The following is a 72,089-nucleotide window of genomic DNA, read 5'->3' on the forward strand; positions in this document are numbered from 1 at the left end:
TGATCATGACTCAAAATATACACTGAAGTGTGTGGTGTGTGTGTGCATGTGTGTGTGTGTGTTGAGAAAGATAGAGAATGAGATATTTTGAGGATAGATAGAAATTAGAACACTGACTGAATATAAGTCCCCTACATATATATGTGTTAGTATGCTGTAATGTTCTTTATCTTTCTGTCTTACTTCACTCTGTATAATGGGCTCCAGTTTCATCCATCTCATTAGAACTGATTCAAATGAATTATTTTTAATGGCTGAGTAATATTCCATGGTGTATATGTTTATTATCTATAGTGAAACAGATCACCAGCCCAAGTTGGAGGTATGAGACAAGTGCTCCGGCCTGGTGCACTGGGAAGACCCAGAGGGATTGGGTAGAGAGGGAGGTGGGAGGGGGGATCGGGATGGGGAATACATGTAAATCCATGGCTGATTCATGTCAGTGTATGACAAGACCCACTGCGGTATTGTAAAGTGATTAGCCTCCAACTAATAAAAATAAATGAAAAAAAAAAATATGTCCCCTATATACAAACCTTCAAATTGTGAACTTTCAAAGATACAAACATGCATTTGCAGGTTCAATCATGTAACTTAGTTCTTGATTCTCATGTACACTGTCACATTGGTATATCCTCTACAAGTTGTTGTGCTTTTCTGAACTTTAATGTGCAATACTGTATATAGTTCAGAAGTACAGTACCTTTATTTCAAGCCCAGAATGTCTGGAAGCAAGGGTAAAATCAGTGGTGTTGTAGCTGGTACTGTTAAGAAGCACCAACTGATAACAATGAAAACAAAAGTGAAAACAATTGAGAGAGTGTACAAAGTAAAAAGATGAAATTGGAGGCCCAGAGAAAGGATAAAGAGAGACAAGAGGAAGAAGTAACTGAAGAAATTCATAATGCAGGAAACTGCAAGGAGATTTTCTGTATTTGAGGAGGCACTGTTAGTTTTGAGGCACAGGACCTGAATGTAGAATGGTACATGAAGTTTGCAGCAGCCATTCAGAATACAACCTAGTGCTACTATGGCATCTATAATGAGATAAAAAGAAGAGCTACTACTCAGATACCACTGATCATTTTTTTCCATTTATTTTTATTAGTTGCAGTCTAATTACTTTACAATATTGTAGTGGGTTTTGTCATACATTGACATGAATCAGCCATGGAGTTACATGTATTCCCCATCCCGATCCCCCCCTCCCACCTCCCTCTCTACAAATGAATCCAACGAGGAACCAGAACTTGTGCCATCAACATTAGGCCTGAGAGAAATTGCATCTTGCCCTGTGTCTCTTATGCTTGCGATCCTTCAGCTCTACCATCTCCCACTTCCTCTCCTTTCTCCAGTGAGTAACTCTTCTTGCCTGTTCACTCAATGCCAGCCTTTGTATGCCAGCTGTTGTACTATATTACTCTGTACTTTTCAAGGTACTAACTTTAAGATTAAAATTGTTTTATTTAATTTTTGTGTTTGTTTTTATGTATTATTTGTGTGGAAACTATTATTAATATAAACCTATTAGAGTACAGTAGTATATAACCCATTGTGTTAGTTGGACACCTAGGCTAACTTTGTTGGATTTATGAACAAATTGGATTTACAAACATACTCTCTGAATGGAACTCATTCATATGTAGGGGACTTACTGTATTTGATGATAGTAAGGGATTATTGTTAGTTTTTAGATATGACAATGGTATCGTTGCTATGATTTTATAAGTCCTATATTACTTAACTATTTGTTTCAAAATAATTATAAATTCACAGGAAGATGCATGTATAGTACAGAATTTCTATGTAGCCATCATTTTCACTCAATGGTAACATGTTGAGTAAATCATCAAAATCAGGAAATTGATATTAGTAAAATGCACCAAACATTCAGATGTCACTAATTTTACATTCACTCATTTGTATGTGTGTATGTGTACTTCTATGTAGTTTCATCAAATGTGTAGATTTGTGTAACCACAACCAGTAAAGATACAGGAAAACTCCAATAGCTCAAGAATCTCATTTTTTTTTTCTCTTTTATAACCACAGCCACCTCCTTTCTTTTCCTCTTTCCAATGTTTGGCGATGAAAAATCTGTCCTCTATCTATCACTAGATTTTTGTTCATTTCAAGAATGTTATATTAATGGAATCGTGCAGTATACAAACTGTTGGGATTGACTTTTTAACCCATCATACTTCCCTTGAGATTCATTCAACTTGTGTGTATCAACAGCTCACTCCTTTTCATTGCTAAGTAGCAGTCCATGCTACATATTTACCACAATTTGTCTAAACATCCACCATTTAAAGGACGCATAGAATGCTTTCAATTTGGGCTGTTATGAATGAAGCAGATATAAACATTCATGCACAGATTTTCTGTAAATGGAAGTTTTCATTTATCTGTGTTAAATGCCCAAGAATATGATGTCTAGGTCATATGTTTCATGTTTAATTTTAAATGTAACTATCAAATGAATTTCAAAAACACTGTTCACAAGATTATGCATTCCTACTAGCAATGTATAAATTATTCTGTTTCTCTGCACTCTCATATGCTTTGGGTGCTGTTTCTGATCTTTAATTTTAGGTATTCAGATAGGTGTACCTTAATATCTTATGGTGATTTTAATTTGCATTAGTCTGATGGCTAATGATATTCAGTATCTTTTCATGTACTTAGTTTGCCATCTGTTAAATCTTCTTGGTTAGAACATTTGTTCCTGTATTTTACAAACTTTTGAGTTGGATATTTTAAAATTAATTAATTTATTTTAATTGGAGGCTAATTACACTATTGTGGTGGTTTTTGCCATACATCAACATGAATCAGCCACAACTGTACAAGTATTTCCCCCATCCTGAACTCCCCTCCTACCTCCCTCCCCACCTATCCCTCTGAGTTGTCTCGGAGCACTGGCTTTTAGTGCCCTGTTTCATGCATTGAACTTTCACTAGTCATCTATTTTACATATGGTAATATACATGTTTCAATGCTATTCTCTCAAACCATCCCACATTCACCTTCTCCCACATAGTACAAAAGTCTGTTCTTTATATCTGTGTCTCTTTTTCTGTTGTCATTACCATTTTTCTAAATTTCACATATGTGCATTAATATACTGTATTGGTGTTTCTGTTTCTGACTCACTTCACTCTGTATAATAAGCTCCAGTTTCATCCACCTCATTAGAACTAATTCAAATGTGTTATTTTCTGTGGCTGAGTAATATTCCATTGTGTATATGTACCATGATTTCCTTATCCATTTGTCTGCCAGTGGACATCTAGGTTGTTTCCATGTCCTAGCTATTGTAAACAGTGCTGCAGTGAACATTGGGGTACATGTATCTCTTTCAATTCTGGTTTCCTTGGTGCGTATACCCAGCAGTGGAATTGCTGGGTCATATGGCAGTTCTATTTCCCATTTTTTAAGGAATCTCTATGCTGTTCTCCATAGTGGCTGTACTAGTTTGCATTCCCACCAACAGTGTAAGAGGGTTCTCCTTTCTCCACATCTTCTCCAGCATTTATTTTTTGTAGACATTTTGATAGCAACCATTCTGAGCAGCATGAGATGGCACCTCATTGTGATTTTGATTTCCAGGTCTCTGATAATTAGTGATGTTAAGCATCTTTTCATATATTTGTTAGCCATCTGTATTTCTTCTTTGGAAAAATGTCTGTTTAGTTTTTTGGCCCACTTTTTGATTAGGTCATTTGTTTTTCTGGCATTGAACTGCATGAGCTGCTTGCATATTTTGGAGATTCTTTGTCAGTTGTTTCATTTGCTCTTATATTCTCCCATTCTAAAGGCTGGCTTTTCACATTGCTTATAGTTTCTTTTGTTGTGCAAAAGCTTTTAAGTTTATTTAGGTCCCATTTGTTTATTTTTGCTTTAATTTCCATTACTCTGTTGTTTTGTTTTAAACTATTAAGTTTTGAGAGTTCTCCATATATTCTAGATATAAGTCCTTTATCAGATATGTACTGTGCTACTAATTTCTCCCCGTCTGTAAATTTGATTTTTCATTCTATTGTCAGGATATTTCTTAGAGTAAAATTTAAAGAATTTTGTTATGTGAAATCAATCATATTTATTTTCTATGGTTCATGACTTTGGTGTCATGTCTAAAAAAATTTTTGCCTAATCGTGGGTCTTGGAGCTTTTCACTTATCTCTTCTAAAATAATTAAGCTCTACATTTCATATTTAGATTTATGACCAATTTTGAATTAATCTTTGTATAGTATCTGAGGTGCAAGTCAGTATTCATTATTTTGCATATCAAAGTTCAATTTTTTCAACACCATTAAATTTTTTTCAACACTTTATTAAAAAACTATCCTGTTCTCTTGAAACATCCCACCCTCGCCTTCTCCCACAGAGTCCAAAAGTCTGTTCTGTACATCTGTGTCTCTTTTTCTGTTTTGCATATAGGGTTATCATTACCATCTTTCTAAATTCCATATATATGTGTTAGTATACTGTAATCGTCTTTATTTTTCTGGCTTACTTCACTCTGTATAATGGGCTCCAGTTTCATCCATCTCATTAGAACTGATCAAATGAATTCTTTTTAATGACTGAGTAAGATTCCATGGTGTATATGTACCACAGCTTCCTTATCCATTCATCTGCTGATGGGCATCAAGGTTGCTTCCATGTCCTGGCTATTATAAAAAGTGCTGTGATGAATATTGGGGTGCACATGTCTATGGTGAAACAGATCACCAGCTCAGGTTGGATGCATGAGACAAATGCTCAGGCCTGGTGCACTGGGAAGACCAAGAAGGATCGGGTAGAGAGGGAGGTGGGAGGGGGGATCGGGATGGGGATGACATGTAAATCCATGGCTGATTCATGTCAATGTATGACAAAAACCACTACAATATTGTAAAGTAATTAGGGTCCAACTAATAAAAATAAAAGAAAAAAAAAAAAAGACTATCCTTCCTCCACTGAATAGCCTTTGTGTCTTTTCTGTATACATCGGCTTGTGAGCCTATGAATAGGCACATTGTTCTATTCCATCAATGTAAGGGCCTTTTTGTCAACACTCTGTATTAAGGTCATCTTAATAACAGGTACTGTAGTTGCTCAAAATTTCTTCCACATTAAAAAAGAAAAAAATCTGTTCTGTTTCTTTGCTTTTTATACAGACATTTTAAAATCAACTTGTCTATATTTGTGTATATATAAAAGTTTTGCTGAGATTGTTAGAAATTATATTAAACCTATAGGTCTATTTGTGGAAAACTGATACCTTCACTAGGGCTTCTCAGGTAATGCTAGCAGTTAAAAAAAGAAGAAAAAAAAATAAAAACTTGCCAATGCAGGAGGTTTAAGAGTCGCGGGTTCAATTCCTGGGTTATCCCCCAGAGGAAGGCATGGCAACCCACTCCGATATTCTTTCCTGGAGAATCCAATAAAAAGAGGAGTCTGGTGGGCTATGATCCATAGGGTCTTAAAGAATTGGATAAGACTGAAGTGTCTTACCATGCACACATGCACAATATCTTCACTATGCAATCATTGGATCTATGGAATTAGTTATCTCTCAGTTTATTCAGCTTTTCTATTTTTTCTTTTATTAATATTTTGTACTGTTTATCATGCAGAAACTGTTCATTTTTACCAGATTTATGCTTAAGCATTTAATTTCTGAGGAGCAATTTTATTTGGTGCTTTCTTGTTTTGTTTCTGTCCATTTATTTAGAAAAAAATTATGGGCAAATGAGACACCTCAGTGTTATGACAGAGTAAATAAATGTCTATCAATAGTCAAAAATTTTAATCTTTAAATATGAAATAGCCATATGAACATCTAATATACTGGTTTAAGTTGAATACATATTTATTAGATAACCATTACAGGTTGTCACATCTAACTACATACAGCTTTATAACACTAGAAATCACAGTTAGTTTTCTGACCACTTTAAAGTATGAAATGATCGCTTTGTACAGACGTGTACAAAGCCAATAACAGTCACTGTGGGGTTCACTTTAGGCTTCACAGTGGGTGTGTTCATGTGTGTACTTGTGAATCACCTGCAATCATGATATCAAAAATTATACAAAGTATGAATTTGGTTACAAGTTTCTTCTTAATTCCTGTTTCTTTTCATTCCTTTCATAGCACCATAAAAATACAACAGTGGCAAGACTAGTACACAGGGGGCAGAAGTAGTACACTGAAGCTAAACTGTGCATGTAGGTAAAATAAAAACAAAAGCAGAACAAAAATGTCCTTTCCACACAGAGTCAAGGATATATTACATGATGAGCCAGATGTGGATACTTAACAGACGCTAAGACAAGATCTAGTTTTCCCACATTAAGATGGCATTCCAAGCCACTTTTTGTTTGTTTTGTTATGCAAAGTAAAAACAATATACAGCCCCCTCCCTCTGAATAGAGGGAAATGAATATATGTGTTAACATGTCTCTATTTCTTATTTACATATATACATGTCCCTTGAGTGGCTACTGCCCATGTCACCCTGTCTGGATTGGTTAGGCCTAGAGAGCAGAGGTGGCGCGCTCTTCCCTTAGGGAGAAAGTATTAGTTATTTCAAAAATGGCTACAGGAACATGATACATGGATAAAGCTTCAAACCAGGAAGATGAGGTGATTGCTTGTGCTGAGGCCTTCCAGCCTGCCCCCTTGTGCCATGTCCATCCCATGGAGTGGAAGCAGAAACGTGCCTGTGGGCTGGGTGGATGCTTGTCATGGAGAAGTGGCTTGCTGAGGCATCATTTTTGCTGAGGTTACTTATAGCTCCAAGTAGTCATCTGAAAGGGTCAGGGAAGCATCTCCCCAGAGTTCAAAATCGCCCCTACTTGGGGAAGCCATTGTCACCTAAGTGTGTCACCAACCGGGGCTGGTTCCAAGCCCAGATGCCTTGACGCCCCGCCCCCTCTCCCCAATCTCTGCTCCAAAATCACTCTGGATGAGTATGTGCCCAGAGCATGGGCTGCAGGCAACACAGGTCTGGAAAGCTCTTTGCTGAACTTGCTGGTGGAGGTTTGCTTGGGAGGGGACCCAGGAATCCACCTCAGGTGCCGAGCCCATGGCTTCCTCAGAGATGGTTGAGGAAAGCCTGGGTTGTGGGGACCAGATGGACCCTCTGTGCTAGAAAGCTATGGGTAGGTTGATGAACAGAGTGGGGACACCCTGATAACAACCAGAACACACCCAGAGCTTTCTGAGACAGCTTTGCCTGGCAGGAAGCAGGAACTTATAAGGAAGGCACCTGTAGGTGGAGCATCCCAATAGCCTGACACAGCTTGGGCTACGACTCACTGGTCAAAGATGGCCACGTGTTACCTGGCAGTGTGTGTCCCTAGCAGCCAACTGGTGTTGGTTCCCAACAGTGAGTGGCATGGTCTTGGTCTAACTCACCTCACTTACAGCCACCCATGCTCATAGTCTCTTCATCTGCACTAATGGCCCTCCTTGCTTGTTTGTTTTTAAAGGGACTCGATCTTTGTTGTTGAGTCGAGGTGTTTTAAAAACACCAGGAAAGGCTATAACCAGGTAATAAAAATGTTGATTTTATCAAAGACAATACTAAAATATTCACAAAGATATTTACAAAAGCAATTCTTGAAATAATTGGTTTGCATATGGAACACCTAGCTGTTTGAAAAATACCTTGACAACAGGAAAAAGGAAAAGGGGTGGGGAAGGCATGATGGCAACTTTTTCACAGAAAACTGTATGCTGGGTCATCTGGTACATGGCCAGAAGTCAACAGCTTGGGCCAATATTCCAGTCAAATCCAGAGGAGTGCTGAGGTCCCTACCTGCAACAGAGAGGGAGACCAAAAACAGACAGTACATGGGGGAGCAGGAGAGAGCCCCAGGCAGCAGCAGTAGAGGAGCACAACGAATTTACAGACGAGACTCTGGTGACCCGATGGCTCAGCATCACAGGCCACGTGGATTTGACAGCATAGGAAGTCTGGAGCAAAACAGACCCACAAAAAGTTACCCTGAAGAGTCCAAGAGCAAGCAGTTGGCTGGATGGAAAAGTCCAAATGGTATACTTCTTCCCCTCGGTTCTTGTCTCATGAGAACGACAGGCTACTTCTACCTCAAACAGGCAAGATTGTATTGAGCAGGCAGCATTCCTAATGTCAAAATAATAACACCACAGGAATAAAGCATGCAGCAAGTGAACATCCAACAGACAGTTGCAGGTAGACCGTCAAAGACACTCTCGGCTTCCCTTTATATACTTTTTGTCTCCTCCCCCCCCCCCCCCCCCCCCGCCCCCCGACCCCGGTCTCCCCTCCAGGGGACCTGATTGGTTATGCTCTATGCAAAATAGGTAATGGTAAAAGCGTCTGCCTGATTGGTTACATCCAGGACCAACCAGGGATTAGGGTGTGTTTTCTCGGGTTCAGTTCAGTTCATATCAGTCGCTCAGTCGTGTCCGACTCTTTGCAACCCCATGAGTCGCAGCACACCAGGCCTCCCAGTCCATCACAAACTCCCGAAGTTTACTCAAACTCATGCCCATTGAGTCTGTGATGCCATGCAGCCATCTCATCCTCTCTCATCCCCTTCTCCTCCTGCCCCCAATCATTCCCAGCATCAGGGTCTTTTCCAATGAGTCAACTCTTCGCATCAGGTGGCCAAAGTATTGGAGTTTCAGCTTCAGCATCAGTCCTTCCAATGAACACCCAGGACTTATGTCCTTCAGGATGGACTGGTTGGATCTCTGTGCAGTCCAAGGGACTCTCAAGAGTCTTCTCCAACACCACAATTCAAAAACATCAATTTTTTGATGCTCAGCTTTCTTCACAGTCCAACTCTCACATCCATACATGACCACTGGAAAAACCATAGCCTTGACCAGATGGACCTTTGTTGGCACAGGACTGTCTCTGCCTTTTAATATGCTACCTAGTTTGGTCATAACTTTCCTTCCAAGGAGTAAGCATCTTTTAATTTCCTGGCTGCAGTCACCATCTGCAGTGATTCTGGAGCTCCCCAAAACAAAGTCTGACACTGTTTCCACTGTTTCCCCATCTATTTCTCATGAGGTAATGGGACCAGATGCCATGATCTTAGTTTTCTGAATGTTGAGCTTTAAGCCAAATTTTTCACTCTCCTCTTTCAGTTTCATCAAGAGGCTCTTTAGTTCCTCTTCACTTTCTGCCATAAGGGTGGTGTCATCTGCATATCTGAGGTTATTGATATTTCTCCCAGCAATCTTGATTCCAGCTTGTGCTTCTTCCAGCCCAGCATTTCTCATGATGTACTCTGTATATAAGTTAAATAAACAGGGTGACAATATCCAGCCTTGAGGTACTCCTTTTCCTATTTGGAACCAGTCTGTTGTTCCATGTCCAGTTCTAACTATTGATTCCTGACCTGCATACAGGTTTCTCAAGAGGCAGGTCAGGTGGTTTGGTATTCCCATCTCCTTCAGAATTTTCCACAGTTTACTGTGATCCACACAGTCGAAGGTTTTGGCGTAGTCAATAAAGCAGAAATAGATGTTTTTCTAGAACTCTCTTGCTTTTTCAATGATCCAGCGGATAATGCCAATTTGATCTCTGGTTACTCTACCTTTTCTAAAACCAGCTTGAACATCTAGAAATTCTCGGTTCACGTATTACTGAAGCCTGGCTTGGAGAATATTGAGCATTACTTTACTAGCGTGAGAGATGAGTGCAATTGCGCGGTAGTTTGAGCATTCTTTGGGATTGCCTTTCTTTGGGATTGGAATGAAAACTGACCTTTTCCAGTCCTGTGGCTACTGCTGAGTTTTCCAAGTTTGCTGGCATATTGAGTGCAGCACTTTCACAGCATCATCTTTCAGGATTTGAAATAGCTCAACTGGGATTCCATCACATCCACTAGCTTTGTTCCTGGTAATGCTTTCTAAGGCCCACTTGACTTCACATTCCAGGATGTCTGGCTCTAGGTAAGTGATTACACCATTGTGATTTTCTGGGTCATTAAGATCTTTTTTTGTACAGTTCTTTTGTGTGTATGCTTGCCACCTCTTCTTAATATCTTATGCTTCTGTTAGGCCCATACCATTTCTGTCCTTTATTGAGCCCATCTTTGCATGAAATTTTCCCTTGATATCTCTAATTTTCTTGAAGAGATCTCTAGTCTTTCCCATTCTGTTGTTTTCCTCTATGTCTTTGCATTTATTGCTGAGGAAGTCTTTCTTGTCTCTCCTGGCTATTCTTTGCAACTCTGAATTCAAATGGGAATATCTTTCCTTTTCTCCTTTGCTTTTTGTTTCTCTTCTTTTCACAGCTATTTGTAAGGCCTCCTCAGACAACCATTTATCCTTTTTGCATTTATTTTCCATGGGGGTGGTCTTGATCTCTGTCTCCTGTACAATGTCATGAACCTCTGTCCATAGTTCACCAGGCTGTCTGTCTATCAGATCTAGTCCCTTAAATCTATTTCTCACTTCCACTGTATAGTCATAAGGGATTTGATTTAGGTCATACCTGAATGGTCTTGTGGTTATTCCTACTCTCTTCAGTTTCAGTCTGAATTTGGCAATAAGGAGTTCGTGATCTGAGCCACAGTCAGCTCCAGGTCTTGTTTTTGCTGACTTTATAGAGCTTCTCCATTTTTGGCTGCAAAGAATATAATCAATCTGATTTCGGTTTTGGCCATTTGGTGATGTCCATGTGTAGAGTCTTCTCTTGTGTTGTTGGAAGAGGGTGTTTGCTATGACCAGTGCATTCTCTTGGCAAAACTCTGTTAGCCTTTGCCCTGCTTCATTCCATACTCCAAGGCCAAATTTGCTTGTTACTCCAGGTGTTTCTTGACTTCCAACTTTTGAAATCCAGTTCCCTATAATGAAAAGGACATCTTTTTTTGGGTGTTAGTTCTAAAAGGTCTTGTAGGTCTTCATAGAACCATTCAACCTCAGCTTCTTCAGTGTTACTGGTTGGGGCATAGGCTTGGATTATCGTGATATTGAATGGTTTGCCTTGGAAATGAACAGAGATCATTCTGTCGTTTTTGAGATTGCATCCAATTCCTGCATTTCAGACTCTTTTGTTGACTATGATGGCTACTCCATTTCTTCTAAGGGATTCCAGCCCACAGTAGTAGATATAATGGTCATCTGAGTTAAATTCACCCATTCCTGTCCATTTTAGTTCACTGATTCCTAGAATGTCGACATTCACTCTTGCCATCTCCTGTTTGACCACTTCCAATTTGCCTTGATTCATCGACCTAACAGTCCAGGTTCCTATGCAATATTGCTCTTTACAGCATCGGACCTTGCTTCTATCACCAGTCCCATCCACAACTGGCCATTGATTTTGCTTTGGCTCCATCCCTTCATTATTTCTGGAGTTATTTCTCCACTTATCTCCAGTAGCATATTGGGCTCCTACCGACCTGGGGAGTTTCTCTTTCAGTGTCCTATCATTTTTCCTTCTCATAGGGAGTGGTAGCAGCATTCACCTGATTGATTACACCCAGGACCAGAGCTTCTCATGCATGTTCTCAAATTCCCCTTTTATGTGTCATTTTTCCCTCTCTCTGTGTGGTTTCTCACACCCATGTAAGGTCATAATAGTGTCAGCTAGGGTCTTTCTCTTCCCCCTCATCCCACCCACTACCCAGGCTGGGCCTTGGCCTGAGTCAGTGGTTCTTGAGTCATCCTGGCTTGGAGGAGGCCCTGACTCTCATTTCCACCAGTCCCTAAGGAAGAGGGTGAATGGCTCACCCACTCCCAAACACAGAATCTTGTCTTTTTCCTCCACTTTCTGAGAGTGTCTACAGGCTATCTTGGCTTAGCAGTCTGGGGCCAAAGGGATAACCTTGGCCCCTGAAGAGTTCTCTTGCCCAGTGGTTTGTGCTTTTCTGTGGTGGGGGTTGCTGAGGGGAAGGGGATGAGGCTGGGCAGGCCATTCTCATTATCACCAACCACGACTTCTCTTCCAAAGGTCAGGGCTGCCAAGGTCTGGGACACCCTCTCTCAGGTTCAGAGTCACTTGGAGAAGGTTCTGTGCCAGGAAGCAGAGAGGCTGGGTTACAGTTTAGAAGCTGGAAGAATCTGGGAGGCACTGGAGGGTCATCTGGAAACCACCATCTGCGTGTGCCCCCTCCCTGGGTTGGTGCCACATCTCGAGGGTCATCTGCAGGCCTGCTCTGGGCGTGGGGTCCAGACCAGCACTGCCTTCACAGTGCACCCTCCTGCCCCTCAGCTCTGAAAGCTGTGGCAGGAGCAGTCCAAGGGCATAGGTTCCCAGTGGGGAAGTGTGGGGGGCAGATGGGGAAGGAGGCCAAGTGGGGAGGGGTGGCTCCAATGTAGGGGTGGGCTTCAGTTGTTCTCAAAGAGGTTCAGGAGATCATCGTTATTTTTGATAGGCAGGTCGGATGGGGATCCAGATATGAGAGGTGCTTATCAGGGTTTATGAGTTCTGGAAGGAGATTCGGCAAAGGCTCTAGGACGTTGGAAGCTCCCTGCTCTCTGACCTGACCCTCTAAGGCTAGGGAGGGGTTGAAGGTCAAGTTGCTGTATGGATGGTTGCTGGGAGCAGCTTGTGGCAGTTGCCGGGAAAGGTTCACAGGCGGAACCCCACTGTGATGTAGTAAAGGCCCTGAGTGACTTTTGGGGTATTGGAGGTGCAAACCATTTTATGGAGGGATGAGGCTGGTCAGAACTGCCAGTGTGTGGCATAGTCTCCTGCGTGGGGTGGTGACTGAGGGGCTTCTCTGTGGTGGCCATATTGTTGGGCATGTCCGAGGGTTGGGAGAGCTGGGGAGCTATGCATGAAGTTGTTCATGGGCTTCCTGCTGGGGTTGTGAGGAGGAAGTCAAAATTGCCATGGCCTCATAGTTTTTGCCTTGGCTGCTGTATTCACTGGAGGTGGTGTTCCTGGGCAGAGATGGGAGTGGATAGGGGGATGGGCTGGGGCCTAGGGCTGCAATTGTTGAGGGTGGGGGACCCCTTCCAGAGCCGAAAGCTGGGCTCTTGTATAACACACTTGGAAATGAATTGTCTGAGGAGACATATGTGCTGGCAGAGCAAGAGATTTTATTGGGAAAGGGCACCTAGATGTAGAGCAGTAGTAGGGTAAGGGAATACAGAAGAACAGCTCTGCCTTGTGGCTCGCAGTCTTGGGTTTTCTGGTGATGGGATTAGTTTCCAAGTTGTCTTTAGCCAGTCATTCTGACTCAGAGTCCTTCCTGGCCGGCCAGTTGATGTTCATCTGCCAGTCATCAAGGTGGTAGCACTGGACTGGCAGCTCCAGGTCAGATCTCCACACCAGCATCAGGTTGTGGACCATCGGCTGCAGGTGAAACATGTGGTTGCTGATGGCCAGGTTGTGTTTCAGGTGGAAGGGCACAGCATCACGCTGTCCTGCACGGGGAACATGAGCCAAAGCTCATCATTGTGGTTGGCTGGGGGCAGCATCAGAGTATTCATATTTAGCTTGATTTGGCCTGATGGCAGGTGGGAAGGGTGGTTTAAAGTCTTGAATGAGGGACAGATATGGGAGGATGCTGCTTCCATAGGTCGTGGGGAGCATGGGATTTCCTAGAACAGGTGAGAGGCCTGGGAGGCCTATTGACGTTTCCTTGTCTGTAGTTGCTGTAGCTGCTTCCAGAGAAGGTATTATTTTGTCCAGTAAACTGTTCTGGATTGTAACACTGACCCATGTTGACCGGGGTGGGGGTGGGTGGGGGTGGGGGGCAGGTACTGCTCCGTGCTCAGCTGGCTGGGCATTGGCTGCTCCCTGGGGTAGTTGGAAGAGATGAATGGCCTCAGGGGGTTGGGGTGGGGAACTGGCTATTTGGTCCATACTGCTGGTTTCCATAGTTGGGCTCTCCAGGGTATGGCCTTTTTATACTCTGAATGGGAAGGGACTGGAGCCGGGGCCCTGGTAGATTTGCTGGGGCATCCACTACCCATGTGTGCCAAAGGGGCTGATACTGGACAGTGGGGTTGGTTCATGCCCATGGGAGGGCCACTCATCCCCGAGGGTGTCAAGCCAGCCGGCATGCCTGTGGGGTTCATGTTGCCACCCCCCGCCCCATGGAGGCAGATCCCCCAGCCCCGGGCTGGTTCATGAATTGGCTGTTAAACACTTGGGTGGGACCCATCAGTCCATACTGGTTTTTACCCTTTTTCTGTGTTTCTTGCGAGGTTGTCACAGTGGCATTTTAACTGTGGCTGCTTCCATGGCTGCTACTGCCACCACTGCAGCAGTTGCCAGCCGAGGAAATGGCCCCAAAGCCCCCACTGCCGGGGTAGTAGGACCGAGTGTATGTTCTCTGTGGGATGTAGGGCTGAGTGGGGCCGACCTTGGCCAAGAACTGCGGCTGCTGCCCTGCAAACTGTGGGGAATTGAGCCCAGGGTTGCTGGTGCCCGTGCCCAATGCCATGGAGTTGCAGCCTGGATTCATGGGGTTGTTGGCATTGGCCATAGGGTTCCTGAGGACCTGACTCTGGGATATGTTGGTCACTTCCCAAACCATGGTGACCACGGAGAGGGAGCCAGGAGGTTGGTTGGTGTTCTGCTGCCATGGGACAGAGTCACAGGGGAACTACTCATCATTGTGCGCCAGAGTGGGTTTCATGGCTCTCATGGAATTGAGGGGGTTGCTGCATGGGGAGTTTGCCTGGAGGGGATCGCTCTGGCGACTCTTCTGATGTCAGAGCAGCAACAGGCGGCCAAGCTCCTCTCAGCAGGAGGACAGCAGGGCTGGAAGTTGCACTGGTGGCGATCCTGCCCTGGTACCCGCAGTGGGCTGGGGCCAGACCCAGGTCGGCCGAGCCGGCAAGGAACAAAGGCTGCGCACAGGCAGCAGGCGCCGCCGCCAGGGTGATGGCGGCAGAGCGGGGACCCTGGTGGCTCTGACAGCTAGTTCTGCGCTGCCAGCTCTGAGGGCGCTTTTGGCTACTGCGCTCCGGCGCTCACACTCCCTGCTGCCAGTCACTGCAGCCGCCTTCCAGCTTCCCTACCTCACACATCAGTTATTCATCGTCGGTCTCCAGCTTCCTGGGCGAGGCCAATCACAGGCAGAGGCTCTGTTGATGGGACCGCCACTGCTGCCTAGGAGGCAGCCAGCCAGCCATGCGTACGGGCAAAGCTACATCTGTTGGGGACGGGGATGGGGCGGGGGTGCGCGGGGAGCGGGGACACACGGGGCACACCAGGGAAATTTCCTAGAGCCCGCGACCCGGAAGGCGCTCCAGCAACCCGCCAGCTTGACCACCCACCTTTCCTGTGCCTGCTTGGGGCTGAGGGCTCCCAGTGCTGTGTTTTTGTTTCCATGTGTTCGTTGCTAGTATTTAAATACGTGATTGCTCTGCAGTTTGTAGGTCCTCTGTTACACAGCTCTATGGTGGGGTTAACGGCGATCTCCTCCAACTGAAAAGGTCAGTTTTCATTCCAATCCCAAAGAGGGACAATGCCAAAGAATATTCAAACTACTACACAATTGCACTCATTTCACATGCTAGCAAAGTATGCTCAAAATTCTCCAAGCCAGGCTTCAACAGTAAGTGAACTTTGAACTTCTAGATGTTCAAGCTAGATTTAGAAAAGGCAGAGGAACCAGAAATCAAATTGTCAACATCTGTTGGATCATAGAAAAAGCAAAAAATTCCAGAAAAAAAAAAAACATCTATTTCTGCTTTATCAATTACACCAAAGCCTTTGACTGTGTAGATCACAACAAACTGTGTAAAATTCCTCAAGAAATGGGAATAACGGGAGACCTTACCTGCCTCCTGAGAAATCTGTATGCAGGTCAAGAAGGAACCATTAGAACTGGACATGGAACAATGGACTGGCTCAGAATTGGGAAAGGAGTACATCAAGGCTATATATTGTCACCCTGCACATTTAACTTATATGCAGAGTACTTCATGAGAAATGTCAGGCTGGATGAAGCACAAGCTGGAATCAATATTGCCAGGATACATATCAATAACCTCAGATATGCAGATGACACCACCCTTTTGGCAGAAAGTGAAGAGGAACTAAAAAGCCTCTTGATGAAAGTGAAACAGGAGAGTGAAAAAGCTGGCTTAATACTCAACATTCAAAAAACGAAGATCATGGCATCTGGTCCCATCCCTTCATGACAAATAGATGGGGAAACAATGGAAACAGTGACATAGTTTATTTTTTGGGACTCCAAAATCACTGCAGATGGTGACTGAAATGATGAAATTAAAAGACACTTGCTCCTTGGAAGAAAAGCTCTGACAAATCTAGACATATATTAAAAGGTAGTGACATTACTTTGCTGATAAAGGTCTGTGTAGTCAAAGCTTTGGTTTCTCTAGTAGTCATGTATGGATGTGAGAGTTGGACCATAAAGAAAGCTGCGTGCTGAAGAACTGATGTTTTTGAACCGTGATGTTGGATAAGACTCTTGAGAGTCCTTTGGACTGCAAGGAGATTAAACCAGTTAATCCTAAAGGAAATCAGTCTTGGATATTCATTGGAAGGACTGATGCTGAAGCTGAAGCTCCAATATTTTAGCCACCTGATGCAAATAACTGACTCATTGGAAAAGACCCTGATGCTGGGAAAGATTGAAGGCAGGAGGAAAAGGGGACGACAGAGGATGAGGTGGTTGGATGGCATCACTGGCACAATGGACATGAGTTTGAGCAAGCTCCGGGAGTTGGTGATGGACAGGGAAGCCTGGCATGCTGCAGTCCATGGGATTGCAAAGAGTCAGACATGACTGAGAGACTGAACTCATACTGAAATATATGATTGATTCTGGAATTTTACTCCTGTCCCACAGTATCTTTGAACTCACTTATTAAAGCTAGGAGGATATTTTTAAGAATCACTAGTACATTCTGTGTAAATGGTAGTGCAATTTTTAAAGATGGAGACTTTAATTATATTTCTTCCTTTCCAAACTGCATGCTTTTTCTTTTCTTTCCTTATTGCACAGACTAAACTTCCATTACTATGTTTAACATGAATGGTGATAGCAGATATCCTTGCCTTGTTCTCAGTCTTAGAATAAGAGCATGAAGATTTTTACCACTAACATGATAATAGTTTTAGCTTTTTTAGCCTGGTGATATGGTGGATTATGCTGATTTATTAATGAATATTGATTGTCTTGCCTCCTTTAAATAAACCCCACTTGATTGATTGTAGTATATAATTACTTTTTATATTGCTGTTTTATTTGGTGATATTTTCTTGAGGATTTTAGGGTCAAGTTTAAGAGATATATTGGTCTGCAGACTATATATATAGAGTCTGATTTTGGCATCAGGGTATACTGGCTGCATAAAATTAGCCAGTTTTTTTTTTTTTTTTTTTTTTTTTTTTTAGTGTAAAGGAACTAAATGTTGATTAATAATTGACCAATGAACCAAAGGAAAGAAAATATGAAGATGCAAAGGGAAAATATATAAAAATAAGGAAGAGATTAAATGGATATATCTCTTTGAATTTTCAAACAGTCTGTGAAAATAGCAGAGTTGTGATAGCCCAGGACTGGAGAATCCTAAATAGATAAATGAATCCCCTTAAGAGCACTAATTCTGTAAGAATAATTTCTTTAGTAACAGTGATCCCTAGTTTCTTATTGTAAATTTTTCTTCTTTTACTGTTTTTTTTTTTATTTCCTTCAATGAATACCTTTCATTTTGTAAAGAGATGTTTTTCCTCAACAAGAAAGGAAGCAAAATGCAAATTCCTCTACTCTGTCAACAAATTTTGTAATGTTGTATTGACACTTCCCCCTTTAAAACATCAATTCTTAATATATAAGCATACAGTATTTCAGTTCAGTTCAGTTCAGTCAGTCAGTCGTGTCTGACTCTTTGTGACCCTATGAATTGCAGCACGCCAGGCCTCCCTGTCCATGACCAACTCCCGGAGTTTACTCAAACTTATGCCCATCGAGTTGGTGATGCCATCCAGCCATCTCATCCTCTCTCATCCCCTTCTCTTCCTGTCCCCAATCCCTCCCAGCATCAGGGTCTTTTCCAATGCGTCAACTCTTCGCATGAGGTGGCCAAAGTATTGGAGTTTCAGCTTCAGCATCAGTCCTTCCAATGAACACCCAGGACTGATCTCCTTTAGGATTGACTGGTTGGATGTCCTTGCAGTCCAAGGGACACTCAAGAGTCTTCTCCAACACCACAGTTCAAAAGCATCAATTTTTCGGCGCTCAGCTTTCTTCATAGTCCAACTTTCACATACATACATGACCACTGGAAAAAAACAAAGCCTTGACCAGATGGACATTTGTTGGCAAAGTAATGTCTCTGCTTTTTAATATGCTATCTAGGTTTGTCATAACTTCCCTTCCAAGGAGTAAGCATCTTTTAATTTCTTGGCTGCAGTCACCATCTGCAGTGATTTTGGAGCCCCCCAAAATAAAGTTTGACACTGTTTCCACTGTCTCCCCATCTATTTGCCATGAGGTGATGGGACCAGATGCCATGATCTTAGTTTTCTGAATGTTGAGCTTTCAGCCAACTTTTTCACTCTCCTCTTTCACTTTCATCAAGAGGCTCTTTAGTTCATCTTCACTTTCTGCCATAAGGATGGTGTCATCTGCATATCTGAGGTTATTGATATTTCTCCCAGCAATCTTGATTCCAGCTTGTGCTTCTTCCAGCCTAGCGTTTCTCATGATATACTCTGCATATAAGTTAAATAAGCAGGGTGACAATATCCAGCCTTGAGGTACTCCTTTTCCTATTTGGAACCAGTCTGTTGTTCCATGTCCAGTTCTAACTCTTGCTTCCTGACCTGCATAAAGGTTTCTCAAAAGGCAGTTATTTCAAAATAATTAGAAGTATGTTACATTTTCCTATGACTGATTTTGGTGGAATATCAGCAACACTGAAGGAGAATACTTTTAAGAAGTAATTTTGGTTTAGAAGTAGAGTAGAAACTGATGAATTGATCCAACGAGTTTAAGCAGCAAAGACAAATCTCATGGTACAAATATTAGCTGAAGTGATGACACACAAATTCTTTATGCAATTACTGACATCCTTGCAACTGTCTGACCTACATACTATAGTTTTTACATACCATTTAGAAAAATGCATTTGAAACTGAATATTTTTAAGAAAAATACAAATAAATATTATGTAATAAATGGTAAACAATTATAACTTGGTAGCCATTTTACCAGTTATACTTTTCAATCATATATCCTTTTATAGTCTATGTAAAAATTGTTACATCTGTCACATGCACACACTTGTTTCAACACTAAAACTTTCTTATCCAGCTGGAGTTGATGTCTGACTTACCTATACTTTAGTTAAGCTAAGTAAACATCTCACACTGGAAAAAAAATGTTTGGGCTTGGATTGTGATCATTTTTAACTTAAACATAATTTTATTTAATTTCTTTTTTTGTGGATATTTGCCAACTTATGGACTTGTGAGCAAAGACAATTTTTTTTTTTTTTTGTATCCTGTTGGGGTGTTAATGCAGCAGTATTGTGGTAAAATATAGCAAATAATTCTAACAATTAACAGGATTATTTTGTAAACACAAGAAATAATATAAAAAGCTCTCATTTGTTTAATTAGTGGCATTTCCTTCTGAAAATATAGCTTATCTGTAATCATTATCATAATTTATAGTAGATTAATATTATTATCTATTCTAAAGGATTTTTCAAATTTGGTCTTATTTTTTAAAATTGACTTACATTTCTTAGAGTGACAGAATGACAAAAAAAATTTTCAAGCACACACATGTATAGCATTATAATAAAATTTTGTAGAAAGTAAGACATGTGAACTATTTGTTTTAATTAAAATGAAACACAAAATTTCTCTTTGCTAAGATGTGAACAATACTATAGATCAGTTGTAACTCACCGACATGTACAGAATATTCCACCAAACAACAGCAGGATGCACTTTTTTCTCAATTGCATATAGAGCATTGTCTAGAATTAGTCAAAAGACAGGCAACAAAACAAATAAGTTTTAAAACATTAAAATCCCTACCAAATTATAAATAGTATATTTTTGTAGATCTATAACTGAAAAAAAAAAATTATATCTATGTTTGAGATGCAAAAGACTCTGAATAGCCAAAGCAACTTTGAGAAAGAAAATCAGAGCTGGAATAATCAGGTTACCTGACTTCAGAGTATACTATAAAGCTATGGTAATCAAAACAGTATGGTATTGACACAAAGACAGACTAATAGAACAAAGGAACAGGATAGAAAGCCCAGAAATAAACCCAAACACCTATGGTCATATAATTTATTACAAAGGAGGCAAGAATATAGAATGAAGAAAAGGCAGTCTCTTCAATAAATGGTGCTGGATACACTGGACAAATACATGGAAACAAATTAAGTTACAGCTTTCTCTAATACCGTACACTTATATAAACTCAAGCTGGATTAAGACCTAAATATAGGGCCAGATACTATGATACTATTAGAGGAAAACTCAGAACACTCTCTGACATAAATTGTAGCAATAACTTTCTGGATTCACTTGCTAGAGTAATGAAAATAAAGGGATCTAATTAAACTTTTAAACTTTTGCACCAGCAAAGGAAATCATAAACAGATTGAATAGACAGCCTGCAGAATGAGAGAAATCATTTGGAAATGATGCAAGCATCAAGATATTAATCTTTAAAATATACAAACAGCCCAAACAGGTCAATATAAAAAAAGCAAACTCCCCAATCAGAAAATGGGTAGAAGATCTATATCACCATTTCTCCAAAGAAGTCATATTAAAGTCAAAAGGTACATTTAAAGATTTTAAGCAGCACTGATTAGAGAAATACAAATGGGAAACTGCAATGAGGTATCACATCACTCATTCAGAATGTTCGTCATCAAAAAGTTAATAAACAATAAATGCTGGAGAGGGTGTGGAGAAAAGGAAACTCCTACACTATTGGTAAGAATGTATATTGATACAACCACTATAGAGAACAGTATGGAGGTTCCTTTAAAAATTAAAAATAGAGCTTCCATATGATCCAGCAATCTCAATCCTGGGTATATATCTGGAGAAAATCATGGTGCAAAAGATACCTGTACCTCAATGTCCATTGCAGCAAGATTTACAAAAGCAAGGACATGAAAGGAACTTAAGTGTTCATCGACAGATGAATGAATAAAGAAGATGTGGTACACATATACAATGTACTCAAGCATAAAATGAATGAAATAATATCGTTTGCAGCAACAAGGATGGATAAAATAAGTAAGACAGAGAAAGACAAATATCATGTGGTAATACTTATATGAGGAATCTAAAAAAGAGGATACTAGTGAATTTATTTACAAAACTGAAACAAATTCACAAACTTAAAAACTTTTGGTTACCAAAGGGAAAAAAAAACAAAAAAACTTTTGGTTACCAAAGGGTAAAGGGGGGGTACATCTTTAATAACTTTCATGGGAAAATAATCTGAATAAAAATAGATATATTTATATGAATAACTCAGTCATTTAGCTCTACACCTGAAACTAACACTGGATTGTAAATCAACTATAATCAAACCAAAAAATAAAAAATAAATAAAAAATAAAAAAATAAATGACACATTAATAACAAGAAAATTAAAAAAGTAAAAATCTCACTGGAAAAGTTTGTTTATAGCAAAAATAGCAAATCAATCATTTGATATGCAAGTATGAAGGATAAAAGGCAAGTGTAGTAAAATTAAGATTACAATAGTTTAAGTTAAGAAATGCAGGAAATAGAAAGATACAAAATGTGACATCAAAAACAAATTGAAGAATGAATAGAAAAATATAAAGTTTTGAAATGTGTTTTAATGTAAATTGCTATCAACTTAAAACAGATATAGCGTGTTTATAAATTCATATGGTGTTATATATGAACCTCACAGAAAGTAAAAGCTTACAGTCAATACACAAAATAAAATGAGAAAATATTTACACATAATACTAAAGAAAATAATCAAATCGTATGGGAAGAAGAAGAACAAAGAAACAGAAAGGAGCTACAAAAACAGCCAGAAAACAATGAATAATGTGGTGATAAGTACATTTGACAATGATGTGAAGTTGCTCAGTCATGTCCAACTCTTTGCAACCCCATGTACTGTAGCCTATCAGACTCCTCCATCAGTGAAATTTTCCAGTCAAGCGTACTGGAGCGGGCTGCCATTTCCATATCCAAGGGGATCTTCCCCACCCAGGGACGTCTGCTGGGTGCAATGTGGGCCTCCCACATTGCAGGCAGACAGTATACCATCTGAGCCAACTATCAATAATTATATTGCAATGTAAATAGATTACATTCTCCAATCAAAAGACATAGAGTCGCTGACTGGATAATAAAACAAAGACCCATCTATGTGTGGCTTATGAGAAACCCATTTTAGATATAAAAACGGAGAGATTGAAAGTGAAGGGATGTAGATAGATGTTTTCTGCAAATGGAAATGAAAAGAAACATGGTGTAGCTATACTAACATCAGACATAACAGTCCTTAAAACAAAGACTACATTAAAATGCAAAGAAAAGCATAACATAATAATAAAGAGGTCAATCTAGCAAGAAAATATAGCATTTATAAATGTATATATGCATCTAACATAGGAACACCACAATACATCAAGCAAATATTAACATATTTAAAGTAAAAAAAAAAATAAAAACTAATGCAATAATAATAATAATACTTTAACATTCCACTTCCATCAATGGATAGGTCACTAGGACAGAAAATTGTTAGAGAAATTTTGGCCTTAAACACCACAGCAGACCTAATGAACTTAATAAATATATATGAAAAATGTTCCATTCAAAAGCCACAGAATATATATTCTTCTGAAATACACATGAAACATTTTTAAAAACAAATCAAATTTCAGGCCACAATACAATTCTACATAAATTTGAGAAGATTGAAATCATAGCAAGCATCATTTCTGACCACAATGCTATGAAACCTGAAATAAAATACAAAAAATTTAAAGACAACAAATATATGGAGGTTAAACAACATGCTACTAAATGATCTATGGGTCACCAAAAATATCAAAAAAATAAGTTTAAAAAATGCCTAGAAGCAAATGATAATGGAACTACAATCTGCCAAAAGCATCTAAGAGGGGACTTCTTAGCAATAGAGGTCTACCTCAAGAAGCAAGAAAAATTTCAATAAACAATGAAATTTTACACATAAATGAACTAGAAAAATTAGATAAAAGAAAACCTATGATAGTAGGAGGAAGAAAATGATACAAATCATAAAAACTAAAAGCATAATAGAAACGTAAATGAATGTAAGTTGGTTCTTTGAAAAAGTAAACAAAATTAGCAAAACTTTAGCTAGACTAACCAAGAAAAAACTAGAGGACTCAAATAAAATTTAGGGCCTTGTTTGGTCTTCCCGGGTGGCTCAGATGGTAAAGAGTCTGCCTGCAATGTTTAAGTCCCGGGTTTGATCCCTGGGTTGGAAAGATCCCCTGGAGAAAGAAATGGCAACCAACTCCAGTATTCTTTTCTGGAAAGTCCCATGGATGAAGGAGCCTGGCAGGCTACATATAGTCCATTAGCTGACCAAGAGTCTGACATGACTGAACAACTAACACTATAAACTATCAAATAAAAGCAGAAAGGAAAGATTAGTTACACTGATACCAAAGAAATACAAAGGATCATGAGGCAACAGTTATAGGCCAACAAGTTTAACGATCTATAAAAAATGGACAAATTCCTAGCAAATATAATCTTTCAGGACTGAATTATGAAGAAATATAAAATCTTATCTGAAAAGCGCAGTTACTAGTTAAGAGACTGCATCAATAATCAAAAATCTCCCAACAAATAAACATTCAAGGCTGGACAAGCTAATTTTACCAAACATTCAAAAAAAAAAAAATCAAAAACAAAAAAAAACTATACTTCTCAAGCTCTTCCAAAATCCTGAAGAGTAAGGAATGCATCCAAACTCATTTATGAGACCAGAATTACTCTGATAATAAAACCAAACAAGGACCCCACACACAAGAGAAAATTACAGGCCAGTGTCTTTGATGGACATAGATAAAAAGTCTTCAATAAAATACTATCAAACCAATTTAGCAATATATTAAATGAATCATTGATCACTATAGTTGATCATTACAGTCAAGCAGGATTAATTCCAGGGATGCAAGAATGGTTCAACACCTACAAATCAATCGATAGGATACACCAAATTAAAGGATAAAAAACCTATGATCATCTCAATAGATGGAGAAAAAACATTTGGCAAATTTCAACATACGCTTACACTAAAAACTGCCAACAAAGGGGTATAGAGGCAGTGTACCTCCAACATAATAAATACCTTGCATTACAACCTTACAGCAAACATCACACTCAATGGTGATAGTTGAAAGCATTCCTTCTAAGATTAAGAACAAAACACGAATGCCCACTGTTGCCATATATATTCAATATAAATAGTTTTAACTAGAGAAATTAAGCAAGAAAAATAAATAAATGTAATTAAAATTGAAAAGGAATAAGTAAATTAGCCACTACTTCAGATGACATTATAGTATATATAGAAAGTCCTAAAAATTACACACACACACATACACACACACACACACAAACTATTAGAACTGATAGGTGAACCCAGTAAAGTCATAGGTTACAAAATCAATATACAGAAATATGATGCATTTTACAAACTAATAATATGTGATCCAAAAGAGAAAATTAAAAAAAAAAAACACTTACAATTGCATCAAAAAGAATAAAATACCTATCAGTTCAGTTCAGTCACTCAGTTCAGTTCAGTCACTCAGGCATGTCTGACTCTTTGAGACCCTGTGGACTACAGCACGCCAGGCTTCCCTGTTCATCACTGACTCCCAGCAGTTGCTCAAACTCATGTCCATTGAATCGATGATGCCATCCAACCATCTCATTTTCTGGCATCCACGTCTCCTGCCTTCAATCTTCCCCAGCATTAGGGTCTTTTCCAATGAGTCAGTTCTTCACATCAGGTGTTCAAAGTATTGGAGTTTCCACTTTGGCATCAGGTCTTCCAGTGAATATTCAGGACTGATTTCCTTTAGGATTGACTGGTTTGGTCTCCTTGCAGTCCAAGGGACTCTCAAGAGTCTTCTCCAACACCACAGTTCAAAAGCATCAATTCTTTGGCATTCAACATTCTTTATAGTCCAACTGTCACATCCATACATGACTACTGGAAAAACCATAGTTTGACTAGATGGACCTTGTTGGTAAAAGTAATGTCTCTGTTTTTTAATGTGTTGTCTAGGTTGGTCATAGCTCTTCTTCCAAGGAGCAAGCATCTTTTAATTTCATGGCTGCAGTCACCATCTGCAATGATTTTGGAGCCCCCCAAAATAAAGTCTGTCACTGTTACCACTGTTTCTCATCTATTTGCCATGAAATGATGGACCAGATGCCATGATCTTAGTTTTCTGAATGTTGAGTTTAGTCAAACTATAAGATCTTATTGAAAGAAATTGAATAAGACACAAAGAAATGGAAAAAAAACCATCTGGATTGGAAGAATTAATGTTGTTAAAATGTCCATACTACTCAAAGCAATCAACACATTAAAAACAATTCCTGTCAATGGAGCAGACAGGAGAGCTCAGAAATATACCCATATACATATGGTCAATTAATCTACAATAAAGGAGGAAATAATATAAATAGAGAAAAGACAGCCTTTTCAACAAATGGAGGTAAGAGACTTCAAAAAGGTAAAATTAAACTACTGTCTTACACCATACACACAAATCAATTAAAAATAAACTCCTTAAGTATAAGACCTGAAACCATAAAACTCATAGAAGAAAATATAGCCAGTAATTTATTTGACATCAATTGTAGCAATATTTTTAAATCTATCTCCACAGAGAAAAGAAACAAAAAAGAAAATCAGCTTACTAACAAAAATTTATCTGAAATGCCAAAATCAATACAAACAACACTTTCAAGGTCATTCACAGACTTGTGCAGAACAGCAAAACATTTGAGGTGCATGAAGCACATGTTCATAGTTCAAGTCAGATAAGGCATGCTTTGCTTCTTGTTTCAGCACTCATACTGTAAACATGTACTTTTTGTCATATATTTAGTGCCACTTTTTTTTCAAAATGCTGTGCTTTTTTGTTGGTTATTTCAATATTTAAAATGACCCCTAAGCATAGTGCTGAAGTCCAGTCCATTGCTCCTAAGATTACAGATGTGGAAATATACCTAACCCAGAAAACATGTGTGCTGGATAAGGTTCATTTAGACATGATTTATAGTGCTGTTGGTCATGGTTTCAATGTCAATGAACAAATAATATACATTAAATATGATGTCTTTAGGGCTTCCCAGATGGTGCTAGTGGTAAAGAACCTGCCAATGCAGAAGACATAAGAGACACGGTTTCATTCCTTCAGTCCAGAAAATCCCCTGGAGAAGGGCATGGCAACCCACTCCAGTATACTTGCCTGGACAATCACATGGATATAACTGAGCAACTATCACTCATTCACTCAATGTCTAAGAATAGATTACATATCATATGATAGTTGCATGTTTAGTTTTAAAATAAACTGGCAATCTCTTTTGCAAGAGTAATTTTTGCATTTTACATTCTCCCAGAAACATACTAGATGTCAACCCTTTCACATCTTTACAAGAATTTGGTGTTATAACAATTTTTATTTTTAGCTATATTGACAACTGTGGGAAAATATCTGATTGTCATTTTAATTTGCATTTTCCTGATGCAAAGTGGGCATAGAGCGAACCTACTTCAACATAAAAAAGGCCATATATAACAAACCCACAGAAAATATCATTCTTAAAGGAGTATGAATCTTAAAGTCATAAGATATCTCAAAAGTAATAAGATGATAGACTTATAAAAGGTAACAATAGAAACTTGAGAATGGAGCAATGACTTTAAAACAATAAAGTAAAATTTTCGTTCAATATATATAGAGTGTATATTTCATTCGACATATAGAGAGTAAATTTTTCATTCAATCTAAAATTTTATGTCAATTCAAATTATCATTCAATTTTGATAGTACAATAAAATCATTTTCAGAGGAAAAAAGACATATATCCAGAATATATAAATAATACTTTAAAAAGTCAACATTAAAAAACAAATAACTAAAAATGTATAGAAAATCTGAATAGATATTTTCCCAAAAAATATATACAAAAGCCAATAAATGAAGGGAAAATGATCAACATCATTGATCATTTAATAAATGCAAATTTAAACCACTAAAATGGCTATAATCAAAGAGAAAATAGCAAGTGTTAGTAAAGCTGTGGACAATTCAGATAATGTAACTATTTTGGAAAAAGTTTGGTAGATTTAAAAAAATTTCACTTGGACCTACTAAATGTTCCAGCCATTCCACTCCTTTGTACATACCCAAGAGAAATAAAAATATATTTCCAGGGGAACGGTCCCAAGATGGCAAATGAACAGGATGGGGAGACTGCTTTCTCCCTTACAAATTCATCAAAAGATCATCTGAATGCTGAGCAACTTCCACAAAACAACTTCTGAACGTTGGCAGAGGACACCAGGCACCCAGAAAGGCAGCTCATTATCTTAGAAAGGAGGTAGGACAAAATATAAAAGACAAAAAGAGAGACAAAAGGGTTAGGGATGGTGACCCATCCTGGAGAGGGAGTCGTGAAGGAGGAGAAATTTCCAAACAGCAGGAAACCCTTTCACCAGCAGGTCATTTAGGAGTTTTGGAACCTCAGAGGGTAACATAACTAGGAGGATTAAAAAAAGAAAAGAAAACCCACAGAGTACTCACCTAACTGCAACACCCAACAGAGAAGGAGCCCAGATGCTTGAGTCTGCCACCAGTGAGTGGGGGCTGGACAGGGAGGCGAGGGTTGCATGCTTAGGTTAAGGGCCAGGCCTGAATGCCCTGAGGAGAATCTGAGGGAGCTAACTTGAGACAGCAACCCAAACTGTAGTGTAGCCAGAGAGCGAGAGGAAAAAAAAAAAAAAAAAGAGAGAGAGAGAGAGAGAAGTTTCCCACAAAAAGCTCTAACCTAAGATGCACCCTGGCCAGCTCACAGAACAAAGGATTGAGTGAATACCAAAGGCTGCGGACTGGCCCCTCCCCCTGCTCGAGGCACAGAAGTAGAGGCAATGGGATCATACTTATCAATAATTACCTTAAATGTAAATGGGCTGAATGCCCGAACCAAAAGACAAAGATTGTCTGAATGGATACAAAAACAAGACCCCTATACATGCTGTCTACAAGAGACTCACCACAAAACAAGGGACACATATAGACTGAAAGTGAAGGGCAATAAAATATATATTTTATGCAAATAGAGACCAAATGAAAGCAGGAGTAGCAATACTCATATAAGATAAAATAGATTTAGAAATAAAGGCCATGAAAAAAGACAAAGAAGAACACTACATAATGATCAAAGGATCAATCCAAGAAGAAGTTATAACAATTATAAATATATATGCACTCAACACAGGAGTACCACAATATATAAGGCAAACGCTAACAAGTATGAAAGGGGAAATTAGCAGTAACACAATAATAGTGGGAGACTTTAGTACCCTACTCACATCTACGGATAAATCAACCAAACAGAAAATTTACAAAGAACCACAAGCTTTAAATGATATGGTGGACCAGTTAGACCTACTTGATATCTATAGGACATTTCACCCCAAAACAATGAATTTCACCTTTATCTCAAGTGCACACGGAGCATTCTCCAGGATAGATGACATCCTGGGCCATAAACCTAGCCTTGGTAAATTAAAAAAAAAAAAAAATGAAATCATTTCATGCATGTTTTTTGATCATGATGTGGTAAGATTAGATGTCAACTTCAGGAAAAAAATAGATTAAAAAAGCAAACATATGGAGGGTAAGCAGCACACCACTGAATAACCAACAAATCACAGAAGAAATAAAAAAATAAATCAAAATATGCATAAAAACAAATGAAAATGAAAACAGAATAACCCAAAACTTATGGGATACAGTAAAAGCAGTGCTAAGGGGAAGGCTCATAGGAATACAAGCTTAATTCAAGAAACAAAATAAAAATCAAATAAGTAACCTAACTTTACACCTAAAGCAACTAGAAAAAGAAAAAAAAATGAAGAACCCCAGGGTTAGTAGAAGGAAAATAAATCATAAAAATTGGGGCAGAAATAAATGAAAAAGAAACAAAGGAGACCATAGCAAAAATTGACAAAACTAAAAGCTGGTTTTTGAGAAGATAAATAAAATAGACAAAGCATTAGCCAGACTCATCAAGAAAAAAACAAAAAAAAAAAGGAGAAGAATTGAATCAACAAAGTTAGAAATGAAAATGGAGAAATCACAACAGATAACACAGAAATACAAAGGTTCATAAGAGATAACTATCAACAACTATATGCCAATAAAATGGACAACTTGGAAGAAATGGAGAAATTCTTAGTAAAGTAATAACCTTCCAAAGCTGTACCAGGAAGAAAAAGAAAATTTTAAGAGACACATCACCAGCAAGGAAATTGAACCTTTAATCAAAAATCTTCCAACAAACAAAAGACCAAGACCAGATGCCTTCACATTTGAATTCTACCAAAATTTAGAGAAGAGCTAACACCTATCCTACTCAAACTCTTCCAGAAAATTGCAGAGGAAGGTAAACTCCTAAAGTCATTATACGAAGCCATCATCACCCTGATACCAAAACCACATGATGATGACACAAAAAAAGAAAACTACAGACCAATATCACTGATGAACACAGATGCAAAAATCTTCACCAAAATTCTAGCAAACAAAATCCAACAGCATATTAAAAAGATCATACATCATGATCAAGTGGACTTTATCTCAGGGATGCAAGCATTTTTCAATATTTGCAAATCAGTCAATGTGATACACCACATTAACAAATTGAAAAATTAAAAATGATATGATTATCTCAGTAGATGCAGAGAAAGACTTTGACAAAAGTACACTCCAGAAAGAAGGCATAGAAGGAAATATACCTCAACATAATAAAAGCCATATATGATAAACCCACAGCAAACATTATCCTCAATGGTGAAAAATTGAAAGCATGTCCCCTAAAGTCAGGAATAAGACAAGGCTGCCCACTCACTGTTACTATGCAACATAGTTTTGGAAGTTTTAGCTACAGCAATCACAGAAGAAAAAGAGATAAAAGGAATCCAGATTGGAAAAGAAGTAAACCTCTCACTGTTTGCAGATGACATGATCCTCTGCATAGAAAACTCTAAAGACACCACCAGAAAAGCACTAGAGCTAATCAATGAATGCAGGTCAGGAAGCAACAGTTAGAACTGGACATGGACCAACAGACTGGTTCCAAATAGGTAAAGGAGTACATCAAGGCTGTATATTGTCACCCTGCGTATTTAACTTATATGCAGAGTGCATCATGAGAAACACTGGGCTGGAGGAAGCAGAAGCTGGAATCAAGATTGCCAGGAGAACTATCGGTAACCTCAGATATGCAGATGACACCACCCTTATGGCAGAAAGTGAAGAAGAACTAAAGAACTTCTTGGTGAAAATGAAAGAGGAGAGTGCAAAAGTTGGCTTAAAGCTCAACATTTAGAAAACTACGATCATGGCATCTGCTTCCATTACTTAATGGAAAATAGATGGAGAAACAGTAGGAACAAAGGCTGACTTTTTTATTTTTTATTTTTTTCTGTGCTCCAAAATCAGTGCAGATGGCGATTGTAGCCATGAAATTAAAAGACGCTACTCTGAGAGGGAACTAAGATGGCAGAGGAATAGGACGGGAAGACCACTTTCTCCCCTACAAATTCATCGAAAGAACATTTGAATGCTGAGCAAACTCCACAAAACAACTTCTGATCGCTAGCAAAGGACATCAGACACCCAGAAAAGCAGCCCATTGTCTTCGAAAGGAGGTAGGACAAAATATAAAAGATAAAAAGAGAGACAATATAGTTAAGGATGGAGATCCATCCCAGGAAGGGAGTCTTAATAGAGGAAGTTTCCAAACACCAGGAAACCCTCTCACTGGCGGGTCTGGGGGAAGTTTTTGAATCTCGGAGGGCAACCTAACTGGGAGGAAAAATAAATAAAACCCACAGATTATATGCCTAAAAGCAACTCCCAGCAGAAAAGCACCCCAGACACACATCCGCCACCAGCAGGTGAGGGTGGAACGGAGAGGAGTGGGCAGCAGTGCTTAGGGTAAGGACCAGGCCTGAATGCCCTGAGGGCAATCAGAGGGAGCTAACGTGAGGTAGCAACTTAAACTGTGGGATAGCAAGAGAGAGAGAATTAAGTAGGGAAAAGCCCTAAACTTAGGCACTACCCGCCGGTTCCCAGAATGAAGGACTGAGCAAATACCAGAGAAGAGCTACCCAGCAGCGGACCGGCCCATCCCCCACTGGAGGCAGGGGGGAGGGGAAAGGGGCAAACTCAGCCCCAGAGACGGCATCCCCTACCAAACTGCAAACAGGTTTCCAGCTTCGAACCAAAGACTTCCTTGAGATTCTGGATGATCGACATCCACAGAGAGGGTCACAGCTAGAGTCAAGCTGCCCAGAACTGACACAAGATGCAACCGACCGGTGGGCACAGAAACTGAGGCTGGGACTGCGGAGGGAATAAGGCGCACAGCACTGGTGAGAGTGCGCTCATCAAGCTCCTGGCTGCCTGAGCTGCTCCGACCGGGGAAGGCACAAAACGCAGGGCCAACCGAGTCTGTGCTTTTGTGGAATACCCGAAAACCTGAATCTGAGGGGATTAGGCCTGGGAAGTCCACGCAATGCAAGGCCCGCTCCCTGGAGAGCAGCCTGGAGCCTGAGCAGTGTAGACGGGGAAAGCGCACACACCCGCCCCGAGCGGAGGCAAACCCAATGTGGCCGGAAAACCACAAGTGCTCCCCACACATGCCAGTGACATTTGTCTGCAGCGTCCCTCCCACCCCATAGCACGACTGAACAAGCAGACCTAAACAAGAGACCACCTCTGCCCGAGTGTGTCAGGGTGGAAATCAGACACTGAAGAGACCTGCAAACAGAAGCCAAAGAAACAAAGGGAACCACTTCAGAAGTGACCGGTGCAACATATTAAAATCCTTGTAGTTAACACCGACTACACTGGAAGGGGCCTATAGATAGCGAGAAGTGTAAGCTCGAATAAGGAGCTATCTGAATCTGAACCGAACCCACACTGCCCACAACAGCTCTGGAGAAATCCCTAGATATATTTTTACTACTATTTTTTTTTAATTAAAATTTTTTCTTTCTTTTTTAACTTTTTCTTTTTTTTTAAAGTCCTCTATTACTCCTCTATTACTCATTAATTTTCATTTTTTATAACCCACTATAACTGGGCCAAAGAAAAAAAGACCCTATTTTTAAAGCGAACTCCATATATATTTCTTAATTTTTTTTGTGTGTTTTTGTGGTTTTTTACTATTGTATTTTTAAGAGTCTAACTTCTATTCTAGATTTTTAATCGTTGTTTTTCAGTATTTTATATCAATTTTGGACATTTAAGAATCCAACCTTCAGTACCCATTTTTACTCAGGAGTGTGATGATTACTCTTTCCCTCTTTTGACTTGCCTTTTTCTCCCCCAGATCACCTCTATTTCCTCCCTCCCCCTTCTCTTCTCAATCCAATGCTGTGAATCTCTGTGGGTATTCTGGGCTGCAGAGAACACTTAGGGAACAGAGTACAACCTAGATCTGTCTCTCCTCTCTTGAATCTCCCTTTTTCTCCTCCTGCTCACCTCTATCTCCTTCCTCCATCTCCTATTCTTCATGTAACTCTGTGAAACTCTCTGGGTGTCCCTCACTGTAGAGAATCCTTTCACCATTAACCTATAAGTTTTATTATCAGTGCTGTATGGAGGGAGAAGTCTTGAGGCTACTGAAAGAATAAGACTGAAACCCAGAGGCAAGAGGCTTAAGCCCAAAACCTGAGAACACCAGAGAACTCCTGACTACAGGGAACATTAATTAATAAGAGATCAGCCAAAAGCCTCCATACCTACACTAAAACCAACCACCACCCAAGAGCCAATAAATTCCAGAACAAGACATACGATGCAAATTCTCCAGCAACTCAGGAATATAGCCCTGAGCGTCAATATACAGGCTGCCCAAAGTCACACCCAACCCGCAGACCCATCTCAAAACTCACTACTGGTCACTCCAGTGAACTCCAGAGAGAAGAAATCCAGAGAGAAGAAATCCAGCTCCACCCATCAGAACACCGACACAAACTTCTCTAACCAGCAAACCTCGACAAGCCAAACATCTAGTCCCACCCACTGGGAGAAACCTCCACAATAAAAAGGAACCACAGACTACCAGAATACAAAAAGGCCACCCCAAACCCAGCAATCTAAATAAGATGAAAAGGCAGAGAAATACCCAGCAGGTAAAGGAACATGAAAAATACCCACCAAGCCAAACAAAAGAGGAGGAGATAGGGAATCTACCTGAAAAAGAATTTAGAATAATGATAATAAAAATGATCCAAAATCTTGGAAACAAAAAGGAGTTATAGATAAATAACCTGGAGGCAAGGATTGAGAAGATGCAAGAAATGTTTAACAAGGACCTAGAAGAAATAAAAAAGAGTCAATCAATAATAAATAATGCAATAACTGAGATCAAAAACACTCTGGAGGGAACCAACAGTAGAATAACAGAGGCAGAAGATAGGATAAGTGAGGTAGAAAATAAAATGGTGGAAATAAATGAAGCAGAGAGGAAAAAAAAAAAACAATTAAAAGAAATGAGGACAACCTCAGGGACCTCTGGGACAATGTGAAATGCCCCAACATTCGAATCATAAGAGTCTCAGAAGAAGAAGACAAAAAGAAAGGCCGTGAGAAGATACTCGAGGAGATAATAGCTGAAAACTTCCCTAAAATGGGGAAGGAAATAGCCACCCAAGTCCAAGAAACCCAGAGAGTCCCAAACAGGATAAACCCAAGATGAAACACCCCAAGACACATATTAGTCAAATTAACAAATATCAAACAGAAAGAGCAAATATTCAAAGCACCAAGGGAGAAACAACAAATAACACACAAGGTGATTCCCATAAGGATAACAGCTGATCTTTCAATAGAAACTCTTCAGGCCAGAAGGGAATGGCAGGACACACTTAAAGTTATGGAAGAGAATAACCTACAACCTAGACTACCGTACCCAGCAAGGATCTCATTCAGATATGAAGGAGAATTCAAAAGCTTTACAGACAAGCAAAAGCTGAGAGAATTCAGCACCACCAAACCAGCTCTTCAACAAATGCTAAAGGATCTTCTCTAGACAGGAAACACAGAAAGGTTGTATGATTTTGAACCAAAAACAACAAAGTAAATGGCAACGGGACCATTCTTATCAATAATTACTTTAAATGTAAATGGGTTGAATGCCCCAACCAAAAGACAAAGATTGGCTGAACGGACACAAAAGCAAGTCCCCTATATACGCTCTCTACAAGAGACCCACCTCAAAGAAAGGGACACATATAGACTGAAAGTGAAGGGCTTGAAAAAAAATATTTCACACAAATGGAGACCAAAAGAAAGCAGGAGTTACAGTACTCATATCAGATAACATAGACTTCAAAATAAAGGCTGTGAAAAGAGACAAAGAAGGACACTACATAATGATCAAAGGATCAATACAAGAAGAAGATATAACAATTATAAATATATATGCACCCAACATAGGAGCACCGCAATATGTAAGGCAAATGCTAATGAGTATGAAGGGGGAAATTAACAAAAACACAATAATAGTGGGAGACTTTAATACCCCACTCACACCTATGGACAGATCAACTAAACATAAAATTAACATGGAAACACAAACTTTAAATGACACAATGGTCCAGCTAGACCTAATTGATATCTATAGGACATTTCACCCCAAAACAATCAAATTCACCTTTTTCTCAAGTGCACATGGAACCTCCTCCAGAATAGATCACATCCTGGACCATAAATCTAGACTTGGTAAATTCAAAAAAATTGAAATCATTCCAGTCATCTTTTCTGACCACAATGCAGTAAGATTAGATCTCAAATACAGGAAAAAAAAAAAAAACTATTAAAAATTCCAACAGATGGAGGCTAAATAGCACACTTCTGAATAACAAACAAATCACAGAAAAATAAAAAAAAGAAATCAAAATATGCATAGAAACGAATGAAAATGAAAACACAACAGCCCAAAACCTATGGGACACTGTAAAAGCAGTGCTAAGGGGAAGGTTCATAGCATTACAGGCTTACCTCAAGAAACAAGAAAAAAGTCAAATAAATAATCTAACTCTACACTTAAATCAACTAGAGAAGGAAGAAATGAAGAACCCCAGGGTTAGTAGAGGGAAAGAAATCTTAAAAATTAGGGCAGAAATAAATGCAAAAGAAACAAAAGAGACCATAGCAAAAATCAACAAAGCTAAAAGCTGTTTTTTTTGGAAAAAAAAAAAAATAAACAAAATTGACAAACCATTAGCAAGACTCATTAAGAAAGAAAGGGAGAAGAATCAAATTAACAAAATTAGACATGAAAATGGAGAGATCACAACAGACAACACTGAAATACAAAGGATCATAAGAGACTACTACCAGCAGCTCTATGCCAATAAAATGGACAACTTGGAAGAAATGGACAAATTCTTAGAAAAGTATAACTTTCCAAACCTGAATCAGGAAGAAATAGAAGATCTTAACAGACCCATCACAAGCAAGGAAATCGATGGCTTCACAGCTGAATTCCACCAAAACTTTAGAGAAGAGCTAACACCTATCTTACTCAAACTCTTCCAGAAAATTGCAGAAGAAGGCAAACTTCCAAACTCTTTCTATGAGTCCACCATCACCCTAATACCAAAACCAGACAAGGATGCCACACAAAAAAAGAAAACTACAGGCCAATATCACTGATGAACATAGATGCAAAAAATCTTTAACAAAATTCTAGCAAACAGAATCCAACAACATATTAAAAAGATCATACATCATGACCAAGTGGGCTTTATCCCAGGAACACAAAGATTCTTTAATACTCGCAAATCAATCAATGGAATACACCACATTAACAAATTGAAAGATAAAAATCATATGATTATCTCAATAGATGCAGAAAAAGCTTTTGACAAAATTCAACATGCATTTATGATAAAAACTCTCCAGAAAGCAGGCATAGTAGGAACATACCTCAACATAATAAAAGCTATATATGACAAACCCACAGCAAGTATCATCCTCAATTGTGAAAAATTGAAAGCATTTCCCTTACAGTCAGGAACAAAGCAAGGGTGTCCACTCTCACCACTGCTATTCAACATAGTTTTGGAAGTGTTGACCACAGCAATCAGAGCAGAAAAAGAAATAAAAGGAATCCAGATAGGAAAAGAAGAAATAAAACTCTCACTGATTACAGACGACATGATCCTCTACATAGAAAACCCTAAAGACTCTACCAGAAAATTACTACAGCTAATCAATGAATACAGTAATGTTGCAGGGTATAAAATTAACACACAGAATTCCCTTGCTTTCCTATATGCTAACGAGGAGTGAAAAAGCTGGCTCAAAACTCAACATTCAAAAATGAAGATCATGGCATCTGGTCCCTTCTCTTCATGGCAAATAGATGGGAAAAAAAAATGGAAACAGTGACAGACTATTTTCTTGAGCTCCCAAAACACTGCATATCATAACTGAAGACTTGGAATTAAAAGACACTTGCTCCTTGGAAGAAAAGTTGTGACAAACCTAGACAACGTATTAAAAGGCAGAGACATTACTTTGCCACAAAAGTCTGTCTAGTCAAAGCTATGTTTTTTTCATTAATCATGTATGGATGTGAGAGTTGGACCATAAAGAAAGCTGTGTGCTGAAGAACTGACACTTTTGAACTGTGATGTTGGAGAAGACTCTTGAGAGTCCCTTGGACTGCAAGCAGATCAAACGAATCAATCCTAAAAGACATCAGTCCTGAATATTCATTGGAAGGACTGATGCTGAAGCTGAAACTCCAATGTTTTGGCCACCTGATGCAAACTACTGACTCATTTGGAAAGACCCTAATGCTGGGAAAGATTGAAGGCAGGAGGAGAAGTGGATGCCAGAAAATGAGATGGTTTGATGGCATCACTGGTTCTATAGACATGAGTTTGAGCAAGTTCCAGGAGTTGGTGATGAACAGGGAAACATGGCATGCTACAGTCCATGGGGTCTCAAAGAGTCTGTCATGACCGAGTGACTGAACTGACCTGACCCATACAATGGAATATTCCTCAGCCACACAAATAAGTGGAGTACTGATAAAAGCTATAGCCTAAATGAAGTTTGAAGATAGCATGCTAAATTAAAGTAGTCTTTCAAAAAAGGTACATAGTGTGTCATTATTTTTTTATGAAATATTCTGAATATTTTTTACAGAAAAAAGTAAATTAGTGGTTGCTAGCAGATTAAAGGATGAAGAATGGATTACAATTGCTAATGAGTATGGGATTTATTTTTGAGTGATGAAAATCTTCTCAAATTAAGTAATGGTGATGATTGCAAAATTTCATGAATATCCTAAAAGTCACTGAACTTTATACATTAAAACTATGATTTTTGACATGTGACTAATGTAATGGATATAAAAAATGGAACCAGATAATAAATTGCTGAACTTAACAATCACAGCACCAATGTTTTTCTTCCTTTCTCATTATTTACTTATAATTTCAGGAATGCACAGCATAAATGAATATACCTAGTGGCAGTTTAAGCATGCTTTTGTTGGTGACTTGGTTGTATATGTGTATTTATAGTATTCTGTATGTGTGTATATATATAGTATTTGTAATATGTTGAATGGTGCTACCCCAAAGATATATCTGTAAATGTGATCTTATTTGGAAAAACAAAATGTGTCTTTGGATATGTAATTAAGAATCTCTATATAAGATCATCTTGAGATGGCCAGGTACCTCTTAATCTAATTACAAGTGGTTTTCATAAGAATATAGGACACAGAAGAAAAAGAGAGAGGCAGGTATTGGAGTGCTGGTATGTTTAGAAGGATTACAAGCAGACACTAGAATCTGGAAGAAGCAAAAGATGATTCTTCCCCAGATCTTTTGGAGAGAGTCCTTCCTCACAGACTGCTGATCTCCAATAAACATTTTTTTTTATTGTTTTAAACCACCAAGCTTGTAGCTATTTGTTATTTTTACCCTAGAAAATAAATATATATATTTTGGTACTTACATTAAAGGTGCTGCTGTAAGAAATATTTAAAAATATGGAAGTGGTTGTGGAATTGTGGAACGGACAGAAACTGGAAGAATTTTGACATGAATAGCAGAGAAAGTCTAAATTGCCTTAAAGAGATTTTTAGTGGAAATATAAATATAGGAAGCAATTCAGGTGAGGAAAGAAGGAAGAAGAGGCAGACACCAGAATCTGGAAGAGACAAGGAGCATTCTTCCCTAACACCTTCAGAGGGGCGTTTCTCCACTGATACTTTTATTTTCCCCTGGAGAAAGGAATGGCAATCGACTCAAATATTCTTGGCTGGGAAATCCCATGGACAGAAGAACCTGATGGGCTACAATCCATGAGGTTGCAAAGAGTCAGACATAAATGAGAACAGCACAGGGACTTTGATTTTGGACTTGACATCCAGAACAGTGAGATAATAAATTTCTATTCTTTTAGCCACCAAATCTGTTCTAACTCGTTATGGCAGCCATAGGAAAACAATACAAATAAAAACTTCTAATGAATCTACAAAAATAGCTGAGAACCAATAAGTACATTTTTCAGGGATTCCCTGATAGCTCAATTGGTAAAGAATTCACCTGCAATGCAGGACACCCCAGTTTGATCCTGGGTCAGGAAGATCCACTGAAGAAGAGATAGGCTACCCACTCAAGAATTCTTGGGCTCCCCTTGTGGCTCAGCTCGTAAAGAATCCACCTGCAATGTGGGAGACCTGGGTTTGATCCCCGGGTTGGGAAGATACCCTGGAGAAAGGAAAGCCTACAAAAATAACTGAGAACCAATAAGTGCCCTTTGCAAGATCCCACAAAACAATGTCAATCCACCAAACCTGTTGCATTTCTACAGAACAATAATGAACAATTGGAAACTGAAATTCAAACCATTTGCATTCACTTCAACAAAGAACTTATTCCTTTAAAACATACAAATGGAAAACAAACAGATAAAAAGATGATCAACATCATTAGTAACTTGATAAATGCAAATAAAATTCACAGTGAGATTCCACTTCACACCCACAGGTAGGCTTTTGTCAAAAAGACACACAATAACACATGTTGAGAAGGATATAGAGAAATTGGGACACTCATGCATTGTTGCTAGAAAGGTAAAATAGTACAGCAAATTTGGAAAACAGTCTGGCAGTTCTTTAGAAAGTTAAACATTGTTACCACATAACCAAAAATGTCTACTCCTAAATGTATATCCAAGATTTGAAACTATGTATCTACATAAAAAAATAATCAGGAATGTAAATGACACCATTATTTATAGTAGACAAAAGTAAAAATAACTCAAATGTCAACTGATGAATGGTAAAAAGATGTGGGGTATTTATGCAAAGAAATACTAATCATTGTTTCTGCAACAAAATACTGCAGCATGCCTCAACATTGGTAACACTTGAAATGTTATACTAAGAACATTAGTATAAATGTTAGTATTAAAGAAGCCTATTACAAAAATTAAAAAAAAACAGAGTGTATAATTCTATTTAATGAAATGTTCAAAGTGGGCAAATTTGGAGAGAGTATATTTGTGTATAAGTATGCTTAAGACTGGATACGGAGTGGTGAGAAGAAATATAAATATAAATATAAATTCACTGCAAATAGATACATGATTTCTTTTAGAGGGACAAAACTATTCTAAAATTATATTGCTATGGTTGCAAATCCTGTAAATATATTCAAAGCATTGAATTGTGCAATGTAAATGAGTGAATTGTAGATATACAGTATATCTCAGTGAAGCTATTTTGGAAAATAAAATTTTAGGGTATAAAGCATTCTAGGAAAACATATGCAGGATTTGTATATAAAACATTAGAAAATGTTGATAAAAGAGATCAAAACCTAAATGGAGAGACATACTACAATCTTTCAGTAGAACACTCAATGTCAGAAAGATAACAATTTTCCACAAATTTCCACAAATTCCAATGAGAATGTCATTATGAATTTTTGTCAACATAAAGATGTTTATTCTGAAGTTGATATACAAAGGCAAATTCATTAGAATTATTAAAACTATTCTTAAAATAATATAGTTGGAAATATTATAGTAGTAATTTTAATATTTACTATAAACCTACAATGAACAAAGCATTATAGTACAGGTGAAACAACAACAACAACAGCAACAACAGATATGTAAATCAGTAGAACACAATATACAGTCTGGAACTATAACCACAAAAATGCGATCTGTTGAATCTTGAAAAATTTTGAAAAGCAATTCAATGAACATCCTTTCAACAATTTTGTAAAATTAGATACCGATAGGAAAAGAAAGAACTTCGACCAAAACTTCAAACCTTATACAAAACTTAGCTAAAAATATATAATTAATAGCTTGAAATGTCAAATATTAAGCTACACAAAAGTATAGAAGAAGAAATATGAAACAGTTTCCTGACCTGGGATTATACAATTATTCTTAGATATTCAATTATTATTAGATATTCCTAGATTATTCAAAAATTAGATATTCAATTATTCTTAGATATTCTTAGACATGCATAGGAACCTGGGATGATAGGTCCATGAATCCAGGCAAATTTGAAGTGGTCAAATGGAGATGGCAAGAGTGAACATGGACATTTTAGGAATCAACAAACTAAAATAAACTGGTTGGGTAATTCAACTCAGATGACCATTATATCTAATTCTCTGGGCAAGAACCCCTTAGAAGAAATGGAGTAGCCATAATAGTAAACATAAGAGTCCTAAATGCAGTTCAGTTCAGTTCAGTCAATTAGTCATGTCCGAATCTTTGCGACCCCCTTGGACTGCAGCAAGTCAGGTTTCTCTGTCCATCATTAACTCCCAGAGTATACTCAAACACATGTCCATCGAGTCCATGATGCCATCCAGCCATCTCATCTTCTGTTGTCCCCTTCTCCTCCTGCCTTCAATCTTTCCCAGCATCAGGGTCTTTTCTAATAACAGTTCTTCCCATCAGGTGGTCAAAGTACTGGAGTTTCAGTTTCAGCATCAGTCCTTCCAATGAATATTCAGAGTTGATTTCCTTTCAGATGGACTGGTTGGATCTCCTTGCAGTCCAAGGGACTCTCAAGAGTCTTCTCCAACATCACAGTTCAAAAGCATCAATTCTTTGGCACTCAGCTTTCTTTATAGCACAAATTTCACATCCACACATGACTACTAGAAAAAACATAGCTTTGACTAGATTGGACTTTGGTGGCAAAGTAATGTCTCTGCCTTTTAATATGATGTCTAGGTTGGTCATAACTTTTCTCCCAAAGAGCAACTGTCTTTTAATTTCATGGCTGCAGTCAACATCTGCAGTCACTTTGGAACCAAAAAAAAAGAACAAAGTCTGTCGATATTTTCCATTGTTTCCCCATCTATTTGCCATGAAGTTATGGGACCAGATGTCATGATCTTAGTTTTCTGAATGTTGAGTTTAAAGCCAACTTTTTCACTCTTTCACTTTCATCAAGAGGCTCTTTAGTTCTTCTTTCCTTACTGCCATAAGGGTGGTGTCATCTGCATATCTGATGTTATTGTTATTTCTCCTGGCAATCTTGATTCCAGTTTGTGCTTCATCCAGTCCAGCATTTCTCATGATGTACTCTGCATATAAGTTAAATAAGCTGGGTGACAACATAAAACTGTAACATACTCCTTTTCTGATTTGGAAACAGTCCATTGTTCCATGTCCAGTTCTAACTGTTGTTTCTTGACCTGCATACAGATTTCTCAGGAGGCAGGGCAGGTGGTCTGGTATTCCCATCTCTTTCAGAATTTTCCACACTTTTTTGCGATCCACACAGTCAAAGACTTTGGTGTATTCAATAAAGCAGCAGTAGATGGTTTTCTGGAACTCCCTCATTTTTCAATGATCCAACAGATGTTGGCAATTTGATCTCTGTTTCCTCTACCTTTTCTAAATCCAACTTGAACATCTGGAATTTCACAGTTCACATACTCATGAAGCCTGTCTTAGGCAATTTTGAGCATTACTTTGCTTGTGTGTGAGATATGTGCAATTGTGCGGTTATTTGAGCATTCTTTGGCATTGCCTTTCTTTGGGATTGGAAAGAAAATTCATCTTTCCCAGTCCTGTGGCCACTGCTGAGTTTTCCAAATTTGCTGACATATTGAGTGCAGCACTTTCACAGCATCATCTCTTTGGATTTGAAATAGTTCACCTGGAATTTCATCACCTCCACTTGCTTTGTTCATTGTGATGCTTCCTAAGGCCCACTTGACTTTGTGTTTCAGGAAGTCTGCCTCTAGGTGAGTGATCACACCATCATCATTACCTGGGTCATGAAGATCTTTTTTGTATAGTTCTTCTGTGTGTTCTTGACACCTCTTAATATCTACTGCTTTTGTTAGATACATATAATTTCTGTCCTTAATTGTGCCCATCTTTGCATGAAATGTTCCCTTGGTGTCTCTAATTTTCTTGAAGTGATCTCTAGTCTTTTCCAGTCTATTGTTTTCCTCTATTTCTTTGCACTGATCACTGAGGTAGGCTTTCTTATCTCTCCGTACTATTCTTTGGTCCTTTATTTTCTCCTTGGCCTTTAGCGTCTCTTCTTTTCTCAGCTATTTGTAAGGCCTCCTCAGACAACCATTTGACCTTTTTGCTTTTCTTTTTCTTGGAGATGGTCTTGATCCCTGCCTCCTGTATAATGTCAGGAACCTCCGTCCATAGTTTTTCAGGCACCCTGTCTGTCAGATCTAATCCCTTGATTCTATTTCTCACTTCCACTGTATAATTGTAAGTGATTTGATTTAGGTCATACCTGAATGGTCTAGTTGTTTTCCCTACTTTCTTCAATTTAAGTCTGAATTTGCAAATAAACAGTTCATTATCTGAGCCACAGTCAGCTCCCAGTCTTGCTTTGCTGACTGCATACAGCTTCTCCATCTTTGGCTGGAAAGAATATAATCAATCTGATTTTGGTATTGACCATCTGGTAAAGTCCATGTGTAGAGTCTTCTCTTGTGTTTTTGGAAGAGGATGATTGCTATGATTATTGTATTCTCTTGGCAAACCTCTTTTAGTCTTTGACCTGGTTTGTTTTGTACTCTAAGGCAAATTTTCTTGTTACTCCAGGTATCTCTTGACTTCCTACTTTTGCATTCCAATATGCATGACAAAATGTGGTCCACTGGAGGAGGGAATCGCAGAGCACTTCAGTATTCTTGTCTTGAGAACACCATGAACAGCATGAAAAGACAAAAAATAGGACACTGAAAGATGAACTCCCCAGGTCGGTAGATGCCCAATATGCTACTTGAGATCAGTGGAGGATTAACTCCAGAAAGAATGAAGAGACAGAGCCAAAGCAAAAGCAACACCCAGTTGTGGATGTGACTGGTAATGGAAGTAAAGTCTAATGCAGTAAGAACAATATTGCATAGGAACCTGGAATCAAGGCAAATTGGAAGAAGTCAAACTGGTGATAACCAGAGTGAATGTGGAAGCGGTCAAACAGGAGGTGGCAAGAGTGAATGTCGACTTTCTAGGAATCAGTGAAGTAAAATGGACTGAAATGGGTGAATTAAACTAAGATGACCATTATATCTTCTACTGTGGGCAAGAATCCCTTAGAAGAAAAGGAGTAGCCATTATAGTCAATAAAAGAGTCCAAAATGCAGTACTTGGCTACAATCTCAAAAACGACAGAATGATCTCTGTTCGTTTTGTTAGATAGTTAGAATAGGAAACAGGTGTCTAAAATGGTGGTGGCTAAAAGACAAGGAAGGGAAAAGCCCATGAAAATAGAACAAAGGAAGGTCAAAGGAAGTCCGAGGACTTCAGATAGAACAACAGTACTCCTGCCTAGTCCAGTTTACATAGGGCAGGCCCAGGTGGGAGGAAAAAAACATAAAAAGAGGAGCCAAAGGGCTTTCTCTCTCTCCCCCGTGCACTGGTTCACACCTTTGGGTCGGCATGGCCTCACGCCTGGAGGATGAATTCTCATGACATTTTCTAAATACAATAGAGCTGTAACACTGATTTGTTTAAGATTGTAACACGGTCTGTCCAAGACCCAAGAGCTGTGATGCACCGAAGGCTTTAATGTCCATCACTTCAAATCTTTCTTGTGACGAGACAGAACTGAGGAGCATACACTCGCCTTACAGTTTCCAAGGCAAACCATTCAATACCACAGTAATCTATGCCCTGACCAGTAATGCTGAGGAAGCTGAAGTTGAATGGTTCTATGAATACCTACAAGACCTTCTAGAATTAACACCCACAAAATATATTATAGGGGACTAGAATGCAAAAGTAGGAAGTATCAGGCAAATTTGGCTTCAGAGTACAAAATGAAGCAAGTCAAAGTCTAACAGAGTTTTGCCAAGAGAAGGCACTGGTCATAGCCAACACTCTCTTCCAAGGGACAAGAAAAAAAAAAAAAAAAAAAAAAAAGCAAACCTTTAGAAACCCAGCAAGAAGAAACAAGACTGAAAAAAGACTTTAGAAACTGAGCAGATATTTCAGCGGCTACAAGATACTAGTGAATTCAAGAACCACCAATATAAATTGGCTTAGTAAGCACCTAAAGCTCTTTATTGAAACCCAAGAAGTGTCATGCTGTAAGAGAATGACTCACGTCCCGAAATTGTGGGCTATCTCTTAAAATTAAGAGCAAGATTAAAAGAAACCTAATCCAAAAAAGCTTAGCATTTAGTGTTCACTGCAGCAGAGCATTTCATCAGTAATTTAACTACCTGGAAGGAGAAAACTTAATAAAATTTAGAGGAAAATAAGACAATGCAGTCTCTACAACATGCCATTCTTAATGTTCAGTATATAAGCATAAAGCACTAGACATCGAAGAAGCAATAATATGTGACACAAAATTGAGAGGCAACAAATAAGAGTTAACAGAAATAGATGCACAGATGTAATCACTTTTATTTATCAGACATGTACATTAAAACAATTATAATAAATATATTAAAGAATCTCAAGATAAGATGACTATAGTGAATAAAGAGATGGAGAACATTAGGAGAGACCTTGAATATCTAAAACAGAACCAAAGGAATATCTTAGTTCTGAAAACTGTAACAACTGAAATATGAAATTCATTAGATGGGATTAATAGAAGATTAAGCACAAGAAACAAATGTTCACTAGAAGACAGGTGAGTAAAAGTTTTCCAAACTGAAATACAAAGACTATTAAAGTTTTATATATAATTCTATTTCTCTGATAATGAGTGATGTTGAGCATCTTTTCATGTGTTTGTTAGCCATCTGTATGTCTTCTTTGGAGAAATGTCTGTTTAGATCTTTGGCCCATTTTTTGATTGGGTCACTTATTTTTCTGGAATTGAGCTGCAGGAGTTGTTTGTATATTTTTTTAGATTAATCCTTTGTCTGTTTCTTCATTTGCTATTATTTTCTCCCATTCTGAAGGCTGTCTTTTCACCTTGCTTTTGTTTCCTTTGTTGTGCAAAAGCTTTTAAGTTTAATTAGGTCCCATTTTTTTTTTTTGCTTTTATTTCCAATATTCTGGGAGGTGGGTCATAGAGGATCTTGCTGTGATTTATGTCGGAGAGTGTTTTGCTTATGGTACCATTACACGTCAGTCAGAATGGCTGCTATCCAAAAGTCTACAAGCAATAAATGCTGGAGAGGGTGTGGAGAAAAGGAATCCCTCTTACACTGTTGGTGGGAATGCAAACTAGTACAGCCACTATGGAGAACAGTGTGGAGATTCCTTAAAAAACTGGAAATAGAACTGCCATATGACCCAGCAATCCCACTCCTGGACATACACACCTAGGAAACCAGATCTGAAAGAGACACGTGTACCCCAATGTTCATCGCAGCACTGTTTATAATAGCCAGGACATGGAAGCAACCTAGATTCCCATCAGCAGACGAATGGATAAGAAAGCTGTGGTACATATACATAATGGAATATTACTCAGCCATTAAAAAGAATACATTTGTATCAGTTCTAATGAGATGGATAAAACTGGAGCCCATTATACAGAGTGAAGTAAGCCAGAAAGATAAAGACCAATACAGTATACTAACACATATATATGGAATTTAGATAGATGGTAACGATAACCCTATATGCAAGACAGAAAAAGAGACTTTTGGACTCTATGGGAGAAGGTGAGGGTGGGATGATCTGAGAGGACAGCATCGAAACGTGTATATTATCAAGCATGAAACAGATCGCCAGTCCAGGTTGGACGCATGAGACAAGTGCTCGGGGCTGTTGCACTGGGATGACCCAGGGGGATGGGATGGGTAGGGAGGTGGAAGGGGGGTTAGGGATGGGGAACACATGTAAATCCATGGCTGATTCATGTCAATGTGTGACAAAAACCACTACAATATTGTAAAGTGATTAGCCTGCAACTAATAAAAATAAATGGAAAAATAATAATAAAATATAAGGACCTAAAAAAATAATAAAGTTTTATATATAATCCTAAACAGAATTCAAGGATCAGTGGGACAATACCAAATGGCATGAAATAGGTGTCAACTGGGTTCTAGAAGGAATGAAGAAAAACAAAATGGTTAAATATTTTAAAACAAATTTTGGTTGAAAATATCTGGATTGGAAGGAAATTAGCCAGCCACAGTTCCAATAAATTCACTAATATCCAAGTAGTATAAGTACAAAAAAAAAAAAATGACTTAAACATAACATAGTCAATAGCTGGAAAACAAGGGGGAAAAAGAAATCTTAAAAATAGCTAGAGAAAAAAAATATATATATATATACATATATATGTATATATATATATATATCAGGGAAACAGACTTCCAGTTTCACTGTTTGTCTCAGACTATAAAGAATCCACCTCCAGTGCAGGAAACCTGGATTTGATCCCTGGTGGGAAGATCCTTTGAAGGAAGGCATGACAAACCACTCCAGTATTCTTGCCTGCAGAATCCCCATGGAAAGAGGAGACTGGCAGGCTGCATACAGTCCATGGGGTCGCAAAAAGTTGGACATGACTGAGCAACTAAGCACATACAGGGAAACAGCAATAAGAATTATGACTGACTTCTAATAAAAAACTACACATCTGAATACAGCAGAACTACTTTTAAAATTTCAAAGAAAAGTTGTCTAACTACAATCCTATTCTTAAAATATGAGAGCAACATAATTAATTGCAAGCAAATCTCAAAAACAAGGAATGGGAAAGGATATTCTTTACAATGGAGGGAAATAGTGTGAGAAATTCAGATTACAAAAAGTAACGAGAAACATGAGAATGATAAATATATGGCTTAAAAAAAAGCCTATTTTCTAAAAAAAATTGCACTAACATTCAACTGATTCCTTAAAGAAAATAAAGGCAATGGATTATGGATTTTATAACATATTAATAGAAGTAACATCTATGGCAAAAATGGTAAAAAGAATGGGAGTGGGTGAATGAAACTGACAGGAAGACCTTAAAATTTATATGGAAATTCATGAGTCAAAAATTACTGAAAAAGAATAAAACTGCAATATTTATACTACATATGTTAACATTTATTATAAAGCTACAATATACACAGGATAAATAGATCAAATACCATCTATATATAAACCCATAGATATATGGCTGTTTAATTTTCAATAATGTTGCCAAAGTAATCCAATGGTCAATAAAAGGTGTTGGAATAACTCATTGGAGGAAAGAGGGTCTTTTTATAAATACGCTAGAAAAACTAGATGTAGATATACAAAATTGTGCACCTGCAGCTGAACTCATGCCATATACAAAATTACTTTGACATATAGCTAAAAATGTAAAACTTCTATATGTTATCACTTATATGTGGAATCCACAATTCTCAATGGTGAAACAAAAAATTCCTCTAAAATTAGGAACAAGACAAGGATTCCCATTCTTACTACATTTATTCAACCTATTCCAAGAAATCTTAGCCAGAGGAATTAGGCAAGAAAAAATAGATAAAAGACATGCAAATTGGAAAGGAAGAACTAAAACTGTCATTTGCAGATGACAGGACACAGGGTGTGGAAAATCCTAAAGATTCTATCAAAAAAATGCTAGAACTAATAAATAATTTTAATAAAGTTGTATGATAAAAAATCAACATTAAATTAACCCTGTCATAATTCCAATGATATTTTTCACAGGAACAGGAAAATCAATCCTAAAATTTGTATGGTAAAACAAAACAGCCAAAAGCGTTAAAGCAATCTTGGGAACGAACAAATCTGGAGGCATCATACTTTGTACTTTCAAAGCAAATTAAAAAGCAACAGTACTCAAAACAACATGATATTGGCATTGGTTAGTCAGTTCAGTCACGCAGAAATGTCTGACTCTTTGCAACCCCATGGCATGTCAGGCTTCCCTGTTCATCACCAACTCCCAGAGCTTGCTAAAACTCATGTCCATAGAGCCAGTGATGCAATACAACCATCTGATCCTCTGTTGTCCCCTTCTTCTCCCACATTCAATCTTTCCCAGCATCAGGGTCTTTTCCAATAAGTCATTCCTTCATATCAGGTGGCCAAAGTAATCGAGCTTCAGATTCAGCATCAGTCCTTGCAATGAATATTCAGGATGGATTTCCTTTAGGATTGACTCTCTGGTCTGATCTCCTTGCAGTCCAAACGACTCTTAAGAGTCTTCTCCAACACCACAGTTCAAAAGTGTCAATTCTTTGTCACTCAGCTTTCTTTATGGTCCAACTCTCTCATCCATACGTGACTAATGGAAAAACCATAGCTTTGACTGGACAGGCAATCATTGGCAAATTAATGTCTCTGCTTTTTAATATGCTGTCTAGGTTGGTCATAACTTTTCTTCCAAGGAGCAAATGTCTTTTAATTTCATGGCTGCAGTCATTATCTACAGTGATTTTGGATCCCAAGAAAATAAAGTCTGTTACTGTTTCCATTGTTTCCCCAGCTATTTGCCATGAAGTGATTGGACTGGACACCATGATCTTCGTTTGTTGAATGTTGAGTTTTAAGCAAGCTATTTCACTCTACTTTTCTCAATTTCATCAAGAGGCTCTTTAGTTCCTCTTCACTTTCTGCCATAAAGGTAGTGTGGCCTGCATGTTTGAGGTTATTGATATTTCTCCCAGGAATCTTGATTGTAGCTTGTGCTTCATTCAATCTGACTTTCCTCATGATGTACTCTGCATGTAGGTTAAATTAGCAAGATTACAACATACGACCTTGATTGTACTCCTTTCCCAATTTGGAACCAGTCCATTATTCCATATACAGTTCTTACTGTTGCTTCTTGACCTACATACAGATTCCTCAGGAGGCAGGTCAGGTAGCCTGGTATTCCCATCTCTTTCAGAATTTTCCATAGTTTGTTCTGATCCACAAAATCAAAGGCTTTGGCATAGTCAATGAAGCAGAAACATGTTTTCCTGGAATTCTCTTGTTTTTTCTATGATCAAACAGATGTTGGCAATTTGATCTCTGGTTCTTCTGCCTTTTCTAAATCCATCTTGAGCATCTGGAATTTCTTGGTTCACATACTATTGTAGCCTAGCTTGGAGAATTTTGAGCATTACTTTGCTAGTGTGTGACATGAGTGCAATTGTGCAGTAGTTTGAGCATTTTTTTTTTTTTTTTTGACATTGCCTTTCTTAGGGATTGGAATGAAAACTGACCTTTTCCAGTCCTGTGGCCACTGCTGAGTTTCCCAAATTTGCTGGCATATTGAGTGCAGCACTTTCACAGCATCATCTATTAGGATTTGAAATAGCTCATCTACAGTTCCATCACCTCCACTAGCTTTGTCCGTAGTGATGCTTCCTAAGGCCCACTTGACTTCACATTGCAGGATGTCTGCTCTAAGAGTGTGATTACACCATCGTTATCTGGGTCATGAAGATCTTTTTTGTATAGTTCTGTGTATTCTTGCCACCTCTTCTTAATAGCTCCTGATTCTATTGTCTATACCATTTCTGTCTTCTATTGTGTCCATCTTCACATGAAATATTCCCTTGGTATCTCTAATTTTCTTGAAGTGATCTCTAGCCTTTTTCATCCTATTGGCATAAAAAATACAAACTCCCATTCTATTTGCATAAAAACAGACAAATTATCCTTCTGTTGGCATAAAAACAGACAAATTCTATTGGCATAAAGATATAAAGATTTCCATTCTATTGACATAAAAACATACAAATAAATCAATGAAACTGAACTGAAAGCTGGAAATAAACCCATGCCAAGAATACACAAAACAGAAAGATATGTGTTTTTAAGAAATGGTGTTGGGAAACTGGCTAGTCACACTCAAAGGATTAAAACTGGTCCACTGTATTACACAGTAAACATAATTAAACTCAAAATGGATTAAACACTTGAATGTAAAGTTCAAAATTGTAAAACTTCTAGAAGAAAATATGGGGGAATAATCTCCCTTACACAAGTTGTTGTTGTTTTTCAGTCACTAGTCATGACTGACTCTTTGTGAACTCATGGATTGCAACACATCAGGCATCCATGTCCCTCACCATCTCCCAGAGTTCACCCAAGTTCATGTCCATTGAATCAGTGATGCCATCCAACCATCTCATCCTCTGACACCCACTTCTCCTTTTGCCTTCAATCTTTCCCAGTATTAGGGTCTTTTTTCCAATGAGTTGACCCTTTGGAACAGGTGGCCAAAATTTTGAAGCTTCAGCATCAGTTCTTCCAATGAATATTTAGGGTTGATTTCCCTAGGGTTAACAGGTTTGATCTCCTTGCTCTCCAAGGGACGGTCAAGATTTTTCTCCAGCACAGCAATTTGAAAGAATCAATACTTTGGCACTCAGCCTTCTTTATGGTTCAACTTTCACATCCATACATGATTATTGGAAAGATCAGAGCTTTGACTATATGGACCTTTGCCAGTAAAGTGTTGTCTTTATTTTTTAATATGTTGTCTAGGTTTGTCCTAGTCTTCTTTCCAAGAAGCAAGGATCTTCTAATTTCATGGCTGCTGTCACCATCCACAGTGATTTTGGAGCCCAAGAAGAAAAAATATATCACTGCTTCCACTTTTTTCCTTTCTGTTTGCCATGAAGTGATGGGACAAGATGCCATGATGTTAGTTTTAATATTTAGTTTTAAGTCAGCTTTTTCACTGTCTGTCTTCACTCTCATCAAGTGTTCTTGGCTTTCTGAGGGGTATCATCTGCCTATTTGAGGTTGTTGATATTTCTCCCAGTAATCTTGATTCCAGCTAGTAACTCATCCAGCCCGGTATTTCACATGATGTACTCTGCATGTTAGTTAAACGAACAGATAAACAGGGTGACAATATACAGCATTGTTGTACTCTTTTCTCAATTTTGAATCAGTCAGTTGTTCCATATAAGGTTATAGCAGTTGCTTTTTGACCCGGAAACGGGTTTCTCAGGAGAAGGTAAGGTGACCTGGTATTACCATCTCTTAAAGAATTCTCCACTATTTGTTGTGATCCTCACAAAAGCTTTCATGTAGTCAATGAAGCAGAAGTAGATTTTTTTTTCTGGAATCCCCTTGCGTTCTCTATGATCCAACAGATGTTGGCAATTTGATCCATGTTTCCTCTGCCTTTTCTAAATCCAGCTTATACATTTGGAAGTTACAGGTTCACATACAGCCAAAACCTAGCTTGAAGGATTTTGAGCACAACCTTACTAGAATGGGAAGTGAGTGCAATTGTCTGGTAGTTTGAACATTCTTTAGCAATGCCCTTTTTGGAATGGGATGAAAACAGAATTTTTCCAATCTTGTGGCCACTGCTGGGTTTTCCAAATTTGCAGCCAATCATCTTAGCATTTTAAATTGCTCACCTGGAATTTCATCACTTCCACTAGCTTTATTGGTAGTAATGCTTCCTAAAGCCCACTTGACTTCACACTCCAGGATGTCTGGCTCTAGGTGATATGACACTAGAAGAAGAACCTCAGGTCAGAAGGTATCCATTATACTACTGGGGAAGAGCAGAGGGCAATTACTAATAGCTCCAGAAAAAATGAAGTAGCTGGGTCAAAGCAGAAATGACACTCAGTTGTGGATGTGTCTGGTGTCGAAAGTAAAATCTGATGCTATAAAGAACAATACTGCCTAGAAACCTGGAATTGTATGTTCATAAATCAAGGTAAATTGGACGTTGTCAAGCAGGATGTGGCAAGAGTGAACATCAACATCTTAGGAATCAGTGAACTAAAATGGATGTGAATGAGTGAATTTAGTTCAGATGACCATTATACATACTACTGTGGGCAAGAATCCCTTAGAAGAAATGGAGTAGCCCTCATAATCAACAAAAAAGTCTGAAATGCAGTACTTAGGTGCAATCTCAAAAACTGAAATGAACAGAGATCATTTCCAAGGCAAACCATTTGACATCACAGTAATTCAAATATATACCCTAACCACTGATGCCAAATAGCTAAAGCTGACAAGTTCTATGAAGAGCTGTAAGGCCTTCTAGAACTAACACTCTTACACAGATATTGGGAATTATTATTATTATTATTATTATTTTAGATATGACCCTAGAAGCAAAGAGAACTAAAACAAAAATAAACAAGTGAGATTACATAAAACTAAACAAATTCTGGACAGTGAAGAAATGCATCAACGAAATGAAAGCACAACATACGGAATGTGATAAAATATTTACAAACACATGTCCAATGAAGATTTGGTTTCCTCAATATGCAAGGAATTCATACAACTTAAAAGAAATAAAAAAACAAGTAGCCCAATCAAAAATGGACCAAAAAAATGGACAAAAGGCCTGAATAGGCATTTCTTTTAAAGACATACATACAAATGGCCAACAGGTACATGAGAAGGTGTCAACATAACTAATCATCAGGGAAATGAAGTCAAAAGCACAATGAAACAAAATCATTATCTCAAAGAAATATCTGTGCTCCCATGTCATAACAACATTACTCACAATAGCCACAGTATGGAATTAACTCAAATATCCATCAACAGATGAATGAATAAAGAAAATATGACTCTCTCTATATATATGTATATAATGCAGATGGCACCACCTTTGACTGTGTGGATAACAATAAACTGTGGAAAATTCTGAAAGAGATGGGAATACCAGACCACCTGACCTGCCTCTTGAGAAATCTGTATACAGGTCAGGAAGCAACAGTTATAACTGGACATGGAACAACAGACTGGTTTTAAATAGGAAAAGGTGCATATCAAGGCTGTATATTGTCACCCTGCATATTTAACTTAGATGCAGAGTACATCATGAGAAACGCTGGGCTGGAGGAAACACAAGCTGGAATCAAGATTGCTGGGAGAAATATCAATAACCTCAGGTACGCAGGTGACACCACCCTTATGGCAGAAAGTGAAGAAGAACTAAAGAGCCTCTTGATGAAAGTGAAACAGGAGAGTGAAAAGGTTGACTTAAAGCTCAACATTCAGAAAACTAAGATCATGGCATCTGGTTCCATCGCTTCATGGCAAATAGATGGGGAAACAGTGGCTTACTTTATTTTTTTGGGCTTCAAAATCACTGCAGATGGTGATTGCAGCCATGAAATTAAAAGACACTTGCTCCTTGGATGGAAAGCTATGACCACCCTAGACAGCATATTAAAAAACAGAGGAATTACTTTGCCAACAAAGGTCCGTCTAGTCAAGGCTGTGGTTTTTCCAGTGGTCATGTATGGATGTGAGAGTTGCACTGTAAAGAAAGCTGAGTGCCAGAGAATTGATGCTTTTGAACTGTGGTGTTGGAGAAGACTCTTGAGAGTCTCTTGGACTGCAAGGAGATCCAACCAGTTCACCCTAAAGGGGATCAATCCTGGGTGTTCATTGGAGGGAGTGATGTTGTAGCTGAAACTCCAATACTTTGGCCACCTGATGCAGAGAGCAGCTGACTCATTTGAAAATACCCTGATGCTGGGAAAGATTGAGGTCCAGAGGAGATGGGAACAACAGAGGATGAGTTGGTTGGATGGCATCACCGACACAATGGACATGGGTTTGGGTGGACTCCGGGAGCTGGTGATGGACAGGGAGGCCTGGCGTGCTTCAGTTCATGGGGTTGCAAAGAGTCGGACATGACTGAGCGACTGAACTGAACTGAACTGAGCTGAGCTGATACATATATATATATATATATATATATATATATATATATATATATATATATATAAAAGAGAGAATGGAATATTATTCAGACTTTATTATTTTTTGTTTGTTTGTTTTCCATTTATGTTTATTAGTTGGAGGCTAATTACTTTACAATATTGTAGTGGTTTTTGCCATACATTCAGACTTTAAAAAGAAGGAAACCCTGTCGTTTGTGACAATATGAATAAACCTGGAAGGCATTATGCTAAGTGAAATAAGGTGGAAAGAGAAAGGCAAATAATGCATGGTCTCATATCTAGAGGCAAAAAGAAAGAAAGAAAAGAAAATTCTAATTACAGAAACAGAGAGTGGAAAATTAGTTACCAGGAGCTGGGGAGTGGAGGAAATAGGAAGAGGAAGGTAAAAGGTTACAAAATTTCAGATATAACATAAATAGGTCTGAGGTTCCAGTGAATTCACTATGGTGACTATACTTGATAACATTATTGCATATTTAATTATGCTAAAAGAGTAGAACTTAAATGTTCTTTCTGAGAAAAAGTGAATATGTGGGAAAAAAAGGGGGGGGGGAACTTAACTGGTCATGGCCCAAAAATGGTTATGTGCTAATAAGCAGTAATACGCTACTAATGTTCAACATCTTTAGCCATCAGGTAAATGCAAATATCATCCATGGTTGGATGGCATCACCGATTCAATGGACACGAACTTGGGCAAACTCCAGGAGGTGGTGAGGGACATGAAAGCCTGGTGTGCTGCAGTCCGTGTGGTCATGAAGAGTCAGACACGACTTGGCAACTGAACAACAACAGCAACAAAAATGCAAATTAAAATTAGAATAAGATGATATTTTACAAGTATTGGAATTGTTCGAATTAAAAAGCTGACAACACCAAGTGTTGAAAAGATGTGGAGAAACAATATTCACATACAATATTGAATGAAATGCAAAATGGTATAGCAATGTTGGAAAGCTATTTAGCATTTCCTTGTAAAGTTAAATATATAGGGTAAAAATGCACCCATTTTATAACCAAGTGTTACCATATCTAAGTATTTAATGAAGGAATATGAGTGCATATGTTCCCAACAAAATACACACATACACAAACACCTATATAAGAATATTTGCAACAATTTTACTTTTAATAGCACCAAATCAGAAACATCCAAACAATAATCAACTGGAGAATGGAGAAACAAGTTTATGTGGTTTATTTATATGATGAACAACAATAAAAAAAAACTCAACAATAAAAAAGAGCAAACCATTGATTGAAATACAATTAACATGGATTAACTAAACATGGATTAAATATTATATTGTGGGATACAAGCCAGACAAAAGAGTATATACTGTGATTTCTTTTATGTGAAGTTCTGGGATATGCTATATTAAACTATGATGAACCAAATAAGAGCATTGATTACCTCTGGGGAGTGGACTGGTTAGAAATGGACATATTCTTAGTGTTAATCTGTGGTCAAAATTTATCAAACTATACATTTTATTATATGTGAATTATATCTCAGTTTTAAAATTACCAGTCAAAAACAGATAAAAATGAAAATCTAACTGCAAACTCATAATATAAAATAGGTATGCCATACCTTCTCACAACTAAGTACTACCTCCTTTCTAAGTTAAACTTAAGAAATAGAAAATAAATATAAGTCTTATTTGTGGCAGTATTATATTCATTTCATAAGGTAAAATCAGTAATCCTATACTTTTAAAATTTCTGAGTACCAATTAGTTTTACTTTCGAAATCAATTTGATCTTTATAATGTTGCTTAAAATAGCCTTTAGATCACTATTTTCATATATTTCAAAAATAGTATTTAATTTTTGAGGCTATGTGTGTACTAAAAATTTTCTATTATGTGTCTTGATCCTTCAAGAATCAAGATTTGGAAGAAAACTCAACAAATAGAGCCAAACATTCTAAAATTCACCCCAGGGTTAATTGGAGGTCAATGTAATAAACCTTTTCCTGTGTTTCAGATTGTTTATATTATTTTAAATAGAAACTACTCACATTATAGGAGCCACTTTAGTCTTAATTTCACACGTATTTCCTGAACAAATGTAAGCAATATGTCTAATTTTTGTTGAAGTCCAGGAGTCATGCAAGGGAGTCATTGCAAGTGAAATCTATAAAAAACAAGGCAGATACTGTTTAGTCTGTTCCTTGTACTGTAACTGTTAAAATTATTTTATGTTAACAGATATAATCCTTACATAAGACAATTATGTATGTTCATTAAAAATAAACTGAAGCACATAGAACTTTAGTTACTTTCCAGAGAGTACATAGAGCAGTAGAACAGGGATTTGGACACAAGAACTACTAACGATCATTAAGCTCTAAAGTCTATATGTAATTACATTCCTTACACCAGTGATTCACAAACATTGCTTATCAGCCTTCCAGAAGGAGCAGTAGTATTGCTTTTTGGCATCTCTGGTGTGAGACCTGGAAATTTGTTTTCCTACAGAAGTATGTCAGATTGTTATAATAATGAGATGAGTTTGGAAACAACAGGCTTAGATCATTTCAGAAACTTAATCACTACCAGATTTTCTTACGGATGGTACCAATATTCTCCCTCTCATTCAAAGGAGAAAATAATGCATTTTCTAGTGGAAAATAAGAATGATTTGGTTTAAAGTTGAAGTCTGGTCACTATAAAATGGCAGAAAAACTTCATTTTCTATTTAGGCTTTGAGTGTTTGTTTGTTTTTTTCCCCACAGTTACTTCTATTGACATATTTCCAGTTTCCTTCACTTGTCAGATTGGCTCCTTATAAGAATATATGTTACCTTTTCACTTACTTGCATTGTTTCACAAATGAGTTACTGACATAACTTCCAAATGGTTTATTCTACCTCAATATATTCCTTTTTTCTCTTTCATCAAATATTCTATGCTCTGGTATATATTTCTAAAACATTATTTCAATTATATCTTTTTGAAAAACTTCTTGTAAAGAAAAAAGAAACTTATTGTAAAACCTCTGTTGATTCAATTAAATCAAACTTCATCTTAGGTGGCTTCAGCCTGCAGTGGCTTAAAGCAGTATTTTGGTTCCCTGGCCAGAGATTGAAGTCAGACTGCAGCAGTGAGAACACTGAATTCTAGCTACTAGACCACCAGAACCATAGCCAGTGTCATGGCCCTGGCCCATCAGCTTTGTAGAAATGAATTTTTGCAAGGAGAAAATAATGAAACAAGTAATGTGTTTATTAGCAGGAAAACTAGTATATGTGATTAGACTTCTGTAGGTGGTCTCAGAGAGAGAGTTATGTCCTCCTGGTAGTTTGAATCACTTACATGGAGAATTTCTTCTAGACTTCCTCTAGCCAATCATCTTGCTTTGCTTGGTACTGAGTCTGCATTTGGTTTATCTCAGGGTCCTCCCTATGTGCGCATGTGCATCTCTTAGTCAAGATGGATTCTAGCAAAGAAGTCTATGGGTAGGTTGACATCATCTACTATGATGGTGCCCCTCCCTTTTTGACCTTTGAGGTGCCTTTCTGTTCCTGTGCAGTCAGGAAGGTGTCCTTGACTTCAAGAATGAGAAATATGTGATCTCTTTTTCTCTTACCTGTGCAGGACTTAGCTTCTCCTCCTTCCTGCTATTATCTTCATCTTAGAGTATGTCTATTCACAGAGGACAAACTCCAGCTTTACAGCCTGGGGCTCATCTATCTCCTGTCTCAAATTCATCACCTTGATGGAGTTATCTAACCTGATATTTATAAGTAGAGCTTAATATTCTTCTAAAGATAAGAGATTTGACAGCTAGGAGAATATTTTTCAGTTTTGCAGGTTTTCAGATTACCCATATGTGAATTGAATTGGTTCTTAAAATGGAGAATAAAGCCTTTCCTAGTCTTAAATAGCTATTCCTTTTACTGTTCAATTATGTTAATTTCTAAACTGTTGACACTATATACTTTTGTTGTGTTCAAATTGTTAGCATTTTTGATGTTTTTGTGAGACACTATGAGAGGTTCTTTCTCTACTATTGTCATTTTGAAAGTATGATTATTCAAAAATGATGGGAAAAATGTCACTTTTATTCTGAGGAAAGGGTGGTCCAAATGAATATTTCAATCAAACTTCATTTTTCTTTGTATTGAGTTGTAAGTTTTCACTGAGCTTCATTTCTATTTAATAACAGGAATATCTTCAACTGAAAACCACAAAGCTTCAAATTGTTTCTCAAAAGTGTTCTTTCATAATGATGGCATAACTCATGAAGGCCTTTTGACCTCAGCTTTTAAGTTATTTACATTGTCTAGTTAAAAACCACACACTTTAGGAAGGATGTAAAAAGCTAAGTAACTTTCTACCTTAATGTTAAAATGCAAAGTCTTCCCAGCAAAGGTTATTTTCTCTGTACCTTTATTTCCAGTAATACTTTCTTTATTCATAGCACATTAATGAAAACTTAATTTCATTTACAAAAACAGACCATAAAAATAAAAGGAAGATTTCAACCGGTACAGTATATTATATTGTGCAAGCAAAATATTACATTATGCATTTTAGTATCAGGGAAATTACAATTTTGTTTTATTATCACAATTTTGATATATAGTACATGAGTGATATCTCTAGCCATTATAAATTCGACTTTTAAAATATTCTTTTTTTTTTTATTAGTTGGAGGCTAATTACTTCACATTTCAGTGGGTTTTGTCATACATTGATATGAATCAGCCATAGAGTTACACGTATTCCCCATCCCGATCCCCCCTCCCACCTCCCTCTCCACCCGATTTCTCTGGGTCTTCCCAATATTCTTAACTCCAAATTATAAAAAAAAATGTAGCCAACTAGAACAGATTTTTATATTTGAGGGTATGGAAAACAAACAACTACCAAAATTATCTAAGTGTTCAATATTATTATTGTTGCTATTATTGATTATCAATCCAGGGGAAACATGCATTAGGTTTTTCATACTTCAGAAATAAAATCATCATTCTCTTTATCGATATATTGCTCTCACATTGAATCTTTTACATGATGATCTCAAAGTCTTTGTTTTATTAATTATTGATATGGAAAACACCTTCTCAAGGGGAATTACTCATACTATTCACCTCTTTTCTAACAAAGCCTTGCATTCTTTCAACTAAGGCTTCTTTCAGATTTAATTGATATATTTCCTGGAGAGTAATAACAGATTTCACAGTATTGGGCAACTAATCTGTTGCTTATTGACTACTCATAAATTTCTCTAAGAATTCCAAGTCTACCCAAGAATATTGGACAAATAGGTAATAGTTCAGTTACTGTTTTTTACTTGAAATGAATAATATGGCTTCTGCCCCTATGCAAGTTACTATTTAGGTGGTGAATTCTGATTTTAGTATAAAGTAGCAAAGTTTTGGTAATATATAGTCATCAAGTTGATTTGAATAAACTATGAATATGCTAATTCAGAGAAAGGGTAACTCACTAAGGCAGAAAAATCTTGATAGAGAAGATGGGCATTGAGGTGGACATCACAGAAAATAAATAGAAATTGGAAGTCCAGAAAGATATGCTGCTGTTGTTCTTTAGCCACTAAGTCATATCCAACTCTTTTGTGACCCCCTGGACTATAGACACTAGGCTCCTCTGTCCATGGGATTTCCCATGCAAGAATACTGGAATGGGTTGCCATTCCCTGTCCAGGGATGAGTGTGTGTGTGTGTGTGTGTGTGTGTGTGTGTGTGTGTGTGTGTGTGTGTGTACGTGCTCAGTTGCTCAGTGGTTTCTGACTGCTTCCAACCTTATGGATTGTAGCCTACCAGGTTCCTCTGTCCATGGGAACTTCCAGGCAAGAATATTGGAGTGAGTTGCTATTTCCTTCTCCAGGAGATCTTCCAGACCCTGGGATTGAACTTGTGTCTTGCATCTCTTGCATTGGCAGGCAGATTCTTTACCACTAGCACCATCTGGGAAACCCAGTGGGATGTACATGTCTCTAAACACAATGGAATCATCTAAGTTCAATTAAATAATGAATTATATTTAGAAGTAACAGAGATTATAATATTTATTAAGCTGAGAAGTAAACTTTACTAAAGTTCATATATCACAAGTATAAATTCCATTTGATTTTTAAAATAGTGAACAAAAGGTGGGGAATGATAAGACAATAAACAGCTATGTTCTAACTTGCCCTGGTCAAAGATTTACTTTTCATATATATAGACATGTAGATATATGAATGTAGACTGCTTGCTGGTATAGTGTTTCTTTGTATGCTAAATAATCTCTATGCTTAGTCTCTGTTAAAGTACAGTAATAAGATAAACAATAAATAAGAATGCTTTCTTATTTAAAGCTTATTTAAACAAAGAGGGTGAAGAGCTGCTACCCCAGACCTCTTTGGAAAGTAGACTATCAGGGACATACAAATGAAGGGGATGAATATTCACTGGGTAAGGAGGAGTTTGGGAGTTGACTTTCCTGACTTTCATCCCAACTCCATTTTACCAATGGGAGGGATTTTTGTCCCTATTTATCTTAGATCAACTCTCAAACATAGCTATTAAAAATACCTATTATTCCTTGTTGCCGCATGTGCTAATTAGTATGTTACAACCATTTGTAAAGGGATTTGTATATCTGATTTATAAACTGCTTATGCAGTACAATGTTAAATAATAAAATAAATATCATATGGAAAATATGGCTGCATAAAGTAATAAACATGTGTGATATACTGAGATTAGGCTAACTACAGACTTCATGTGACTATTTTCAGGTGTAACTTATAGGAGTTAAGTCTAACATTGCCTATTTAATAAACTCTCAACATGGAATTTATCTTGTTTCACTATAATAGTATCATTATAATAGTATGTGAACTTTCATTTATAACAAATGTAAACAAGTAGCAAGATCTATAAATTAAGAAATATATTAATATGAATTTTCACTACACTCAAGGACTGACACATATTTCCTCAGGAATCATTTTCTTTTCCTTGTTATAATTCTACATGAGATTCAGCAATAAGCAAATATTGTCTATGTCTCCTTGATAGGATTTTAAGATTTTTCTGGGCTTATTTGTGGATACCACCACCATCTCATAAATTATATCATTCATTTCCTTGTGATTGCAATGCTCCTAAGTGTACCTTGTTATTTTTATTTTTGCATATTCTTCAGGTTTTCTTTTCTATTTCTGGTTAGTTTTAAATATGAGCAGATACTTATTTAAAAAGTTTCCATTGACAAAACATTGTTTTGATGTTTTTTCATTTCAGGCTTTGATTGTAGAAGTTATTAACCAAAAAAATTTGCCCCTGAATCCATTTCAGAAATAGGTAGAGCTTAAGGTCCAGAAAAAGTCATATAGATTCATCTCTGTTCTTTCTTGCTAAATATTACTATAAACCCTGGAAATAATGCACCAGACTTTAAGAGTAAAGTAAAAACAGAGTGATTCAGTGCCTTACAACACCCCACGCAGCAGAAAAAGGCAACCCCAGCCTAGCATAGCTTACATTCAACTTAGCAGCAGAAGATGGTTAAGAAATTCCTCTCCTGGATCTAAAGAAAATCCAAACAGCAATGCTAGGCAGTCTTGTGACGCTGCAGGGATGATTATACTAACAACAAATATCTTGTATCAGGGAAGGCTTCTCTTTCCCAAAGAGTCAGAGACTCCTTTCAGCCACCTAAAAATACCAACTGCTTGGTCCATCCTGGCAAAGTTCCCTCCATCTGTATGGGTTAAAGGGTCTTTTTATGCACCTGGATGTAACAGGAAGGAGAATTCCTCTAGGAACAAATGGTTTGATGGAATGACTACAGTATGGGGCTCCCTTTCCCAATGAAGAGACACTGGGTATTTCAGCAACTTTACAGAGGCTATTAAATAGAATCTCCTAAGAAAAGAAGTGCTCCATAGAAGCACTGTCTATCAGTGTGAGACAGAGTTTCCTATTACCCACCTAGAGATAACAAGCAGTCCAGTCAAGAAAAGTATCTCTATCATTGAGGGAAATAGCATTGAAAATCACAAGAAAACAATAGTGAAAATTAATTAAACAAGATGAAAAAATATAAAGTTGATAAGTCTCTGAAAACAGAGGCAAAAATAGAGAGTAGACATAAGTCACTAGTTTCAGGAATGAAATGGAATATTGTGTGAAATGGAATATCTCCTGCCACATCAATAAACAAGGATGTAACAGCCATTAGTGATTTCAGATCTCTAAATGTGAATGAAGGCTTCCCGAAAGGGAAACAATGCCTATGATCCAGCAGATGCCACCATCCCCCAGGTGGCTGAGGAACTGGAGGAGGGAGTGAGAAACCAAAAATACAGGATGCTGGCCCCAGATAACTGAGATGCATATGAAAGGAATGACTTCAATAAGCTCAGACTCTTGCATCTTCCCATATATAGAAAAGTGCCAAATTCCTTGGGATATCTGGTTTTCCTTAATTAGCAGTAATCTTTGTTATTTTGTTACACACACACACACTCATCCCTGGACAGGAATTGGCAACCCATTCCAGTATTTTTGCTTGGGAAATCCCATGGACAGAGGAGCCTGGTGTCTATAGTCCAGGAGGTCACAAAAGAGTGGGACATGACTTAGTGGCTAAAGAACAACAGCAGCATATCTTTCTGAACTTCCAATTTCTATTTATTTTCTGTGTTGTTCACCTCAATGCCCATCTTCTCTATCAAGATTTTTCTGCCTTAGTGAGGTACCTGTTCTCTGAAGTAGCATATTCATAGTTTATTCAAATCAACTTGATTTGTTCAGGGCTTCCCAGGTGGCTCAGACAGTAAAAATTCTGCCTGCAATGTGGGAGACCCAGGTTCGACCCATGGATTGGGAAGATCCCCTGAAGAAGGGAATGGCTACTCACTCCAGTATTCTTGCCTGGAGAATTCTTTGGACAGAGGAGCCCAGCAGGCTATAGTCTATGGGTTTACAAAGGGTTGGACATGACTGAACAACTAACACTTTCACTCTGATGTTCAGACTGCCTTCCTCCTTTGTCACAAACTTCTATAAATCCTGACTCCTTCCCCTACCCCAACCCCAACTCCCACTGCCCTACATCTTCCTCAGAGCAGTCTCTCAGGACTACCTGAGATGCTGTATTTTGGGCTTGAAGTCCTAAGATTTTCCTACCAAATAAAACACTCTCTACTTTCAGGCTGTGACTAATTTCTAAGTTGACAATTGCTACAGTTCCTTTAGTCATTAAAAGAGCATACTGAACCAGGGTATACTGAATAATTTTACACTCATAAATTTAACAACTTAGTAGAAATCAACCAATTTCTCAAAAACCCACAAAATGCCAATCAATCCAGTCAATCCTAAAGGAAATCAGTCAATCCTGAATACTCATTGGAAGGACTGATACTGAGGTTGAAGTTCCAATACTTTGGCCACCTGTTGGGAGGACCTGATTCATTGGAAAATACTTTGATTCTGGGAAAGATTGAAGGTAGAAGTAAAAGAGGGAAACAGAAGATAAGATGGTTGGACTGTATCACTGATTCAGTGGACATGAACTTGGGCAAACTCTGGGAGATAGTGAAGGACAGAGAAGCAGTCCACGGGGTCACAAAAAGTTGGACACGACTTGGTAACTGAACAATGACAACAATCAAATCTCAACCAAGATGAAATAGATAATTTGAATAGCCTTATAACTAATAAGGAAATTAAATTAATAAATAAAAACATTCTGAAAAAGAAATCCAGGCCCAGCTAAAGTTGCTAGAGAATCTTACTCAAAATTTAAAGAAGACAACAACTATTTTAGAGAATCTCTTATAGAAAATGGGCTTCCCTAGTGGCTCAGATAGAAAGCATCTGCCTGCAATAAGGGAGACCCAGGTTTGATCCCTGGGTCAGGAAGATCCCCTGGAGAAGGAAATGGCAACCCACTCCATTACTCTTACCTGGAAAATTCCATGGACAGAGGAGCTTGGTGGGCTACAGTCTATGGGGTTGCAAAGAGTCAGGCACGACTGAGTGACTTCACTTTCTTTCTTATAGAAAATAGGGGATAAGGACACTATCTATCTCCTTTCATGAGTTCAGTATTACCCTAATACTAAAACCACACAATGACATTACAGAAAGAAAAAATGTTATAAAAACAGAAATCTTCAAAAAAAATACAGTTATTATTAACAGACTTTGTATTTGCAAATTTGCCTACTTACTAAAAATCTATTTGTAACTGCAAAATCAGTATTCATGGCATGTTAATTCTCATTTTGTGAACATGTCCGAAGAGGTGAAAATTTTGAGTCACCTGATATGCAAATTCTCATCTAAGGTTGAACAAGGCTTTTATGCCTTCCTGTTTCAGCTGCACATTATAAAGTAGTGTCCTTATTGTGGTCCAATTAGTGTCTGATTTTTCACATTTTTGTGGTTTTGTTGGTTATTTCTCTGTTAAAAATGGTCCCTAAGCATAGAAAATGGTGCTAAAGAGCTGTCTAATATTCCTAAACTTGAGTAAGCTCTGATGTGCCTTACAGAGCAAATATATGTGTTACATAAGCTTCCTATAGGTATGAGCTATACCACTGTAGGACTTCCCTAGTGGCTCAGATTATAAAGTGTCTGCCTACAATGTGGGAGATAGCACTGTAGGCCATGAGTTCAACTTTAGTAAATCAACAGTATGTAATAACAGTCTTTAAAAAGAAACACACATAAAGAAAGATTATGCATTGACTCATTGATATAAATCTTGTGAAAAGAAGCTTAAATAAACTTAATTTTGTATTTTCCTTAAGAGCAATGGTTCAATATTTTCTAATTCAGAGATTGCAGCAATTTCATAAAACACCAACTGTATTAAGAAATAAAATGAAGCAATGTATAAACATATACCAAAGTCTAGTAGAAAAGAATAACAGAACTAAACACACACAGACACATAAATGAGTGTGCATAGAACTGGTGAAATCTGAATAAAGTCTATAGATTATGTCAATGTTAATTTCCCTTTTGTCATATTGTACTATAGTTATATGAATGCTACAGCTGGGGAAAACCAGATAAAAGTTATAGAGAATCTGTATTACTTCTTAAAATTGCAATTACATTTAAAAATACTTAATAAAAAAACAGTAATTTGCTCCTCTCGCCCTCTATTTCTCAAGCTCTCTCTTCTCTCTCTCACACACAAAATCACACACAAACAAATGCCTTCCCTATTTACAATTTCAAAATTTTACTTTATGACTTTCTTGAAAATGTTTACTTTCTTTAGTAAGGTGTTTTTACCATATTTTACCCTACACTGACTTATTGTGAACCAGAGTGCAATTTAACAACAAAAACACTCTTTGTCCAAACCAAGCCTGACTGAATGGCTCATGCAAAAAAGAGTGATTAGAAGAGGGGCAAATCTGCCATCAATGAACGCATTATTAACATTCAGAAATGCACTCATAGAGTGAGTTTCGAGAAGCATGTCCTTGGGCACTCAAAGGAATCTGGAAATTTGCCATGAAGAAGATGGGAACTCTGGATGTATGCATTGACTCTAGGCTCATTAAAGCTGACTGGACCAGAAGAATAAGGAATGTCCCACACTGTACCTATGTGCAGTTGTGCAGAAAATATAATGAAGACAAAGATTCACCAAACAAGCTCTACACGTTGGTTACCTTTGTACCTGTCATCATTTTCAAAAATCTACAGACAGTTAATGTGGAGGAGAACTAACTGCTGATTGTTGAATAAATGTATAGAACTCAAAACAAGCCAAAATAAAAATAATAGGAAACAATCTTAATGATTTTTACCAAACTCAATTGAAAATATTTATATTTTGAAGGCAAAGTAGTTTTCAAAGTCCCTGCAGATTTTAGTTTCTGCTTCTAAACTTGTTGATATTTATTTATATACATACATTGTAGCCACAATTTTATTGTTACTAAATCTAATCAACTCAGTCAAAGCTTCTTTGATAAACTTAAACTATTATCATTATCATTATATAAATGAGAAAACAGGCTTAGAGACTTTTTGACTTACTCTAGGTCTCCAAGCTATAGAAAAATAAAATTATCTTGTTTTATTTAGAAAAGTTTGCATTTCAATAGTAAGAAACATTTATTCTAATGGTGATACACCTGCTTAGTACATTACTGTATTTCTTCTCTATTTTTACACCATCAGATCATTTGGCTGTTGAATTAGGTGATTAAAAATTATTAACCCCTATATATATTTTCAGGATCTCAGAATGTTATCAATTTATAGTATCTTTAAAAATATATTTATTCTCATAAATGTGCATTGATCTTTTTTTTTTAATTTATCAAGCATTATGTTCAGGCTTATTAACCACATAATGACTATTTAAGTTGCTCTCAATAAAATAAGACCATATAAGAGAATGTATATAACATATATGTTGAACCATGGCAATTTTAAGATAATATTTTTAAAATAAGGAGACTAGATATTATGTTAATGGGAAAAAATAGCAAAAAGGAACCAGATGACTGGGGAGAAAATGTAATTTAATTATTTCACCCAAGATTTTAATAGATTTTAGGGGAAGTATCTGAGTTTTGGTTGTAGTACTAATAGAAGCATGGTGTGGGTATCAGGTAAAAGATGAAGATCAAAAAAAAAAAAAAAGACGAAGATCACAAAGGATGGAAAGAAAGAGGTATATAAGAAACTGAGAAAGAGGTGAACATAGAAAGAAGAGAGTAGACCACTACTGGAATTTCAAAGTTTAACCAGGTCTTTAGACACTGTAATTTTATAATGGTTAAGGGAACAAAGCAAAACTTTGGAACAAATGATTAAGGAAATCGTCAAGCCAAACCTTTGGTCAAACTAAACCTTAAATATTAAAGATTAGTATGTTTGGATATATAAAAACTAAACACTTTTGCAAAGTACCTGAATCCTTCAGTTGCCTGTAATTTTTTTGAAGTTTTAGTCTTTTTGTTTTTAAAATAACCTCTGATTTTACAGTATTGATAGAAAGCTTCTCAGATTAGAAGTTGGTTTTCATGTGCTCAGAAGAAAAGGACTTAATTGTCTTAGGGAGATTAGTTATTATGCATCAGAGTGGCTCCCATGGTGAAGAACTTACTGTGTTGGAGCAAAATGAGAAAAATAGCACCAATAACCAAAAGAACAAAGCTTTTAAGTCAATCAGTCTTAGTTTGAACTCTGGATCCATCACTTTCTATCCATAAAATATTACCTAACACCTTATAGTAATATAATCATGGTTATATTATCATAATCATAATTGTTATATATTTCTTTATTTATTACTATGCTAGAAAAAAAAAAAGTTCATGCACAATTGTTAAGAGTGTTAAGCAGGCCCTAAACTCCATTAGTCTGGTTTTGATGAGCATCAATTCTGCCACTTGTAAGCTCTGTGATCTTAAGGAAGTCACTCAATCTTCCTAAGCCTCAGTTTTCTATTCCATAAAATGGTGAAAGTAATTAGCATAACATAGTGAAAATTGGATGAAATAATGGTCATATAGTTTTAACTTTGTACCTAGTATATTATGCTTCATGTTGACTTATTATTTCTTAGGGAAAATGTTACATTTATTCTAGCCTTAGGTACTTCCTATTTTTGGAGTTTTAAAGTGTTAATTTTTGTGTATGGGTGAAATCACAGCAATGTTACATGGAGTTAAAATATATATATACCCAGAGGGAGACCAAGATGGTGGAGTAAGAAGTTCAACTCACTACTAGTCCCCCAAGGATACATCAAAAATCATCTGCATGTGGAACAATTCTTTTGGAAACCTAACTGGAAATTGGTGAAAAGACTCCAAGACTATAAGAAAGAAACATTTAATACAGTATGATAGGAAGAAAAGTATCAAGTAGGGATTAAGAGAAAAAGGGAGATCACATAAGTGGACATTCACCCTGGGGAGTGAGTAGGTTGAGCCAGAGACTGAACATCACAGTGCTGGGATCCTATGTGTTAGAGACAAGCCCCGTTGATTGCTTGGAGAACTTCTGGAACAGATAGAAAAGCTGGAGAAACTTAGAATCCACTCATGAGGAGTGTGTGTGTGCTGGTTTTCTCTCAAGCAGTGGGAGAGTGGTCTGCCATAGATGCTGCTGCTTCCCCAGTCCAAAGATAGAGAGAATTATAAAAGCAATAAGAGGAAAACAAAGAGTCATATGCAGTGGAATCCCAATAAGGCTATCAGCTAATTCCTCTGTAGAAACTTTACATGTCTGAAGGGAAACCTATGATACATTCAAAGTGGTTAAATGGAAAAATGTGCAAACTAGAATCATCTACCCAGCAAGAGTATGATTTAAAATAGGAGAAATAATGAACTTCTCTGAGAAACAAACACTAAAAGAATTCATCAATACTAAACCTACCCTAAAGGAGATGTTGAAGGGTCTTCTCTAACTGGAAAAGTAGTAAGAATCTATAGAAAAGGCAAAACCCCATTAGGAAAGACAAATACATGATAGAGATTAAAGATCACTTAAATAAGGTGGTATAAAATTGAAAGACAAAATGTTGTAAAAGCAACTATAACTACAATAAATAGTAAAGTGATAAGCATGAAGATATAAAATATGACATCAAAAGCATAAAATGTGGGGGAGGGGAGTAAAAATGTAGATTTTTAGGAAGTATTTGAACTAAATACATATTAGTTTACATCAGGTAGGTATAATTATGGGTCAACATCTACGAACCTCACAGTAGCCACAAATCAAAAACCTATAGGAGAGACAGAAAAACCTAAAAGAAAGTAGCCCAAGCATACTGCAAAAGATCACCAAACTACAATGGGAGAAACAACAAAAAAGAGGAGGAAGTGAACAGATAAAACCTACAAAAACAACTGGAAAGCAGGTAATAAAATGGTAATAAGCATATATCCATCAATAATTACTTTAAAAGTGAATGGACTAAATATTCCAATCAAAGACATAGGGTGGCTGTACAAAAAACAAGAACCTTCAATATGCTGCCTACAAGAGACTCACTTCTGGGCTAAAGATACAGACTAAAAGTGAGAAAATGAAAAGAAAAAAAAAAACAGTTTACAAAGACAAAGACTAAAGGCGAGAAAATGAAAAAACAAAAAAAAAGATTTTTCATGAAAGAGGAAATGACAAGAAAGCAGAGGTATCATACTATCTGACTTCAGAGTATATTACAATGCTACAGTAATCAAATTGTCATGTTGGTGGTATGGCACGAGAACTGACACATCAATCAATGGACCAGAATAGAGAGTGCAAAAATAAACTTGGGCACCTATGGTCAATCAACCTATGACAAAGGAGGCAAGAATATACAATGGAGAAAAGACTGTCTCTTCAACTAGTGGTGCTGGGGAAACAGAACAGCTACATTTAAAACAATGAGATTTGAACATCCACTTACACTATATACAAAAATAAACTCAAAATGGAATAAATAAGTAAATGTAAGGTCTAGAACCATAAAACTACTGAAGAAGGCACAGGCAGAGCACTCTTTTACATAAGTTGTAGCAACTTTTTGAATTTGTCTCCTAATATAAAATAATTAAAACCAAAAATAAACAAATGGGACCAAATTAAACCTAAAAGCTTTTGCTTAACAAAAGAAATCCCTGATAAAATGAAAATATAACCAATGGAAAGGGAGAAATTATTTGCAAATGATGTGACCAACAAGGGATTAAGATCCAAAATATATAAACTGCTGATACAACTCAACATCAAAAAACAAGCATACCAAAAAAATGGACAGAAGACACTTTTCCAAAGAAGACATACAGAAGGCTAAGAGGTTCATGAAATGATGATCAACATTACTAAATTATTAGAGAAATGCAAATAAAAGCAATAATTAGACATTGTCACAGACTTGTCAAAATGAATATCATTAAAATGTCTACAAGTAATAAATGCTCCAGCAGGGTATGGAGAAAAGGAAACCCTCCTACACTTTTGGTGGGAATGTAAGTTGATGCAGCCAATATGAAAAATAGTCTGGAGTTTCCTTAAAAACACTAAAAACAGAGCTACCATATGATGCAACAATCCCAAATCTAGGCATATATCTGGGGAAAACTCTAATTTGAAGCAATACATGCACCCCAACATTTATTGTAGTTCAACTTACAGTAGCTTTTTACAGGCAAATTTGGCCTTGGAGTACAAAATGGAGCAGGGCAAAGACTAATAGAGTTTTCCCAAGAGAATACACTGGTCAAAGCAGACTCTTTCTTCCAACAACACAGGAGAAGACTTTACACATGGACATCAACAGATAGTCAATACTGAAATTAGACTGACTATATTCTTTGCAGCCAAAGATGGAGAAGCTCTTTACAGTCAGCAAAAACAAGACCAGGCACTGACTGTGACTCAGATCATGAATTCCTTATTGTCAAATTCTGACATAAATTGAAGAAAGTAGGGAAAACCACTAGACCATTCAGATATGACCTAAATCAAATCCCTTAGGATTATACAGTGGAAGTGACAAAAACATCCAAGGGGTTAGATCTCATAAAGTGCATAGAAAAACTATGGAAAGAGGTTCATGACATGGTACAGGAGGCAGTGATCAAGAGCAACCCCATGGAAAAGAAATGAAAAAAGGCAAAATGGTTGTCTGAGTAGGCCTTACAAATATCTGATAAAAGAAGAGAAGCTAAAGGAAAAGGAGAAAAGGAAAGATATGCCCAATTGAATGCAGAGTTCCAAAGAATAACAAGGAAAGATAAGAAAGTCTTCCTCAGTGATCGATGCAAAGAAATAGAGGAAAACAACAGAATGGGAAAGACTAGAGATCTCTTCCAGAAAATTAGAGATACCAAGGCAACATTTCATGCAAAGATGGCCACAATTAAGGACAGAAATTGTATGAACCTAAGACAAGCAGAAGATATTAAGAAAACATGGCAACAATACACAGAAGAACTATAAAAAAAAAATCTTCATGACCCAGATAACCATAATGGTATAATCACTCACCTAGAACCAGACATCCTGGAATGAAAAGTCAAGTGGACCTTAGGAAGCATCACTACAAACAAAGCTACTAGAGGTGATGAAATTCCAGGTGAGCTATTTCAAATCCTAAAAGATGATGCTGTGAAAGTGTTGCACTCAATATGCCAGCAAATTTGGAAAACTCAGCAGTGGCCATAGGACTGGGAAAGGTCAGTTTTCATTCCAATCCCAAAGAAAGGCAAAGCCAAAGAATGTTCAAACTACCTCACAATGGCACTCATCTCACATGCTAACAAACTAATGCTCAAAATTCTCCAAACCAGGCTTCAAGAGTATGTGAAATGTTAAATTCCAGATGTTCAAGCTGGATTTAGAAAATGCAGAGGAACCAGAGATAAAATTGTCAATATCTTTTGGATCATTGAAAAAGCAAGAGTTCCAGAAAAACATATATTTCTGCTTTATTGACTATACCAAAGCCTTTTACTGTGTAGATCACAACAAACTGTGGAAAATTCTTAAAGAGATGGGAATATAAGACCACCTTACCAGTGTCATGAGAAATCTGTATGCAGGTCACGAAGCAACAGTTAGAACTGGACATGGCACAGCAGACTGGTTCCAAATTGGGAAAGGAGTATGTCACCCTTTCCCAAGCTGTATACTGTCACCCTGCTTATTTAACTTATATGCAGAATACATCATTCAAAATGCTGGGCTGGATG

The 72,089-nt window shown here is 37.5% G+C and overlaps 2 pseudogenes; one reads left to right on the plus strand and one right to left on the minus strand.

The window, feature by feature from the left end:
- Positions 1-12,330: 12,330 nt before the first annotated feature.
- LOC122690415 lies at positions 12,331-19,858 on the minus strand (annotated as a pseudogene).
- Positions 19,859-65,749: 45,891 nt separating this feature from the next.
- On the plus strand, positions 65,750-66,108 carry LOC122689826 (annotated as a pseudogene).
- Positions 66,109-72,089: the final 5,981 nt, after the last annotated feature.

This window comes from Cervus elaphus, chromosome X (genome assembly GCF_910594005.1).
Source record: "Cervus elaphus chromosome X, mCerEla1.1, whole genome shotgun sequence".
Lineage (NCBI taxonomy): Eukaryota > Metazoa > Chordata > Mammalia > Artiodactyla > Cervidae > Cervus > Cervus elaphus.